The 64292-nt window shown below is 35.7% G+C and overlaps 6 protein-coding genes across 10 annotated transcripts; 3 read left to right on the top strand and 3 right to left on the bottom strand.

Annotated features, from left to right (window-relative positions):
- Positions 1–30126: 30126 nt before the first annotated feature.
- LOC140887667 (uncharacterized) lies at positions 30127–32845 on the top strand. 5 transcript variants are annotated; one of them, XM_073295072.1, is made up of 4 exons: positions 30127–30235; positions 30327–31244; positions 32503–32639; positions 32766–32845. In XM_073295072.1, exons 2-4 carry the CDS (start codon positions 30989–30991, stop codon positions 32817–32819), a joined length of 447 nt encoding a protein of 148 aa, XP_073151173.1. In that variant the 5' UTR covers positions 30127–30235; positions 30327–30988; the 3' UTR covers positions 32820–32845. The 5 variants fall into 5 exon arrangements, with proteins under 5 accessions (XP_073151173.1, XP_073151174.1, XP_073151177.1 ...); XM_073295073.1 differs by having other exon boundaries at positions 30185–30224; XM_073295076.1 differs by having other exon boundaries at positions 30232–30582; positions 30779–31244.
- Positions 32846–34672: 1827 nt separating this feature from the next.
- On the bottom strand, positions 34673–37631 carry LOC140891102 (glutathione hydrolase 1-like). The gene is made up of 8 exons (XM_073299387.1): positions 37570–37631; positions 37366–37444; positions 36941–37272; positions 36162–36680; positions 35836–36071; positions 35496–35760; positions 35232–35369; positions 34673–35142 (listed from the first exon to the last, which is right to left on the bottom strand). Exons 2-8 carry the CDS (start codon positions 37370–37372, stop codon positions 34915–34917), a joined length of 1725 nt encoding a protein of 574 aa, XP_073155488.1. The 5' UTR covers positions 37373–37444; positions 37570–37631; the 3' UTR covers positions 34673–34914.
- A 1601-nt stretch (positions 37632–39232) lies between these two features.
- LOC140886183 (calcium-dependent protein kinase 8-like) lies at positions 39233–44440 on the top strand. The gene is made up of 9 exons (XM_073292684.1): positions 39233–39380; positions 39696–40231; positions 41317–41440; positions 41541–41684; positions 41986–42138; positions 42224–42339; positions 42427–42594; positions 42785–43015; positions 43085–44440. Exons 2-9 carry the CDS (start codon positions 39743–39745, stop codon positions 43238–43240), a joined length of 1581 nt encoding a protein of 526 aa, XP_073148785.1. The 5' UTR covers positions 39233–39380; positions 39696–39742; the 3' UTR covers positions 43241–44440.
- Positions 44441–47682: 3242 nt separating this feature from the next.
- On the top strand, positions 47683–51271 carry LOC140886572 (sulfite reductase 1 [ferredoxin], chloroplastic-like). Its single transcript, XM_073293214.1, has 8 exons — positions 47683–47983; positions 48247–49029; positions 49114–49410; positions 49748–49945; positions 50147–50281; positions 50366–50482; positions 50574–50732; positions 50852–51271. The coding sequence occupies exons 1-8, from the start codon at positions 47819–47821 to the stop codon at positions 50912–50914; spliced, it is 1917 nt and encodes a 638-aa protein (XP_073149315.1). The 5' UTR covers positions 47683–47818; the 3' UTR covers positions 50915–51271.
- Positions 50668–51790, bottom strand: LOC140886573 (photosystem II 5 kDa protein, chloroplastic-like). Its single transcript, XM_073293215.1, has 2 exons — positions 51447–51790; positions 50668–50806 (listed from the first exon to the last, which is right to left on the bottom strand). The coding sequence occupies exon 1, from the start codon at positions 51743–51745 to the stop codon at positions 51452–51454; it is 294 nt and encodes a 97-aa protein (XP_073149316.1). The 5' UTR covers positions 51746–51790; the 3' UTR covers positions 50668–50806; positions 51447–51451.
- A 2629-nt stretch (positions 51791–54419) lies between these two features.
- On the bottom strand, positions 54420–57192 carry LOC140887768 (phenylacetaldehyde reductase-like). Its single transcript, XM_073295228.1, has 6 exons — positions 56959–57192; positions 56700–56869; positions 56194–56385; positions 55273–55435; positions 54906–55092; positions 54420–54757 (listed from the first exon to the last, which is right to left on the bottom strand). Exons 1-6 carry the CDS (start codon positions 57074–57076, stop codon positions 54610–54612), a joined length of 978 nt encoding a protein of 325 aa, XP_073151329.1. The 5' UTR covers positions 57077–57192; the 3' UTR covers positions 54420–54609.
- Between the last annotated feature and the right edge of the window lie 7100 nt (positions 57193–64292).

Raw genomic sequence — 64292 nt, 5'->3', positions numbered from 1 at the left:
TCTTTCGGCCATTAACGAACTCCTTTCCTGCAGCAAATTAATGTTTCTCTCTTTTCTTTTCTTCATGATTTGTACCAGAAGGCATGCAGCCACCCATTATATACATATATATTAATATGTTTCTTCCTTTAAAATTATATATGGTGTTCTAGCTAGTTTAATTTGTTGTACGTTGATCAAAAGTAGCTAGCTAGCTAGCTAGCTGGTATACATATATACAGTCGATCCCTAGCTAGCTCCACTACTTTCACCGCTTTTTAGTCAAAAAAGATTATGTATAGTGTTTTCATGAAGTAATTAAGCCTCTGTTTGATATATATTACTTTTCACACCCGGCCACGTACGTACGTACGTACTTTCAAAATTTGCTTCCAATAATAATAATAATAATAATATTGGTTAAAGATTTTGCAGTTAATAATATATATATATATAATTCCTTCGAAATCGAATATATATTAATGGGTCCGTCTTGTAGAAGAAGGAGAAGAAAATCAACAGCAAGAAAAAGATCAAGAAGAAGCCACAGCAAGAAGAAGAAGCATATTGAAGAAAAATGGGCAGCAAATTAATAATATTGTAGCTAGTAGTAGTAACAGTACTACTACTAGCGCCTCATTAATTAATATGCTTGACTCCGAAAGCTGAGAGAAATAAAATTCCGGAGATAAAAAGTTGCCCTCCACCACCACCAAACAAGAAGAGATCAATAATTATGAGAACAAGTCCAATAACGTATTTCAATCCTCCAGACATAGACCTCTTCTTTTATCTCGCCCACCTTGCTTCTGTTTCTGCTTGATTATATAGTTATATATAGTAGTACTAGTTATTGTGGAATATATATTATTGATCAATTAAGTTTCTGCGTGCAGGCTTGTTAATTTGATGATTTAATTTTTGGTATTATTATTATTATTATTATTATTATATATAGTGTCTAGGCCGGTTTCATGCATGCATGATCTTCATCATTAGAATCATGAATTTGGTACTCTATCGATCTACGTAGTACGTACTAGTTCTTGATGATGATTTTAGATTGTTTTGGATCTATATGATAAGAAAATTATTGAAGACAAATCAACTCAAGCAATATTGGATCCCAATAGATATTACAGGAACAGATCTGTTAGAATCAAACCATATCAAAGAATTTGGCTAGATTAATTCACTTTCCATTGTATTTTTAGTTTTCTTTCTTTTGCACATAATCGTGCACTTATATATTGTGTATTTGTGAAAGAATAAAATATAGCTTCACATAAATTCTTTCATGGTATCAGAGCTTTATACCTGCAAATCGTAAAATAAAAATAAAAATGGAGGAACCTAACCTCAGTATTCAATCGTTTCATCAAGGTGCTAGTCTTATCTCTGTTAAGCTAAGCACCACAAATTATCTAATGTGGAGATCTCAGATTCTTTCACTTGCTCGTAGTATGGGTGTACTTCATCATCTAGAGAAAGATGGATGGACACCTGCTGCAGAAATAGAGAAAGACGGAAAACAAATTTCCAATACGTACAGCCTATGTACGTTGGATCACCAATGATGGCTTGATCACCTCTTGGCTTCTTAGCACTATGAAGGAAGATATGCAGGGTTCCATTGAAGAGATTGACTCCGCCTGCTCTCTTTGGACTTCCCTTGAAGAACAACTGCTTCCTACAACAATTGAAAAGAAAGGACTATTGAAAAACATGTTGATGACAATCAAAAAGGGATCACGATCTGTCGATGAATATCTGAAGGATTTTAAGTCAATTTGTGAGAATCTCGCAGCAATTAAAAAGCCGGTTCCGGATCTTGACAAAGTTTTTCAATTTGCGCGTGGGTTAGGATCCAAATATGAAAATTTTCGACTTGCTATGGTGACAAAACCACCATATCCCACCTTCAATCAATTCGTGCTTTCTTTACAAGGGCATGAGCAAATTCTCCAGGTTTAAAGAGATGAGGATCGAGTCTACGTCGAGCATGCACAAGCCTTCTTTGGTCAAAGAGGTCGTGGTCGAAATGGTCGAGGAGGAAGAGGACCATTCAATTCTAAAGGACGAGGCTTTACTCCAGCTGGTCACTATAACACTAAAAATGGAGCAGTCAATAGTTCTCCAATGACGATTGATCGACAACAACATCATCCAAAAAGAAGTTATGGTGCCGAGGGGCAGCAACATCCATCGAACAACGGTGCTGGTAAGCCCACTTGTCAAATCTGTGGAAAAGAAAATCATAGTGCTATTGATTGTTGGCATAAGTTTGATTACTCATATCAGTCTGAGGATCTGCCTCAAGCGCTAGCAGCTCTCACACTTTGTGATGGTGATCCATCCTTCTATGCTAACTCCGAAGCATCCTCACACATGACAAATGATGCAGGTAACTTAAACTATGCTAAACCTTACAGAGGTAGGGATGTTATTTTCATTGGTAATGGTTAATGTTTGCCTATTTCACATACTGGGGAAACTGTTGTCTCTACAAAGGAAGGAAAACTAAACCTAAAAGATATCCTAGTGGTCCCTGGGTTGAAAAAGAACTTATTATCGGTTGGAAAACTTACTTCTGATAATGAATGTATCTTTGAATTCTCTTCAAGGACAAAGTTCAGAGAATAATAGCCAAGGGGCATAAACAAGGACAACTTTATGCTTTAGAAGACAACTCTCAAGAGACCTTTGCAGCAATAAGGACAAGCGACACCTCTTCAACATTGTGGCATCAACGACTTGGTCATCCTAACTCTAAGGTATTATCATTGTTGCACAAGAAAAATATTATTGATGTCACGAAGTGGGAAACAAAGCCCTCTGTGTATGTGTTAGTTGTCAAATGGGGAAGAGTTGTAAGCTACCATTCAATAATTCAAATAAAATTTCAGCATTGCCTCTTGAGAAAATTCACTGTGATCTTTGGGGACCAGCTTCAGTTCTTTCGAATCAAAATTTTTGATTTTATGTGATATTTATTGATATCCTACTTGATTTAAATGTATTTGATCATTATGTATAAATTCCAAAGCTAGCTAGCGCTGCAAATTAATTAAAGTTTGAAGCTAACTAGAATCAATGATTGTGCATGGGAAATCTCATTCAACTTAATTTATCTTATCCCAACAACCTACGTAACATCATTATATTTGATTATTGAATAAAACAGGCCTTATAAAATTCTAATTTGTTTGATGTTTTGATATAATACGTACGTATATTTATTTATAAATTTCATTTAAAATGTGGTTCAATTCGGCCACATCCAACATATATAAATATTACTTGATCGTGAAGGTAGTTCATTTTAATTTTGATTGATCACATCTTCTATTTTAAAAACTCGTTTTCTTTTTCTTTTTCTTTTTTTTTTTTAAAAAAATCAAATTAAACAAATACTAGCTAGCTAGCTAGCCCTTTTTGACAACTTGCCAAACCACTAGTTTGGTTTTCAGATTTGGTATTCTGATAAAATGTAAATATAGCTAGCTACTCAAGGCATGATGCAATGTCTTCTTCAACATGTTTCAAAAGGGAAAAGTCGATGCCACCTACCTCAAGGTGACATGTATGTTTCCAAAAAAAAGGCTTCCATATATAAAAGTCCTTTCAGTATATTCTCTGCCTACTTTATATACGTCCATCAAGGACTGGACAGCAGCCTCGAAATTGAATTAAATTAAATCAAATCAAATAGCTAGGCATAAGCTGGCTGCTTGAATGAATTCAAATAAATTCATTTTTTTTAGTGTTTCATAAATATTACCAAGTCCCCTCAAGTTTTCTAATTTTGCCATCAATGATAGATTATAAAGTCATTAATTTGCAATATTCTTTTCAAAGATTTATTTGTATGTATTCATAACTTGAGTTTAATTTACAACACTGTTTCTCGTTAATAATTAATTCATCAGGTTTGTTTCATTATTTTTTAAAAAGAAAAAACCCCTCAAAAAAAGGCTGATTGATGATTTTTTAATTAATATTGAAAGTTGAAATAATGATGTCAGAATTATAAATTGGTTGTCAGGTGGTGGGTATCTGCATGTCTGATTTCACCCAACATCACCGAGGGAATCCAATGAAAATGCTTGTGCGGATTTTCATTATTAATTGCTTTCCATTAATTTCGCGAATATCGATAACAAAATGAATAATGGTAAAGTACAATAATATATATCGTGTATAATAATATTTACAATAAATATATCGTGAGATTTTACTATTATATCGTGATATTTTATATTCAATTTATCATGAGATTTTGATAAATGAAATTTTTGTATTAAATTTTTTATGTAGTACAAATTGATGTACAAATTTGGTTGTACATGTAGCATTGCTCTAACAAAATATCAAAATAAAATGAACTACTACTACAATTACAACATTGATTGTTTCTTGTTATCCATCAATTATTAAATCTTTCTATTCCATCGATTAAAAATAATCATTTAATTCTATACATAATCGAGCATAAGAACGCTGGCTTATTTGTTTGGGTTTTGGAAATGACTTAGATACATACCGTCTCTTAAAATTTTAAAAAAATTTAGTACTATATATATAATATCTTTTTAAAATATAAATTTTAATGAGTGATGCTACAGGTACAACGAAATTTGTACATCAAATCTTACAACATAAAAAATTCAATACAAGAATTTAATTTATCAAAATGTCACGATACATTAAATACAAAATCTCGCGATAGCAAAATCTCACGATATTATTGTTGTAAATATTGTTGTACACGATATTTATTGTACCTTTAGCATTTTTCAATTTTAATTGTGCAACCTCCTTTTCAATAACAGAAGAGTCACATCCATCTTGACTATCCTGAAAAAAGATCATCTTAAATAATATCGTTTTGAAAGATATTATGAAGTGACAGATTTTCAGAAATTTAAACATATATCTCTTTAACTGGATGAACACAAATTTTTTTGTCATGTATAGTATGTTTTGATCCATCAAATTCATTTTTTTTACTTATGATAAGAAAAATTATTTCAATTGCTCAGTTTTATCATCTGATTTCTCTTTAATAGAGTTGGCGTGTAGGTCATGGTATCACCTACTAACTGGTAACTAATAGCATTCATTAAACTTAATAAAGCAATAACGCTTAACAGAGTAAAACGTGCGGAAATATAATCCATAATTACATATCAGCTTAGTAAAACATATTCAGGCTTAAATCTGTAATGATACAACCATATCGAATAATTAAAAAGTAAACATTATACAGCTATATCGAATCCTGCTGTATAATTAACTCCTCAAGGCTCCTGCTCCCTAGTCCTGCTTTGAACTATCAGCTCCGTCCATCCTGCGACCTGCCCCGTGGAATAGGGTGTCCAAGATAACAACTAGGACGTGAGCGCTAACGCCCAGTACATAGATATGAGTAAACATATGTATATAATGCATGCAACATGATGACTGGTAAAGGATCATCCGAAAAGTCATGCTCAGTACCGGCGCCACATTAGTGCTGCCACCGCACGGATCAACCTCTGGGTGCAACCACACTCGTCTAGTACACCAGAATAGACAGACATAAATGCCCCCACCGTCGCGGTACTCTCAGTGACAGACTATCGAGTATAGAGTTGAGCGGCTCTATAATCAGGTATATCAAGGTATAGGCTCAACGTGTAAATGCACATGACATATGAATATGGAAAACGGTAAATCATATATCATGCCATAAAATAATGCCAAATAAATGCAACATATAAACATATATACTCGCTGGCAATCTCAGACAATGTGTACGTACCTCTAGGCTAGTTCAAGTATAGTAGGATCCTAGGTTCCAAGCCTATATTCAAAAGTTCATCGTATCACTACGCAAGTTCTATAAGCCTTAACTAAGCTAATAAGTACTCCCAAAACTTAAATAGATTCCCGGACCATACCTTCGTCCGTAGATAGCCCTTTGGAGTCGCTAGTCCCGGATGACTATAATCACAACTTGGTAATTCCAGAACCTCTATTATAACCGATAGGGCCCTCAAGTGTATTACTCTCACTATATAACTGAAGAAAGAAACTCGAGAATTCGTAATTCAAATGAAATCAGACAAGCCCTATTTATAGGCAAAATTCCCGGCCAGGATCGAAACTTTCGATTTCAGGATCGGAGCTTCCGATCCGCTCACTGCGTGCATGCTTGACACGCCAAGATCGAAACTTCCGATCCGAAGATCGGAGCTTCCGATCTGCCCTCCATTCGACACTTGTCAAAACTCGCGGCTGAGTCATCGAGCATTGCTGGCAGCTGGAGATCGGAACTTTCGTTCCTGGATCGAAGCTTCCGATCTCTGTGCTTCCGATCGGCTTCCGAAGTGGCTGGGATCGGAGCTTTCGATCCGGCCCAAAGTCAAAAGCCCAAATTTCCTTCTGAAGTCCAATTACACTCCGAAATTGGTTAATTACTAACTCTTAATCATGTTTAACATATTATTATCTTAAAATAGAATCTGGATTACTACATTCTTCCCACCTTTAGATATTTCGTCCGCAAAATAAAATCTAAAGACAAATTAAGATAACAATATGAAACATCAAACCATATTTTATTACAACAACTGTGATTACATCTTTACATGGTAATCAAAAGTACAAAGCAAACAACTCAGGATATTCTGCTTGCATATGGCTCTCGGTTTCCCAGGTTGCTTCTTCAACGTCTCGCCGTTGCCATTGCACCATCACAAGTGGTATAACCTTGTTCCGAAAAACTTTCTCCTTCCTGTCTAGGATACGGAGTGGTCGTTCAACAAAAGACAGATCTGGCTCTAGTTGAATATCAGTAGACTGAATCACATGAGATTCATCAGCTATATACTGTCGAAGTAACGACACATGAAAAACATTATGTATACTGGAAAGATTTGGCGGTACCGCCAGACGATATGCAACATCTCCGATCTTTTTCAGTATCTGGAAAGGTCCAATGAAACGAGGAGACAACTTGCTTTTTACACCGAATCTCATCACCTTCCTGAAAGGTGATACTCGTAAGAATACATATTCACCAGTGTGAGGACCTCGGGTTGCTAATCTCGTATTATGGCAACTAATGATCCAAGAAACAAATCAATTAGAATATTAAAACCAAGAGCTAAATTTTTTTTTTTTAAAATCCCAAAGCCTCGCTCGATCGGGCAAAGTCAGCCGATCGAGCGAGCAATTAAATTATGCTCTCGGGTCTGCACATTTTTGGTCTCGCTCGATCGGTCAAATCTTACCGATCGAGCGAGCAAGAAAAATCAGGTTTTCTGCCCAAGAAATCCAGGCCTCGCTCGATCGGTAACAATCACCCGATCGAGCGGGCACCATTTCCAGAAAAACATCAGAACATTCTTTTGCTGTCAAAACTTGGATCATCAATCCAAATGCATCAATATCAACTCAATTCATGATTTATCAATTCTAGAACATGCTTATCAACATGTATAAAGTCTCAAGTATCAAACCATGTGTGTAATACAACAATTCGAATAACATAAAAGCATGAAACGATAAACTAATCAAATCGTAAACTGAACCAATGTTTATACAATCCTTCATGCATTAATTCTACATCTGCTATTCCATCGTTGAGCTATACAACATCAAATATGTCCAAGTCTAACATACTCTAAACAAGTACAAGTATTAAAACATTGATCTAAACATCTCAATACTTGCTAACTCAGAGTATATACAAGACTATGGCATTCTAAACATGTTCAGTAAAAATCTATACCACAAGTTATCTTGCTAATCTTAAACCCGAGTCCACACTTGCTAAATCTCGCTCCCAAGCTATCAACGTCATCTCAGACTAGCTCCTGCCCCACCTGTTGCCATGCACACATACAAAACAAAGCAACAGCTGGATAAACTCCGGTGAGAAACATATTTCCCAGTAAGAAACTAACATGCAAATCAAGTTATATATATCAAACTCATGATATAAATAAAAGACAATGCATGATTAAAAATAGGCTTCTCTTAAAAAATCTCTCGTTTCATCGGTTGGGATCCCGAGAAGAAGATATCATAACTAACCACCGACTCTCCCGATCGAGGTGGGGTTACTTATCTTACTTCTCTAGACTTTGAAGCCACTATATATGTAAATCAGACGCTAGGCTAAGTCAACCACCCAGGCCAAACATATATAATCCCTCAAATCGTCTAATCGAACGTTTCCGTTCATTTCAAAATCAAAGAATAAGTCTTGCAAGATGAATGCAACTAGAGCTGTCAAATGGGCCAACCTATTGCGAGGCGGGCCGGCCCACCAAAAACCCACCTTTTGGCAGGTCGATGGCGGGCCAACCCACCATCATGGTGGGCTGTAAATCCTCAACCCAACCCAACCCAAGACTCATTTCATAAGTCATAGAAGAGCATATAAAAGCAAGTAATCAAATAAGTATGTGATTTAGGGAACTCGATACAAACCATCTCGAGTTATAATCTCAATCGAATAATAGTTCACTTTTACCTTCGTATTTCTTATGTTCTGAATTCTTCAAATCTGAACTGCAACCTCAAAACATTCACATCAAGCTTCGTTCAATTCATTCATTTCAGAATCGAGTCAAAATCATCAACACAGCTTCAATCAAATTCATTTCAAACCACAAGCGAACTTCCTCGGTTCACAATCCGACCTCTTGAGTTGATTGAGCTCGTAGCACGTCTGAAATGTAAAGATTACCATGTAACAAAATCAGTATACAATCCCAAGATCATTGGCTCAATCTTAGACTATCAATATGGTTTCAAAACAGAACCGAGCATCGTAGCGATTGACAATCGGGAATCATTACGATATTAAATTCATTTCTAATTTCAACTCCATTCATACGGCTTTTCATATCCGTTCATTATCATTCAACACTTCATACCAACAGCTATACTCATCAACATATCAAAGAACATTTCATCTTGATAATCAGCTATCAAACTAGTCTCAAAACATGAATCGACGGCGTAGCGATTCAAAATCGGTAACCGACTTAATATCGACTTCGAAGCTAACTTCTTTAACTTCATAAGAAAATCATACGTGCATCTAAATCATTAATACATCAGTCTAATCCTCTAACAGCAGCTAAGTATATCAAATACAAGATGGACATCATAACAAGTTCATTCCTTAATCCATATTCGATCCGGTTTCGAAACTAAACGATACAACATATCAAGAACATGATCATATACCAAAGTACTGATCTCTACCAAATTTCATTCTTCAAAACATGCCGAGATGATTAAATACTTACATCAAATCGAAGGCCTCGTCACAAGGATTCCAGAACATCTTTCGGAATCAAAATCGGACGATCGGATCAAAAGTTACGGGGTTTTGAAAAAATCGAAATCCAAAGAAAATAAGGAGGGCTCGGCCTCTGTTCTGAACATTCTGAAGTCTTACCCACATACCACGTTTCATTCTGATTAATATCTTAGAAATCGGATATGTATTGTCATATTTGCAATTTAGTCCCTCAAGTCTTCATTAATTGCAATTCAGTCCTCGGCATTCGTTTTAATTCAATTTCAATCCTAAATAATTTAAGAATATTAGAATTTAAATCAAAACTCTAAATATTCCCAAATTAAATATTCTCGGATTACAATTAAATAAATTTGGATTAATCAAATAATCCCGGCCTTTTGCATTTTAGCCCTTCAACTTCGATATTTGCAAATCAGTTCCTGATCGGTTGTATCTTCAAAACTAATCTTCTTTAATTCACGAAACATGGAATTTAATCTTAAATTCCATAAATAATCAAATCGAATATTTATTCTTTTAATTTAAAAATTCTCGGAATTTAATTCTCAAAATCCGTAAATTCTCAAATTAAATATTTTCGGCTCGTAAATTAAATCTATCATGTCCATAACTTCTCAAATCAATATTAGCCCATAATATGGAATTTAATTCTCAAATCCCATAATTAATAATTTAATATTTTCGGGTTTTACAATTCCTCCCCTCTAAGAAATGATTTCGTCCTCGAAATCGTAGTCAAATCAAATATCAAGTCTGATAGACTGAATGATTATCTGAAGTTATTCTTACCTCAATCATATAACTCTGAACTTCGTATCTCATCACTTAATTTCTTATTAGATCCTTTCTTCGGATATGCTTCTATTCTCTTTGGTATATATTCAGTTGTACTTTCAGTAATTGAAAAGAATTCATTCTGAACTGCTTCTTCTTCAATCAAAGATTTGTCGACTAATCGACTTAACTCGGAATCTTTTCGATATCTATTTCATCCAATTAAAGTACATAGGAAGAATATACTGATACTTCCTTCAATTTGTTACGTGGAACAAATCAGATCCATCATATTAAACTGAAAAGAAGAAATCTTTCATTCACATCATCACGTTTTTCTGACATTTCAGTCAGTGAAAGTCAATTTCAGTGACGATTTATTTTTTTCTCTAGATCATTCTATGTTCTGCATAGAACCTATTCAAGTCTATGTTGTCATTCAATTCAGTGCTTCAAGATCCGTATTCAACTTCATATTCTGAATCTGCAAATTAAACTCTGCTTTTTCTCTATTCTGAATTGAATGATGTTTCAAGAATAACTTTGTTGCTTAACGAATCAGTTTCAGCTTCAAAGTTATATCTATCATTCAATTACTAATTCTGTTTCTTCTTCTCTGTTTTTATTTCGTACAGATTCATCTTCAAAATCTTTGTGTGTCTCAAATTAAATCTGATCTAATATCAACAATTCATGTCTGATATGATATTATATACTTCTATAGTAACATTTCAACACAAAGAAATCGGATTTCTTTCATCATATCCTCATAGCATTATCTCAAAATCGGTTTAATAACTGTTACAGGAATTATAATCATAAAGTGGCAACACATCAAGTCAAGTAATACCGAATCAGGTATTAAAGTTCTGAGAATAGTCTCAATATCTGGAAAATCAACTCAGAAAATCCATCAATCGACGAATGGTATAATGCAATCACATATAACCAACTCTCAGAACATCAGTCAATCCATCGATGCCACATTCTGTCGAATAAATCTAAAGTCTTAATCCTGATTTAATTCCAGAACCTCTATTATAATCGATAGGGCCCTCAAGTGTATTACTCACACTATATAACTGAAGAAAGAAACTCGAGAATTCGTAATTCAAATGAAATCAGACAAGCCCTATTTATAGGCAAAATTCCCGGCCAGGATCGGAACTTCCGATTTCAGGATCGGAGCTTCCGATCCGATCACTGTGCATGCTTGACACGCCAAGATCGAAACTTTCGATCCGACGATCGGAGCTTCCGATATGCCCTCCGTTCGACACTTGTCAAAACTCGCGGCTGAGTCATCGAGCATTGCTGGCAGCTGGAGATCGGAACTTTCGTTCCTGGATCGGAGCTTCCGATCTCTGTGCTTCCGATCGGCTTCCGAAGTGGCTGGGATCGGAGCTTCCGATCCGGCCCAAAGTCAAAAGCCCAAATTTCCTTCTGAAGTCCAATTACACTCCGAAATTGGTTAATTACTAACCCTTAATCATGTTTAACATATTATTATCTTAAAATGGAATCTGGGTTACTACATGACGCATCTTGAGCACCAACATCATAACTTTATTTGATATATGAAGTATCAATCAATTTTCTGATTTCGCAGAAATTAGCGAGATTGTTAAAAGGATTGTTTAATAGAAAAAAACATCAATTATTTCATTTGATATATTTACTTTGAAAATTGGCATTGTTATATATCCGTTGTAACTGCAATTGTAGAGAGCGTCTTTTGAGTATTGAAATTATTAAAATATCACTTCGTAATCGGCTGAAAGATGATCAAATAATTGTTTGATATCTTATGTGTTTGATACAGTTGATAAAAAAATATTATTTATTATTTTCAAAGCATGAAATTTAGGAGAGTTTTATTGTAAAAAAAACATATAAAGTTAATATATGATATTTATTGTACAATTTTTTAAATCTATTAAATTCGCTCCCTCATATCGAAAATTTTGGATATGCCACTGATACATACATGTGTTATACTTTATGTTAAAGTTCGATTTCTTTCTTGTTAATTTTTTAGTTTATTACATCTCTATTATCATAATTTGAAGTCACTTAAATATTATACGTCGGCAAAATTACTTTCAACTCACATTATTTATATAAAACAAAACACTGATTGTGTTAGTAGTGCTCTGAAGTGGGTGAATATGAGGAACATAATGATGTTTTTAGTACCACTAATTAATTTGCATGTTTAATGAGCATATATATATATATATATATAGACCCAGCCGTCAATGACATTTTATTAGATTAAACATTTGATAAAACGTTATCAAGTGAGAGTTGTAGAGAGACCTCAATGCATGCTTAAAATAAAAGGAAATTAATTTTTTTTGTCCATAACTTGTCTAATTTTGGGTTTTTGTCTATTGAATTTGCAAATTTTATTTTGGTACATCAAATTTTAAATTTTTGCTATTTTGATATAACTGTTAACATGACGTCATAAAATTCAACACTTTTCGATTCCATATATTAATATTTTTTTAGCATTTTCCGATCCTGAAAAAATAGGATTGATTACTTAAAGTAAAAAAAAACTTCAAAACAATGTATCGAAATCAAACTTTGAAAATTTCGAAGATCAAAATCCAAAATAATCAATGTTCTAAAAAACGATAAGCGGTAAGTGAATGGTCACGGCCTACCGCCTAGCACCTAGACGCTTAGGCGATCGCCCAGATGGTTTTTTTTCTTTTTAGTCAAATATATAATTATTTTTGTTCATCTTAATATTTTTTCAATAATTCACTTTATTGAATTCAAACTCATAATACATATCATATTTTTCGTCTTCATCCGATACAAATTGATGGACAAATATGTCAAATAATATTTTTTTTTTAAAACGTAAAATTTTTAAAAAATATAAAAAAATTAGATATTAATCTAGACAAATTTCGAGCAGTCTAGGCGGTGATTAGACGACCTAGATGACCAATTAATATAATTATAACACTCCGAAATTTTGATTGTCTAAAAATCGAGGCGGTAAACAACCGCCTAGCGCCTAAACGACACCTTTTAAAAAATTAATAAGATAAGTTATTTTTCCGAAAATATATACTGTGAAAATTAAATTACATTCAATTTTCAAGCTGCCGAAGACAGAACTAAGCAATTGAATTCTAAGATTTGAGTAATGAAATGTTTATAGGTATAACCCTGCAGACAAGTTAACTCTGTTATGTCATCATATCCAATTGCTTTGTCTTGATAAATGTGTTTTTATGGATTGTCCCGATCATAGTGGTGGCAATGTATGCATAATGTGTGTGTATATATATATATACATAAAGCAATTAAGCTTGAAGTGGATAAAGTGTTGAGCTTTAATTTATTTTTAGAATGATTGGGGGCAGCGTTATAATTTAGAAGAGCTTTTAATTTGGTTAATGCTACATATATACAGAGTGTTACATGTTGGGTTACATATTATACTTGAAATTACATGATTATCCTTGCAATTTATTTGGAAAAAATCTTTCAAAAATGCATTTAGGATAATCATGTAAATTCAAGTGCAATGTATAACCAAAAGTGTAACACTCTATGTACATGTAGCATTACCCAATTTATTTTTAGAATGATGGAGGCGGCGTTAGAATTTAGGAGCCCTGCCCGTCCCGGCCCGTCCCCTTCAATTCAATTCAATTGTCTCTCCCATCCATATCCTTTGTTCATATTGTATATCTATATGGTGGACCAACAATTTCATTTGTTCCTACCCAACAAACTATAATGAAAATATTAAAGACATCACTCTCAAAAAAAAAAAAAAAAAATATTAAAGACATGTAATTTGTACCACGCATGGCTTCATATATAGGAATAGCTGTCTCTAGTCAAATCCTTATACATATATTTTCAAATTATTCGTTGAAATGTTGTCAGATATAAATTTTCAAATAGATCTAGCAATATATTGTCGATTATTAATTCAATGAGTTGATTACACATCCATATTGTTGTATTATATATATATATATATATATATATATATATATATATATATATATATGATAAGTAGCTAGTCATGACATGTGATGCAAACAATTAATATCAGACATAGTTTGGTACATATGATAGAATAAGTAAATGATATACAGTAGGCTGCGTTTATTTAGCTTGATTAGAGTTAAATTAATTAATTATCACACTCTATCAAGTGTTTACTTGAAATTTTATCAATCATAATAAATACATGAGCCCGTTATAAATATTATTATGGAATGATTTTTAATCTCTTTTAATTGGTGTGATTGTTTATCCATCCATCTAATTTAACTCAAGCTACCATAATTACCCTTTTCACCTATCATTTATAAAAGTCTATTTATAATTTACATTAACATTTAGCCACATTAAAATATTTACATTTATAATTCTTGAAGTATGAAAAGAAATATTTTTATGAATTTTTTTTATAAAAATTAGAAGAAAATAAAACAATAACACAATTAAATATAAAAGTTTTAAATAATTATTACTAACTAAAAATGTATGATCTTATATTTGCAATAATGTATATTATAAAATAAAAAACATTAAGAACTTTAAAAAGATTATATATGTATTTATTTTGAATTAATCATTATTTTTAAAAAAATTAAGGAACATTATCAAATATTTTAATCATAAATTATTTTAAAAAATTTAATATATATAATATAAAAATATAAAAATAATATTTTCCAATTATAATTATCAAAGGGATAAATTTGGAATCATAATTTAATTTTAATATCATTCCTAATCCTAATCAATCAAAGTAAACATATGATTATTTATCAATCATTATTTTAAATTCTATTTAATTACTTTAATATTCACGGTATAGTTTATCTATACAATCCAATTATTTAAAGTAAACGGAGCTTGTAAGGATAAATTAAGGATAAGTAAAATGATAGGATACTATATTAAATATTTGATATGGTTTTAATAAGAGTGATTAAATTTCTATATTGGATTGTAATGACGAAAGTAACCTTACCATAATAAATTTTATTTTTTTATTGTTATTCAAGATCTTGCACATGCATAAATGTAATAATTAAATTTGGATTTTTGCTGTATTTTTTTGCTTGTATTAAATTTATCACACCAAATTAAAAGATACATAGTCCACTTATAAAAGCATTTATCACGGGCTCATTGACTTATCATGAGCTTTTTAAAAATATACTCCCTTCGTCTCAATTATATAGTTCACGTTTCCTTTTTTGTTTGTCCCAAATATATAGTAATATACCATATTTAGTAATATTTTTTTACCCTCCTTTACTAATATACTTCTATTAATTACACCTTGAAAATTTTGAAATCATTTTTTAATACATTAAATAAGGATAAAATATGAAGTTTGTATAAAATTTACTTTTCCAATAATTTTTTCTTAATCTGTGTGAAAAAAAAGTAGGACTATGTATTTGAGACGAAGGGAGTACCAAAAATGAGATGAGAGAAGATAATTTATTAATCACTCACTTATCAAATATACCAAACTATGCCTAAATATATATATGTCATTCTTCCATCTAGCCTCAGTTGGAAATGTGCAAACTAATCTTCATATATAATGTTGATATCATTAATTAATTTGTTATAGAAAAACCGAGGCATGTATGTATAACTAATTTTATGTGGCTAGCATTCCTATGAACTTGATGGATAGTTAGCTAGTCCGGTCATGTGCACGTGTGAGCCAGATGTTATGGATTATACCAAAGCGAACATGACGATAATAGAAATTTCAGAATAAAATAATCAACAAGAATACCAAAGATTTACGTGATTCACCCAATATAGGCTACATCCACGGAGCTGCTGCAAATCTTTATTACCGGAGAAATATTACAAGTGCATACAAAACACTATATCTCTCCACACCCAAGCCTCAAGTATTACCGAGAAAATATTTCTCTAACTCACACAAGAGATCACCGAAAAAAAATAACTTTTTTTTCTCTCTTTATTTTCTTCTCTAATGTCAATACAAAAGAGAAGAATAGAATACAATAATTGAAATAAGGAAGCTCTATTTATAGGAGGTCTTCTCATTCAGTTTTGATAATCTTCCGATGTGGGATTTTAATATGGGCATCACACTTAACAATTCTCTCACTTGAAGACTTGATTTCAAACATGATTTCACACAGTCAATGCAGCAGCTAATGCCTCCTCGCTTATACTTGCAATCCAACTGAAGTCAAACATAACTTTAGTTTGTCAGTGATCACCGCCTTTGTGAACATATCAGCTAGATTTTTACTTCCAGAAATCTTTTCAAGCATCAAAATTCCATCTTCCAAAACTGATCTGATGAAATGGTATCGAACCTGTATATGCTTCGTCCTAGCATGATAAACAGGATTCTTTGCCAAAAGAATAGCACTATGACTGTCATAGTGTAATGTGCTATCCTCAAGCTTCTGACCCAATTCCTCAAGGAATGATCTCAACCAAATCATCTCTTTGCTCGCTTCCGTGAATGTAACATATTCAGCTTCAGTAGTCGAAAGTGCAACAATCTTTTGCAATTTGGATACCCAACTTACTGCTGTACCACCTAATGTGAACACATATCTAGTAGTACTCTTTCTGCCATCTAGGTCACCACCCATGTCGGCATCGACATATCCTTGTAAATCCTGATTAGTCCTCCTGAAGCATAGCGATAAACCAGCAGTACCTTTCAAGTATCTGAGAATCCACTTCACTGCTTCTCAGTGTTGTTTTCCCGGATTGCTCATAAACCTGCTCACAACTCCCACTGCATGTGCTATGTCTGGTCTGGTGCACACCATTGCATACATGAGGGTTCCGACAGCAGAGGCAAAAGGAATCTTATTCATATAAGCATGCTCCTGCTCCGTCGAAGATGATTGAGCTTTGGTTAGTTTAAAGTGACTAGCCAGAGGAGTACTCACTGGTTTAGCTTCATCCATGTTGAATATGCTAAGCACCATTTTCACGTACTCTGCCTGAGATAACTTCAAGACTCCGTTCATCCTATCTCTTGAGATCCTCATTCCAAGGATTTGCTTTGCAGCTCCCAAATTCTTCATTGCAAATTCTTTTGATAAATCTCTCTTGAGTTTATCAATTTCCTCCAGACACGATCCTGCTATCAACATTTCATCCACATATAGCAGTAGAATGATATAAGAACCATCAATCTTCTTCATATAACAACAGTGATCCGCCTGACACCTCAGAAAACCGTTGTTATTCATGAATCCATCAAACTTCTTGTACCACTGTCTTGGAGCTTGTTTGAGACCATACAAGCTCTTCTGAAGTTTGCATACCATTTTCTCCTTCCCTCGTACTTCAAATCCCTGTGCCTGCTTCATATAAATTTCTTCATCCAAGTCACCATGAAGAAACGCCGTCTTTACATCCAATTGCTCTAGATGTAAGTCTTTGATAAGTGCATTTTGTATGCATTATTTCATGTTATTTTTATGTCTATTTTGTGTGCATTCATATTATTTTTATGTGTTTTAGTGCATGTGTGTGTATTTCACTCCTTGGGTTAATTTTGTAGAAAAATATATTTTTGAAGAATGAATTCCGGACCAGCTTTGTTCAAAAAATCAAATTTAATTTTAGAGAGCTTCAAATCCGATCTTTACCGTTCAGATTATATTTCAAGATGTTTGGAAGCTACTGTCTAAATTTCAGCTCAATCCGACGGCTAGATCTTAAGATATAAATTTTTGAAAATCGTCGCTCGGTGCAGAATTTTTGTACTGCGCGCGCGAGAATCAAGCTCGCGCGCTCGCGAGTTTCGTGTCCAGGCCTCTGTTTTTATGTGTTGCGCACGCGCGAGGCCTATTCCGCGAGCGCGCGTGTTCGGGGGTCATATTGTGTTCCGAAAAATCCTTGTTTTGAGAGGAAATTAACTGGTAGGCGTTCCGGACCATATATATACAAGATATAACATATTTTTGAGGGTTTGGAAGCTCCAGAGCGCAGACAACGCAAGAGGAGGCGGCTATAAGGCTTGGGAGAGAAGATTTATCTTTTCTTTTCTTCTTCTTATTTTTATTTTTGAATTATTATTTGTAATTATTGAATAGTTTATTTTCAACCAAGACGGCGTGATTGGGCCGCACAAATTCATGTAGAAAACTTGGATGTTTGTTTGGGATTTTTTAGAGTTGATTTTATTTTATTGATTGTCAGATTTATAGTTGTCTTGTGAATAGTCTGATCAACTGTTTGCTTGCATGTTAATCGATTCCAAGTCGACAGAGGAGGTATTGATTTTGATCACTCTGATAATTAACATATTGTAAAACCGACTAGAAATAGAATTCGGTTTCAGTGTGCGGTTTAGGTGTAAACTGAATTTTCACAAATATTTAATGCATTCAAATTTGATTAGAATTGCGAAATATTAGTTCATCAATATTTGAATAGGTTTGATTGTTATAGAAATAGACCTTTGAACAAATTAGGAGAATTTCCGTGAATTAAGATTAAATCTGAGTCTTGAATTGACTACATGTTACGTGATTTGTTCGGTACCTACGTATGTCTTGGTTGTCTTTGTCTTAATTATTTTTATCTTCAGTTATTTTTATTCTTATTTCTTAATCAGTTTTTATTTTATATTCTTATTTTATTTAATTCAAAATCCTTCTATTATTTTGTCTAGATTAAGTAAAATAATTAATTCTTGAGAATTGACTGCAGTCCCTCTGGGATCGATACTTGGACTCTCTGTCCACTTTACTATTACTTGACCTGGTACGTTTGCCAGTAGATTTATATCACACCGATTTAGCCGGTCAAGTTTTTGGCGCCGTTGCCGGGGACTGTTTAGTTAATATTAGGATAGATTATTTGCTTGAGACTATATTTTTTTTTCTTGCATTTGTTTAATTATTTATTTTAATTTTAATTTTATTCTCTTTTGCTTGTGAGGTACTTGGAGATGGACCATCGACAGGTGTTCACAAGATTTTGCCAACAATACTTGGAGCCTTTCTATGCTGCTTGGGGGAGATTCAATGATTTGGCGAACAGATTTCAATGCCATCAGATTTTGACTTATACCCTCACTAAAATTTTTTATGGTGGTTTGGATGAGATTACAAGAAGTTGGGTAGATTCTGGAGCTCTGGCCACTGGCAGTCAATTGTTTAGAAGAGATGAAGACAGTGCGATGCACTTGTTGAACGATATGACAGATTTTGACTATCATTGGCATTGTGATCTTTCACTGCAGGGTTGGAGTCACCAATATCCTCCAGATATCAACTCTAAAAATTTTGCGAACCAACCACCAGAGCTTCAAGAAGAGTGTATAGGGCGTTCCAAAGATTATGTGGCTCAGTTGGAGAATTTTTTGCGGCAACAGACAGAGACAAATCAATTTTTAGAAAGCCGCATAAGTCTTTTGGATGAACAGATTGCGCTTATTAGAGAACCAATTTTGGATATCTGCCAATTGAGTGAAGTAATTGAGCCAGAGCATGAAGAAATTATTTTTGAGGAATCTTCTTGTGAGGATGAGCCAAACATGATAGTGGAGGAGGAAGAACCATTCAAGGAGAGAGATTTTACCTCGTCAGTGGTCGTTCCATGTACACCGTTAGAAGATACTTTCTTGCCATTGATGCCAATCCCACAGTATTCCATCCTCTATGACCTTCAGCCTAGATTCGGAGTCTCCTTCCAAAAGAAAAATTTCAGAACAAGTGTTGTTGGACCGACGAGCTTACAAAGTATATATCACGCCAAGCTTGAGAGCGAAGGAAATCAAGACCCATACGTAGAGTTGTATGATTCTTACTATGGGCGGCAGCCGCTCTTTGATGGTTGCTTCTGCATAGTCGGGCATTAGACTATAAATTTAGCGCTGACTGGGAGGCAACCCAGTGTTCTTTCTTTTTGATTTTTATTTTATTTTTGGTTTTTTTTTTGTTTTTGTTTGATTTTTGTTTCTTTCCCATGCCAGTTGGTCGTGCCTGCCGATATATACAATCTGCTGCTGCTGTCCCAGCTGATACTATCAAGAAGGAAGAGGATGCATCGAAAACCAGGGGAGTGTTATTTTTGTTCTCATTGTGTTTTTGTTTGTCATTGCATTTGTGGGTTTGTTATGCATTCTGTTCATTATTCTGAAGCATTGAGGACAATGCTTTGGATAAGTATGGGGGGGGGGGGTAGACTAGTATTGCATTGTCTATGTGTTTGTGTTGCATCTGTCGTGTTTCGTATTTCTTTGCATACAGTTTATTTTTGTTGTTGTTTGCATTGTTATGAGTAGGATGAATCATAATAGCCGATGATGATTAAATTTATTTGAAAAAAATGGATTTTTGAAAATTTTTTGCTCTTGACTGGACATGAGAAACTGTAGGTTGAACCGTGAATATTTTTAAGCATTAATGTTAGACCAGTGAATTGTAGCGAAATATTTGATGAAGTTTCTATCTGTTTAACCATTGCACGACAATAGGTGGTTTGTGGATCTTGATTGTGTTCTATGAATTTTGATGAGGCTCTAGTTTACACTTATGATCTTGGGCGCACCTAAAAAAAATTTATATACAATTCCATCCGGGCCTTGAAAGGATTAAAATCCTAAAAAAAAAAAAAATTAAATTTAAGTCTAAGTATGCGGATTCAATGGGATTGATGCTCCATCCGGGCTATAGACGAGGGGATTAGAAAGAAAAAATAGAATGATTTTTTGTATCCTAGCCAGTTATAGCTAAGTCAGCGGGTAATTATTGGGGCTAATGCAATACCAAGTGCAAAATCCGGAGGTGTATAATTCATTATCTCAAGGGAGGTGGGTTTAGTCTAGAGGTCGTTGGAAGGAATGGACACTTGAAGAGTGAAACTTGCACTGATTTGTCATAGGTCGCCAAGCAGTTTTGAAACGAATTCGGTCTAAGTTGTATGAAACTGGAATGACATTTCACACACACACGTTCACGTTAAACCGAAGGTGTATTATGAAAAGTTGAGAGCATGTCTGTGTTTTTTGTTTTGTGATTAAACTTCTCAGAGGCTTTGCACATTTATGAATCGTCCTTACTTATGTTTTTGTTTGCATTTTGTTTTTGCATGTCTTGCTCGAGGGCGAGCAAGAGTTAAGTATGGGGGTGTTGATAAGTGCATTGTGTATGCATTATTTCATGTTATTTTTATGTCTATTTTGTGTGCATTCATATTATTTTTATGTGTTTTTATGTGTTTTAGTGCATGTGTGTGTATTTCATTCATTGGGTTAATTTTGTAGAAAAATATATTTTTGAAGAATGAATTCCGGATCATCTTTGTTCAAAAAATCAAATTTAATTTTAGAGAGCTCCAAATCCGATCTCCACCTTTCAGATTATATTTAAAGATGTTTGGAAGCTGCTGTCCAAATTTCAGCTCAATCCGACGGCTAGATCTTAAGATATGAATTTTTTAAAATCGTCGCTCGGTGCAGAATTTTTGTACTGCGCGCGCGCGAGAATCAAGCTCGCGCGTTCGCGAGTTTCGTGTCCAGGCCTCTGTTTTTATGTGTTGCGCGCGCGCGAGGCCTATTCCGCGCGCGCGCGCGTGTTCGGGGGTCATATGTGTTCTGAAAAATCCTTGTTTTGAGAGGAAATTAACTGGTAGGCGTTCCGGACCATATATATACAAGAGATAACATATTTTTGAGGGTTTGGAAGCTCCAAAGCGCAGACAACGCAAGAGGAGGCGGCTACAAGGCTTGGGAGAGAAGATTTATCTTTTCTTTTCTTCTTCTTATTTTTATTTTTGAATTATTATTTGTAATTATTGAATAGTTTATTTTCAACCAAGACGGCGTGATTGGGCCGCACAAATTCATGTAGAAAACTTGGATGTTTGTTTGGGATTTTTTAGAGTTGATTTTATTTTATTGATTGTCAGATTTATATTTGTCTTGTGAATAGTCTGATCAACTGTTTGCTTGCATGTTAATCGATTCCAAGTCGACAGAGGAGGTATTGATTTTGATCACTCTGATAATTAACATATTGTAAAACCGACTAGAAATAGAATTCGGTTTCAGTGTGCGGTTTAGGTGTAAACTATTTTCACAAATATTTAATGCATTCAAATTTGATTAGAATTACGAAAGATTAGTTCATCAATATTTGAATAGGTTTGATTGTTCTAGAAATAGACCTTTGAACAAATTAGGAGAATTCCCGTGAATTAAGATTAAATCTGAGTCTTGAATCGACTACATGTTACGTGATTTGTTCGGTACCTATGTGTGTCTTGGTTGTCTTTGTCTTAATTATTTTTATCTTCAGTTATTTTTATTCTTATTTCTTAATCAGTTTTTATTTTATATTCTTATTTTATTTAATTCAAAATCCTTCTATTATTTTGTCTAGATTAAGTAAAATAATTAATTCTTGAGAATTGACTGCAGTCCCTGTGGGATCGATACTTGGACTCTCTGTCCACTTTACTATTACTTGACCTTGTACGCTTGCCAGTAGATTTATATCACACCGATTTAGCCGGTCAGTCTTTCTTAGCCACTAGTCCAAGTACAGTTCTGATAGTTGTTAACTTCACCACTGGAGAGAAAATCTCGGTATAATCAACGCCTTCCCGCTGTTGAAAACCTTTCACAACAAGTCTCGCCTTGTACCACTTGCTACCGTCAACTTCTTCTTTGATCCGGTACACCCACTTGTTGTGTAATGCTTTTTTGTCTTCCGAAAGTTCTGTTAACTCCCAAGTCTGATTGGATGACAGTGAATCCACCTCGTCTTTCATGGCTAACTCCCACTTGATTGAATCATCATTTTGAATCGCTTCATCAAAGGTCTCTGGTTCACCTTTATCTGTCAGCAATATATAATGAAGTGCAGGGGAGTACTTATCGGGTGGTCTTATTGTTCTCGAAGATCTCCTCAGTTCAATCATCGGAGTTTGTGGATTAGCTTCTTGTGCAGTTTCTTCTTCCTCGTTACTATCCTCCGATTCATTCATAAGAATATCTATCAATGACACTTTATTTGTTTTCTTGACTTCAGGACATTTATCTCCAGCTGGAATGTCTGATTTGTCTTTGTACAAAACTTGCTCATTGAAAATGACATCTCTGCTCCGAATGATCTTTAGATTTTGGTCATCCCAGAACCGATAACCAAAATCATTATCTCCATAACCAATAAAGAAACATTTCTTTGATTTCGGATCAAGTTTTGTTCTACTGGTTGAATCGATGTGAACATATGAGAGACAACCAAACACTTTCAAAAACGAAAGGTTTACTCCTTTGCCGCTCCAGACCTCCTCTGGTATTCTGCAATCAAGTGGTACCGAAGGTCCTCTGTTGATCAAATACGCTGCAGTGTTAACTGCATCAGCCCAGAATGATTTCGGCAGTCCAGCGTGCAATCTCATGCTCCTGGCACGTTCATTCAGGGTCCTGTTCATCGTCTCAGCTATACCATTCTGTTGAGGTGTACCAGGAATGGTTTTCTCCATCTTGATCCTGTTTTGTGCACAATACTTCTTGAACTCAAAATCTTCATATTCTCCACCGTTATCAGACCGTAAACATTTCACCTTCAAGTTGGTCTCATTCTCCATCATGGCTTTCCACTTCTTAAATGTTTCGTAAACATCAGATTTATTTTTCAAAAAATAAACCCAAACTTTCCTGCTCGAATCATCGATAAATGTGACATAATATCGTGAGCCGCCAAGGGATGTCACAGGAGATGGCCCCCACACGTCAGTATGAACCAACTCCAATTTTGATGCTTTTGGTTCCCTACCGCCTTTCGAAAAGCTCACTCTTTTCTGTTTTCTAAGAACACAACTTTCACACAGTTTTTGTTCGACAGTTTTTAACTCCGGTAGCTTCCCTTTTGATATCAGCATCTTCATTTCCTTCTCACTCATATGTCCAAGTCTATAGTACCATAGACTTGAGTTAGCTCCAGCATCAACAGCTACTAACATTTCTCTGCAACTGAAAGTCATATAAAGAGTTCCAGTTTTTGTTCCTCGAGCAATAATCATGGATCCTTTGCTCACTTTCCAAGAGCCATCACCAAAGGTCACTTTATGGCCTTCGTCATCAAGCTGTCCCATTGAGATCAGATTCCGGGTCAACTTTGGTACATGTCTCACTTTGTTGAGCTTCCAAATAGATCCGTTTGACATTTTCAAACTGACATCACCCATACCAGCTATTTCCAAAGGTTTTCCATCAGCCAGAAAAACTTTTCCGTAATTACCAACAGTGTAATTATTGAATAGCTCACGATCACCAGTGGTATGAAACGAAGCTCCCGAATCCATAACCCAAGAATCAACCGGGCTTTCCATGGATAGTACTAAGACATCATGTACATTCTCAGTAACAACATTTGCATTATTCTTGGGTGATTTGCAGTCCTTTTTCATGTGACCAGTTTCACCACAGCTCCAGCACTTCAATTTTTTTTCAAATGTATTTTTGTCTTTTCCAGTTCTTGATTTGGATCTGCCACGCCATCGGTTAGAACCTTTTTCGCTACTCCTGCCCCTACTTCTGTTTTCGAGATTTAGGGCAGATCTCGATGATGTTGCTTCTCCCGAATCCATCATGCGTACTTCTTCACCAATGATTCGATCTCTGATATCATTAAATTGTAACTTTTCTTTTCCAGCAGAATTGCTAACCACTGCCCGCATCGGCTCCCAAACATTTGGTAAAGACGCCAAAAGAATAAGTGATCGAATCTCCTTATCAAATTTGATTTCAACCGATGTTAGCTGGGAAACAATCGTGTTGAATTCATTTATGTGTGCCGCCACCGAAGTACCTTCCTCCATCTTCAAGTTGAATAACTTTTTCATGAGCAATACTTTATTATTTGCTGATGGCTTCTCGTACATGTCCGACAAAATGGACACCATCTCCTCCGTAGTTTTTGCCTCTGCCACGTTGTGTGTCACGTTCTTTGTTAGGGTCAATCGTATTACCCCTAACACCTGTCGATCAAGGAGCTCCCACTCATCATCCTCCATCTTTTCTGGCTTCACCCTGGATAGAGGTTGATATAGCTTTTTGCTATACAAATAATCTTTAATTTGTAATCGCCAGAACGTGAAATCTGTACCGTCGAACTTATTGATTCCAGGTCCCGATCCGTCATTTCCGGCCATCGCTTCTCCTGGCTTAATAAAATTTCAAAAAATCTTTTCTGATGTGGAAAATCAGACAAATCTGCAACCACAGAGCATACTCAGAATTTTAAGAAATTTTTCACCAAGGCTCCCGAATACCGTAACAGCTTTGATACCAGTTGTTATGGATTATACCAAAGCGAACATGATGATAATAAAAATTTCAGAATAAAATAATCAACAAGAACACCAAAGATTTACGTGGTTCACTCAATATAGGCTACGTCCACGGAGCTACTGCAAATCTTTATTACCGAAGAAATATTACAAGTGTATACAAAATACTATATCTCTCCACACCCAAGCCTCGAGTATTACCGAGAAAATATTTTTCTAACTCACACAAGAGATCACCGAAAAAAAAAACTCTTTTTTTTCTCTCTTTATTTTCTTTTCTAATGTCAATACAAAAAAGAAGAATGATATACAATAAATGAAATAAGGGAGTTCTATTTATAGGAGGTCTTCTCATTCAGTTTTGATAATCTTCTGATGTGGGATTTTAATATGGGCCTAACACCATAGGGTACACGTGCGAGAGGTATGAGTGGATTCTTGGAATGAGGAATTGATTGATTCAATCACTTTATTTGTTGGGTAAAAAATTAAATTAAATTAATACATCACTTTTGAAGAGTGTATCAATCATATGTACTAGACCTGGCCACGGTCCGGGTCCGGTCCGGGTTCGGATCGGACCCGCCGGGTCCGGGTTGCCATTTAGCCAACCCTTAACCGGCCCGCCAATGGCCGGTTTCGGTCCGGGTCGGTGAACCGGTGGTTCCGGTCCGGGTCCGGGTCCGGTTAACGGCCGGTTCAGGGTCTGGGCTAAACCGTCCCATTTAAAAAAAAAAAAAAAATTTAGCGCCCCAACGCTTCATTTTCATCGCTGGGGCGCTACACCTTCGAATTTAATTCAAAGGGGCAGCGCCCCAGCGCTTCATTTTAAGCGCTGGGGCGCTATACCTTCGAATTCAATTCGAAGGGGCGCTGCCAATGCAGTGCTGGGGCGCTGAACCTTATAAATTTTATTTTTTTAAAATTTTTAAACAAATTTTTAATAAAACATATTTTTTAAATAACCTCAATCAAATATTTCATATCTCCATAATAAAAATCTATTACATTTATTAAATAAACAATATATTAGAATTTCAACATCTTAATATCTTATGACTTAATATTACAAATCTATTACATTTTATTCTATTTCACTCGTATTTCCTCCCGTCGTAGTTCCGGATGTTCCTTCGGTATCATCTTGGTCTTCTTCATCACTTTGAATATGTTGTGTTCGAGTAGCGGCTTTTGACCAATCATTGAGCAAACATTGAGCTTCCAAGTTTTCCGGCCTTAAGCTAGAACGTCTTTCGTCCAATATATTTCCTCCAATACTAAATGTTTGCTCCACTGCAACTGTTGAAACTGGACAAGCTAGAATTTCTTTTGCCATTAAAGCCAAAATTGGATATATTTGTGTTTTTTGCGACCACCATCTCAAAATGTCGAAGTTTTCCTCGTCTGTATCACTAAAATCAAAAGTAGTGGTAAAATAATTCTCAAGTTCCTGACTGGAACTTGAGGATCCTCGTGGACGTTTCGTCCGTTCCCTTAATAAAAGTTGCGCTTTAGTAAGTTTAGAAGAAACATTACTAGTTGCAGTGGATTGTGTTTCATGTGAAACAATTTGTCCACCATATTTGATGTTATATTCATTATAAATATCAAGTAAATGAGTTTTAATATTAAACAAAATCAATGAGATAGAAGGAATCGTTTCCGCAATAGGCTCCAAAGATTCATAATATAATGTTAACATGTCGTTTAAGCCATCTAATTTAAGTCTAGGATCTAAAACAAAAGCACATAAAAAAATTTCAGGAATGAGCAAAAAATATTTTTCCCATTTTGCTTTAATGACAAAAATACATTGAGCTAAAGCACTATCATTAGAATTAACATGTTCATGAAAAATACAAGCAATGTTGCAACAATGTGTTAAAACTAAATGTGAAGTAGGGTAATAAACACCGGATAATTGGTCACTAGCATCATTAAAAACTTTTAAAATTTCACAAATACTAGTGCATATGTTCCATTGATTTGAAAACAAATAAATATCACGAGCTTGAACAAATTGATGAAAAAATGTACATAATAAATCTTTATATTCAAAAGAGGATAATAACAATTTATATGTTGAATTCCAACGAGTTGGAACATCTCGTGCAAACCGCTTAGGCTTCATACCATTTACTCTACAAAATTTTCCCCATTGCTTCATAACTTGAGGATGCGTCCATAAATAATGAATAGCGTTCCTAATTGGTTGAATATATATGCCTAAAATTTTTAGTCCATCTTGAACACACAAATTTAAAATATGACATGTGCATCTAATATGAAAAAATTTACCACCTAGTGATGGTTTACATATTTCAATAAGCTCACTAATACTAGAAGTATTTGCACTAGCATTATCAAAAGACATTGAAAAAACATTGGTAGTTAGACCATATTCTTCTAAAATAAAAAATATAAGTTGCGAAATATTTTGTGCCGTGTGTGATTCGTTGAAACATCTATATGCAAGCAACCTTTTTTGAATGTTCCAATTATTATCAATCCAATGACATGTAATACCCATATATGAACAACTTTGCCAATGATCACTCCAAATATCGGAACACAAAGAAACTTTATTATTCAAACTATAAAATTCCTTAATTAATTCTTTCTTTTGATCAACGACTAACTTTTTCATTGTGCGTTTGAGACTATTTCTTGGAATACGTCTAATAGAAGGATTTGCACTTGTAGAAAGCCAATTTTCAAAAGATAATTTATCGCTAAAACTAAAAGAAAGTTGTTCAACCGCACAAAATTTAGCCGTTTCTTATCTAAATCTAGCTTCGTTATATTTAAATAGTTGAGATTCATTACCCGATTGAGAAGAGAATGCCGGAATTTGAGTTTGAGCACGATCAATCCCAATTTCCACCGGATGATTTTTCTCGATATGTCGCGTCAAAGTTCCATATCCACCTCCTTGTTTAAATTTGTAACATTTTGAACAATATTTGCATTTGCCTTGCAAATCACCGGAGGGAAGCGTAATCTTCTCGAAGTGTTTGGTGAAGATATCGGATGTCGGGCGAGGCACCGCTCGAGTTTGTCTTTGAGAGGCCGTCGGATCGTTCATACTTTCTTGACTTGCATGATGACGTGGTGGTGATTGTTGTTGTTCAACTTGTTGTCTTTGTTGCGCCTCTTGTCGAATTTCTTGAATTTCATCATCGGAATATTCAAGATCAAATCCATCGACATTGAATTGAGGATACTCGACCTCGGGTGGTATGATGCTCTTTTCCTTTCCTTTTCCTTTGTCACCCCTACGACTTGATCCCGTTCCGGACATTTGTAATTGTATAAATATGAAAATAAATTAACAATTGACAATATACCAATAATCGAAACTTGATATTTTTGATAATTCAAGAAATTGAAATGAATTGAGAATAGAGAGAATGAAGAGTAAATTGTGTAAACAAAATGAAAGGGGGTTGGGGGGTATTTATAGATAAAGAATAAAAAATAGATTTTTTTTTTTAAAAAAAAAAAACCGGTCGACCCCCCGGGTCGACCGGGTCTACAACAGCCACGAAATCCTGGCCGTTGAATGATCCAACGGCCACTTGGTAGTGGCCGTTGGATCATGTGGCGCCCGGATGGGCGCCACGTGTCCAACCCGCCGGGTTGGACGGTTCCAACCCGGCGGGTCGGACCCGTTCAACCCGGCGGGTTGGACCGCCGGGTTCCCGGTTTTCCTAAGAGAAAACCGGAACCGGACCGCCTATGGGCCGGTCCGGTTCCGGTTCCGGGTCGGGCCCGTTGACCCGGATAACCGGCCCGTTGACCACGGGCCGGTTCCGGTCCGGGTTCGGGCCCAACCCGGCCCTTGGCCAGGTCTAATATGTACCATAATATTCCAATTCCATCAAACCATATTTTCTCTAGAATTCGAGGTTGCCCATTCTCAACTACTCTTTTATTTCTTTAGCTTTCGGGTCAAAACCAACTTTAATTTTCTTCCAAGATTACTAATTCCTCTTGGAAGAATCTTTTTTTTTTTGGGTCTTGAAAAAGTGTTTTAATTAACACACACACATATAGTTATAAATGTTTATTCAGAGTTGGACGACAACTATTGAATATATGTAGCTTCATAACAATTAATTAAAACCATAAAGATAAAAAGTTGAATGACGTCCATCTCATGTCATTTCATCCGCGTTTATAATAATTAGTATTTCACTGCACGCGTTGCTTGCTCGTATAATTCGTTTTTTTTTTTTACGTATAATTCGTTTTTTTAAAAGAAGATAATAAATAATAAATTGTAAAATTAAAAAATAATAAAAATATAACATTTTTATAAAAAAATATTCACACAAAATAGATATATCCTATAAAGTGAGTGTCATTTTTTATAATTAAAAAACATCAAATGATACAAAGTGAGTGTCATTTTGGTAAATAATAAAACATTTAATTGTTAGAAAAGAGAAAACCATGTAAAATGACTATTTTATCTAATAGTTTTGGTTTAATTGAAAATTAAGTTAGGAGATAATGATAATTTCAAATCAAGTTTCACCAATTAATTAGAAGTTTGTTAATTAGAGATTTTTTACTTTAATGATACAGTAAGATAATTATTATTTTTATTAGAGAGAAAAGAATTTATTATAATAATTAATTTTATTTGAGAGAAGAATTTATTGTGTTTTCGGACTGGGATTGTGAGGGAGCCCATTAACTTCTTTCTTCGATCCAAACTTTGAAAGCCCAATAAAAATAATAACGCTTCTGCGCCCTTTTGGCATCTTTTTTCCTTGACCTTGAAGCTTTCAGATATCCATCTATTTTCCCCCACTCTGTATTTGTGATGTTTGATCTCTTCACTTGTCTTTTCTTTTCTTTTCGGTATTTTTGATTTGATTAATTTCTCTTCCGGGTTTCTGTTCTTGTTGCGTTTTAGGATTCTCATGAAACAACATCGATTTCTTTCTGTTGAGAAAGGCCCAGTCTTTTCTGGAGGCTCCAATAATTTATATGGCGAATTTGGATTAGAAGACGAAGAAAGGAAATACTAGAGTGTCAGCTTATATACTAAGTCCAAAGACATGCTCCTCGTTTATTTCTTCGCACTCAGCTGTTCAAATAATTCCTTTTATTGAATGCAGACAGAGGCGTGTCGAGACTTGCGATCAAAACTAATTAATTGGACTTAGATGGTGCCTTCTTGGACTTTAATGTCCTTTTCTTATTATATTTGAATTGTGTTTTATGACACACTTAAATTAACTATTCTTGGAATATAATTTCAAGGTGATCTCATTTGAAACCAAGTCAGTAGTTCTGCTCTAGTAATAATATTAATTTAGTACCAAGTTTATATCTTAGTTTTATTTGCTTCTAACTATTTTGCAGAAAATCTTTTGGTCCACTACTTCTTGTATTGGTATTATGATGCAAAAGCGGACCACACAGATTTTGGGTTTCTGTGTAGTTAGTGCTCTCTTGGGAATTCCAAGTTGTTCAAGCCATCCTGAATTGACCCACACTTGGTTTACTAGGCCTTTTCTTGCCTACGGATTCTTTCCCGACATTGTGATTGTTCTTTGAAGAAACAAAGGGAGAATGTTGCCAATGTCTAAAAGTGACCAAGAAGGAGAACCGAACCCTTTGTATATAGCGAATTCTGCTGCGTGTGCCGAACCATGGTGGAGAAGCAAGGGATGTAATTCCTTTTCCTCTGTAATAATGCAAGGAAGTGTTTCGGATTCTTCATCCCTGGAACAATCTTTGGATGGACAATTGCAGTCTGAGGGTGGAATAAGCGAGAAAGATGACCACACTTCCAAACGATCATTAATTGTTATACCTTCACCGCCGGGTACCTCTTCGGTATCCTGATATTTATTCAAAAGTTGTCCACTTTAATTCTTGCATTATATTATTTCCAGTCATGTTCCAACAAACAATTCTTGATACCAAGTGGATGTGATATAGCAGCATGATAGGTGTCCTGATCCCTTACGCTATATATATTTTTCATCTTTGGACATCCATCTTCAAAAAATTAATTTACCAGTGAAGGATGAGATGTATGGTATGCTGTCTTCTATGAGGAGCCACATGATATCACCAGTGATTGGGTTGCCAGCTATTCAAGAATGAGTAGTTGTTCTGAGATTGTTGTCCATAGTCCTAAAAAAATGTGATTGTTGATTTTGCCTCTTTTGAGGTGATAGTTTCTTGCAATACTATTTCTGAAAAATTATAAGCATGAAAAATCCTTAGAGTTCTTGCATGTTATTCAACTTTGGTGTACACAAATTTATTAAATTTTGATCAGGCTTTTGGTTCGTCCAACTTATATCGTTCTGACATAAGCTTCCCTACATTGAGGAGACATTATAGATGACTAACATGATAGACACACATGATGCATGTGTGATATTTGTATGACTTTGAAGATATTTTGATTAGGAAGCTCCTTGCTAATTGATGGAATTGATTTTAGATAATTTTACAATGTAATGATGTGTGTATCTTTCAGTCGTGTTTACTTTTAGGGATAGGATTGCGTGGAGATAACTTACAAGGTGATTTTTAAAATAATTGAATATGATGTAGAGTGCTTATGGATAATAGTAATATGTTTACTTTCATTGATTAAGATTGTGATTAAGCAAAAAAAAACCCAATTTTGCCCTTCAACAATGATAGAAGAGAAGGGAAGAAGGGTATATTAGGAGTTCTTTCATTTCCTTTCTATTTATACGGACCACAGATTATTTATCCTTTACTCAAACTAAGGACTAAAAAACATACCCAAATCTAATTATTCTTTTTACACTTTGATTTTAACAAGATGTTGATTTTACTAAATATGAAGGCCGTTTCTATCGAGAGATTGACATGGATGGTACAAAGGAATCTCTATTTGTTTACGAGATGGAAGATATTGTGGTTTATTGACTTAAAAACATTGCAGACAGACCAAAATTAATTCTATAAGTTTGCATTTGCATGACAGGATTTGATTTTGGTAGAGTGATTCCATTTGGTTTGGACTAATATAATTTATTCGTTCTGTCTGAAAATAATGTGTTTTTAGTTTTGAATTGTTTTAATATTTTGAATGCTAGAACTAATGATATCAATGTCAAAGTCAGACCGAAATCATCGGCAGGAGGACATGAATCTCCAACAAGTTGTGCCTACAATCCATCCCAATGGGAATCTCATGCAGCCTTCACAACTCCAGCAAGTTGGCCATTCACTTGTAAGTTTTTCCATTCTGAAACATTAGAGATACCGACTGTTTGCTCAATCTTGAGGCATGGTAGTGATATTAAGCTCGTCATTTTTAACATGGAAATGCATCTCATTTTATGGTTGTCTTTTTCAGGGATTTGGTGCATACCCTTATGATCTGTATTATGGAGGAGTGATGGCTGCTTAAGTGCTTATGGCCAGCCTTCGGTATGTGCATCACTGCGCAATGATGTGGATTCATGGGATTTTTTTTTTTCTCCTTGTTTATTTGCTTTGGAAAAAGTGTGTGTTTATCATCTGTAAACAACCAATATGTTAGTGTTTATTCATGTAAGCATGCTGCATTTTGAAGTTCCAACTTCAGAAAAATGTGTTGTTTGAGGGAAATGATATGTTGTTAAAGTGATACGTGTCTTCTGTTTATATCATTAGTTCAAATTAACTTATTTTGCTAAATTAATCCAGCTCAATGTTGATCAAAGTACCAGTGGGAGGATATGAGCCTTTTTTTTTTAAAATCCATTTTTAGTTGAACGTTTTCCTTTTTATTGGTGTTTGGCAATTTTCTAAGAATTTTAATTACGACCTAGGTTCCTCGTTAATATTTTCAGGCAAGGATGCCACTGGAGATGGCACAAGAGATCATTTATGTAAATCCGAAGCAGTACCTTGGTATTATGCGGAGACGCCAGTCACGTGCTAAAGCAGAGGTCAAGAAGAAGCTGATAACAGAACGAAAGGTTTTCTTTCCCATCTTTTCTACGTGATGAAATATGTCAAATCTCCTTAATTATACTTTTTGACTTGCGCATCATGTATGCTTTGTTTTTCTCCCAATCTACTTGTGTAAGATTTGCTCTCTTTGTTAATTTACAGTCATATTTCCATGAGTCACGCCACCTACATGCCATGAGAAGGGAAAGGAGTTCTGGGGGACGTTTTGCAAAGAAATCTAACGCAGATTCTTCTAAACGGCTAGAGTCCACTGATTCCTCAGGCTCCAAACCATTGCTCACTGGCACAAGTGAAGCAAAATTCGAGGAAGGATCTTATTCTATGCATTGGGGAGATCTTCAATCTCATCATAAACTTACTATGCAGTGAGCCACTAGTGCTTACTGTCGGATAGAAGGTGGTTTCGAAATCTTAGCTTTTTGAAGCTTGGAGGCAAGTCATTCTTGGCTGTTTTTTTAAGTAGGTGGATCTTTTTAGCTTTTTCAAGTTCGATTTTATCTTTATCCTTCCCTTTTTGTACAAAAGTTCTCCTAGGATTAGAACCAAAGTTCGGGTAGCAAAAACCTCTTTTGATGGATAGAACCCTTGCGATCAATGGTTGCATTTAGGTACAAACTTGAATTCATTATTTATTCTTGGTTTCAGTTTTCCAAATGTTAATGGGGAATTGCATATTGGTGATGTGAAGGGAAATAATGTTTGACTAGGGTGTTCAAGTTTCTGTTAACCGATGGAATACAAAATTTTCCGGTTTTTTCGATTGTTTTTTGCCCTCCGATTTAAATTTTTTAAAAAATGTCGAAATATCCAAATAACTAAAGTTTGTAAAATTGATTTTCCCAATTGAAGTTTTTCGTTTTAATCTTCCTAATTGGAAATTTTGATTCTTTTAAAGGGCTCAAAATATTTTTCCAATATTTAGAGGCAATTTGTTATTCATTAGACTAGATTTCTAATTCAATTGAAAACCTAAAAATTGTTTAGTTGTCGGATTGCTTATAATGGAAATCGAATAAAAATATTATAAACTGGAGCATCCGATGTTTTTCTAAGATAAAAAGAAATAAGGTATAATGCTTGCTAGTCTAGTGGTTGCGCTTGGATGGAAGAATTTGATTTGAAAGGAATGATTTGAGGACAACCTTAGTGAAATTGGCTCGCCATTTGAGTCCTGATTTCCTTCTCAACATCAATTCACAACCAAACACTTGGAAAATCTAATATGCACAATATATCACATACCTAGAAATTTATAATTAATTGGTTTGTTTCCTATCAATCACATGAAACTCTTGGAAAATCTAATACGCAGCACATGAAATAGCTGTGTTTCTGCCTTTATTGTTGAATGATGAGACAGATGATATTGAACCTATTAATTCATCTCTTATTTATCAGGATTTGGATGTGTACTTGGTTACTGATTATTAGTAAACAAATTCACAACTTTTCATACGAAACGACTGAACTCCGAAATTTCCTATATAAATGATTCGGACTTCTCTCTAGAAATGAGTGGATGAATTAGTCATAGTGCAGACACATTGTTAAAAACCAGCAGGATATCCACCCTTTCTCGGGTCACTTACAGCAATTAGCTGCCCAAGATTTGACTTTCTCAATTCTTGAACAATGAATTGGCATATTGATCCACCTGCAAGACTTTGTAGAACGTGGCCCTTCTTCTCTAGAGCAGCCCTGATTTGTTCTGAAACTTCAATGTGATCACCTATGGGCGTTGTCCAGTTCTCAAACTTCACTACATTAGGGATGAGCTACAGGTACATTAAGAAAGGAGTTTTATATCTATTTGGGAAAATATAATTAATTATTAAAATATTAAGGAATGATGATCAGCAGTTACCTCATGATAGCATCTTGGAGCCATAACAGACGAGAGTGGATCCATTCCCCTCACAAAATGATTCAAGAAAACTTCTGTTGTTGCTGCAATTATCATTGCTCCTCCACTTGCCCCAGTTACTGCTTTTAGTTGTCCACGCTGTGTGTGACACACAAAAACATCAAAATTTGCAGTATTGAGAAACACGAAATGTGACAAATGTTATAGGATGCACATATAGGATGTACATTTTTATTCCAAGACTGCTGATGATGATATATATACCTCAAGGATTATAGTCGGTGCCATTGATGATAAAGGTCTTTTACCAGGGACTATGAAGTTGGCAGGAGCTGGTGGTGGAACAATATTGGAACTATTTGCAGGCATTGAGAAATCATCCATTTCATTGTTTAGAATAATCCCTGTGCTTGTTGACATCAATTTAGAGCCAAAGTATGCATTAATAGTGGTAGTCAAGGAGATGGCATTGCGTTTCCTGTCCACTACAGAGAGGTGGCTGGTGCCATGGTCGTGGATCTGGTTCCACCTATTAAAGAGAACAGTAGAATTTGAAATGAAATTTAGTTCCAGAAGAAAAGATAATATTCTCCACCTTTCTTACCTTCCACCGTAGTGGCTGGAATTGAATGTCATGTTGTCCAAGATGGTTTTTTTCAACTCTGCTGCAAAATCTTTTGATTCCATATCTTTCAGGACATCTTTCACATTGACGAAGTCAGGATCTCCAAGATTCATCCTCACGGCAAATGCATGCTTCAGAGCTTCAATTACTCTATGGGCCATAAGGGAATCAGAAATATTCCACAGCCCTCGATATCGATCCAGGATATTTAGAATCTGAAGTAACAATAATTAGAACTATCTTGATAAATTTCAAACGGCTGTGTGAAAAAATGCCATGGTTAAAAACTACACTGCTTCACTTACGAGTGACATTGCAGCACCCCCAGAAGAAGGTGGCGGCATTCCAAGTATGTTGACCCCAAAAACTTCAATAGAAACTGGTTCTCTTAGTTTAACTTGGTAATTCTTCAAGTCTTCCATTGTCAATATTCCGCCAGCTTTCTTCACGTCTTCGATTAGTTTTAGCCCAATGGAACCGTTATAGAAAGCTTTGATCCCATTTCTTGCTATTTCGGTTAATGTTCTGGCTAGTTTCTTGTTGTAGCATGTATCACCTGGCTTCAGGAGAGAACCGTTTTTCGTGAATATTTCGCGAAGCCCTTTATCTGCCATGATTCCTGTCTCTGTTTTTGTCATCTGCATGTATAGAAATGGTGATATTTTGAACCCACTCTGTGCTATATGAGCAGCAGGTGTTACAAGTCTGTTCCAAGGAATTTTCCCGTATATTTTCCAGACTTTATGAAGTCCCGCAAGTTCTCCTGGAACTGCTACAGAGAGGGCGCCGGTGCCTTTAAGAGCAGCATTTCCTGCATACATATCCTAAAAGAGAAATATATGGTTCTTCATAAATAATTTTGGATCTGGCTACGAGTCGAGTCTTGTGTTGGCTTAGCTAGCACTTTGCAATCGAGTATCAAGTATTGGTATGGAAGGTCAACGGAGAGAAAAATGGCATATTTTCATTTTTAATGAAATTTGTTTAATCAAAATATTTATCTTAGTTAAATTACAAAAACTGATTATATAGGAGTAAAACAAAATGAAATTTTGAGAGGGGCAGAAGAGACAAGATTGCTGACTTGGGAAGCTAACTTGGGTGCGCTCTCCCTCATGTCGAATGCTCGCGTGGTGCCATCAGATGTTCGAACGAGCATAAACGCACCGCCACCAATGCCGCTAGATGCAGGGCTGACAACTCCTAGGCAGAGGGCAGCAGCCACCGCTGCATCAACAGCGTGGCCACCTATTCGGAGGATGTCGACCCCAATGGTGGAGCATTGGCCATGATCAGCGGCCACAACGCCATTATGTGCGATGATTCGTTGGCGTCTCGGGCTGGCTGCACCTGAACTCAGTCTGGGAGAGAATAAAAGAAATAGGCATAATGAGACCAGCCACGGCAAGAACAGAGCTGCAAAGAAAGGAACTATTATATTCCTGCACTCAAAAATGATATATTTCCAAGAGAAAAAGAAGACAGATACATGCAATTATAAAACCTCACATGCCATGAGAATTGAGATTATCAGTTTTGCAGCTTTATCCAAGGCTTGCTCTTTGGACCAAAAGATAGTTGACTTGTGCTAAATACAATGAGTTTGGTTAAATATAAGTGTAATGATTTTGAATTTTGCAAGGAAACTTACAAACCAGAAATGCAAATATGCTGACGGAAAGAAAAGCCAAAATTAAACAAAACAAAACATACTTTGACATACAGTAGTGTTAATTGCACAACCGTAGATTTGTTGATTCACTGAATTCAAAAAGGTCGAAAATTGATGCAAATGCTTGCACATGATTGATTGAGAAATATTCATGATATGTCCAATTCTCACACCCACTTGCCGTTCATGATCATCCACCCCCGTTCCTTTTCTTGATGAAACCAGACAAACTTTTTATCGTTTCTTTAATTTCTAAATCTATCTGGTCCTCAACTTACAAAATTATAAGTCAAACATTAGGAGTTTCTCTTTTTTTTTTTTTTTGACATGGAAACCCGCCTTCGGTGTGCACTGGATAAACTCCGAACTAACGTAATAGCCTGCAAATTACGTGTGCCAAGTAAAACAAACTAAGCAAGCCCTCTAATTTATATAATTCTTGTTTTTTGAATCTCTAATTTATATAATTGAAATACTTAAACATCTTCAAATTAATATCAAATTTATAAGTAATAATCTCAAAATAATAACGTACAAAATAATTCAAGATTTCACACAATTAATTAGTAATGTTTTTAAATTAAACCAGTCAGTATATAACATTACTTTATTTTTAGTGAATATATTTAATAATGGTGCCTGCTAGTGATGTGAAATACAATATATTTTTTAGCTACTTGTTGAAGAGAAAATTACAGGGCAAAATATTAATATGGAAATAACTGGGAAAATGGAAAGGCATATATATTAAGGAAGTAACTCAAAAGACTTTGGTTGTATTCCTACAAATATTTTGAAAATGTTTTTTGTGTTTTATGAAATATATTTGGACAATATTTTTTAGAACGTGTTTGAATTTTATTTTTATTTTATTTTTTGAAAAAGGTGTTGTTCAAGTGTATTTTTTAAAGAATAGTGAGAGGTATTTTTTTAATGTTTTTTGAATAAAAATTGCGGGTCAAACAATAATTAAAATTTTGTATAGAATAGTTGTCGAATATTTTCTTAATTATTTGTAATTATGAAATTAATTTTTTTTGTAGTCAATGTAGAAATGGATAAAACGTTCTTGTAATTAAACAATAATTGTAATGTAGAAATAGGACAGAAAAAATGAGAAGGGGAAAAAAAAACAAGTGGGCAGTCATTAATCATGATTCATGTGAAATTGATAATAAAAAGAAAAAGAAAGAGAGATGGGTTCGTAAATCGTATGTGATAAAAATAAATAAAAAGAACTGGTGTGACAAGCAAATTTCAGTTGGACCTAGTTATCAAACGTTGTTTGCTTTGTAATATATACGAACCAATTCCAATGCGACAAATATTAGGTGACATTAATGATTAAGAAACATAAACTAGGGCTTTTGATTTATTTAATTTAATTAATTTAACTAGGTCGGCTTTGTATGTATAGCATAAACGGAGATTTGGTACTCTTTACATATATAATAATGAGAAGTTTCACTGACACGAGTCTCAAACTCAAGACCATGTCTCAGATTGAGACAACGATTACCAATGAAGTAATTGAAAATTGATATTATTATGTAATGTAAAATGATTGTGGAATTTGTGGTTTATAATTGGTTATTTCAAGGTTTTAACGTAACGGGAAACAAAATTGAGTTGAGTTCCATTCCAAAAAAATACACTAAAATTTATTAATTGCAAAAATACAAAAAAGCAAAGGATAAAGAAAAAGTGGAGAGAGAAGAGGATTTGGAACATCAGCAGCTGCAATTTTGACTATGTTTGTTTCTCTTCCCATGCCGCATTCACCCGTTCATATTTCTTTCATATCTCATTTTCCTTGTTTTCTTTCCTCATTACCAAGAATTCGGAATTTCAGGTGGGTTTTTCTTCTTTTTCGATGCTGGGTTCTGTTTATGATTCGAATTCTCAATTTTTTTGGGGGGTTTTTGTGTATGTTCTGATAAAAATGAAACCTTTTTCTTCGTTCAAAGAATGTACCCAATTTTTTTCATACTTCTTTCACCAGGAAATTATATATATATTTTCTTCGCTTGTTGGATCTTGTTCAAATCTGAAAGCAATGTGTAAAGATGCTTAGCTGTGATGTTGTTTCTGGGGTATACGTGTAGCAAGATCAAGATTTGAATCAGCTGTTTCCTAATATATATGGTGTTTGTTGAAAATATTTCAGGGGTTGTGTTTATTAGCAAATTGTGAAGATTAGGTTATTCGGACATAATGGGAAATTGCTGCGTGACTCCTGGTTTTCCGGAGAAGAAAAAGAAGAACAAACCGAACCCGTATTCGATTGATTATGTGGGAAATTATGGATCCAAGGATACAACCGTGTTGAAAGATCCTACTGGGCATAACGTAACTGACAGATACGATCTCGGCCGCGAGCTCGGTAGAGGTGAATTTGGAATCACGTATCTGTGCACTGATTTGGAGACGGGAGAGAAATTTGCCTGCAAGTCTATATCCAAGAAGAAGCTTAGAACTGCCGTGGATATTGAGGATGTTAGAAGGGAGGTTGAAATCATGAAGCATATGCCTAAACACCCAAATATTGTGACGTTGAAGGACACTTATGAGGATGATATTGCCGTGAATATAGTAATGGAGTTGTGTGAAGGAGGTGAACTGTTTGATCGAATTGTGGCGAGGGGGCATTACACCGAGCGAGCAGCTGCAGCTGTCATGAAAACCATTATAGAAGTTGTTCAGGTTAATTGCAATGATATACCTACTATTTCTTGTGGCCGATACTTGAAATCTTTTTATATCCTTTTCTTTAATTACTTTCTTCTGCTTTGGCTTCTTGAGAAGGATATGGAAATGTATGTCATGTTGACTGGAGTTGGCTATGTGTATTTTTTGCCATTGCCCTTGAGTTTGTGACTAATCTGTCCAATTTTTAATTGTCTCTTTAATAAATTATTTATTATTTATATTGTTCAAGTTCATAGCTCGAAAACCACATAACTCATAAATAATCTTACTCCTAACTCCTATCTTAACTCAGTACGGTTTCTGAACAAGAATTGGGTGGCATTAATTTCAGTATAGCCATATGATTCAAGTTCTGCTGTTTGCTCCAAATTTTTATGTTTTCTTCTGGTGAATCTGGGTCACGCCTATTCTTCAAACCGCACAAATGACGATCCACGCATTGTGCGGCTTGTTGTACATTGACTCCAGAAGTAATTGAATGGCTCATAAATTTGAAAGCTCTCCCATCTACAAGACTAGTGTCCTGTGTTCGAGCTTCACTGTCAAGGTTATGGCCTAATATTAAAACTTATCCATATAAGTTTTATGGTCAATTGTGGAGTAATTAACAAGTTGGAGAGATTTTCTCATCTTGAAGACTAGAGTTTTAGGTTTAGGCTCTCCTTTTGTGCTTATAATAATAATAATTTGTACCATTAGGGGTGGGTTTGGGGATGAGATAACATTCCCATACCAGCACCCGATTTGCTGCGGAGATTTAAAAAATCCCCAAACCCAAACATAGACTCGAAAACCTATTCCCGAACCCATCTTAGTTCGGGTTTTCCCGTTGGAAAAATTGTCATCCGTACAACTGCTTTTCAGATGACACTATATTTGATAAAACTTTATAATTCTACCATGGGTGTCGTCTAGTTTCTCATAGACATCTAGAAACTGTTCTGTAAATGTCAGAATCGGTCTCGCTTTTGAATTCTTTCATTTTCTATGATCTCCATTACTTTCTTCCATTGTATCTGCCAGAATGATGCCATGTCAAGCTGAGACCATGGTTTTGTTTGCTTCTTACCTATGTTCAGATGTGCCACCGACATGGAGTGATGCATCGTGATCTCAAACCAGAAAATTTCCTTTTTGCAAACAAGAAAGAAACATCTCCCTTAAAAGCAATTGACTTTGGATTGTCAGTTTTTTTCAAACATGGTATGAAAAATGGTCATTAAAATTTCTTTTTCATGTTAATCTATCCTGTTTTTCTTCATAGACAAGAGACTTATATAATTTTCTGTTCGCCATTCTTTAGGTGAGCGATTTAATGAGATTGTTGGAAGTCCATACTACATGGCTCCAGAGGTTCTGAAACGGAACTACGGCCCAGAGGTTGATGTTTGGAGCGCTGGAGTTATCCTCTATATTCTTCTTTGTGGTGTTCCTCCTTTCTGGGCAGGTTAGTTGTCATAATTTTCACCCGTACTGCTTTTACAATCTTGATCTACTTGTAAAATGGCCATTAAGGCGTGGTTTACATTTTAATGCCATTTTAAATTAAATAAATCGTGTCCTTGAATTTTATATATATATATATATATATATATAGGTGTTGGTGTGAATGGACCTTTATTATGTTAATTAGAATAAGTGAAATACTGTCAAGTAGATCTGTCATCTGAGCCTCAGGCATCTTGGCATTGTATTTCTCTGTCTATTGGTTGGTTTTACTGAACAAGAGTATGCTCACGACCATGCAGAAACCGAGCAAGGGGTGGCACAAGCAATTATTAAATCTGTAATTGACTTTAAAAGAGATCCTTGGCCTAAAGTATCCGACAATGCAAAGGATCTTGTAAAGAAAATGCTTGATCCAGATCCTAACCGGCGCCTAACCGCTCATCAAGTACTCGGTAATACTTTCTTACATCAATTTATAAGTTGTAAGATAAAGAAACAATATGTTATATTAATTGTGGTCGCATTGCTCGAATGCAGAGCATCCTTGGATACAAAATGCAAAAAAGGCACCAAACGTTTCACTTGGAGAGACCGTGAAAGCAAGGCTCAAGCAATTTTCTGTGATGAATAAGCTCAAAAAACGAGCTCTAAGGGTATTTCAAACTTTACTACACGTCTCGTCAGCAATAAAAATCCCCTCCATCCGACATGTTTCTTGACTTGAACTGCCGCTTTTGCAGGTTGTGGCTGAGCACTTGTCTGTGGAGGAAGTGGCTGGAATCAAGGAAGCTTTTGATATGATGGACTCTCGAAAGAAGGGTAAAGTTGACCTCAAAGAACTTAAAGTTGGTCTGCAAAAGCTTGGTTATCAGATACCTGATGAGGATCTTCACATCCTAGTGGAAGCTGTAAGGGTCGTTTGTTTACTTCTTTTATTGAACCCTGTGTAGATCACTATGATTACATCTATTTTTTGCAGCTCATCTATGAATTGCGATTCGTTATTTTCATTTCAGTAAATTTTCAGTAGCTCAGTCTTCATGTTATAGAGACTCGGTGTTTCTTTTGCGCGTGTTGAGAATACATTCTGTTTTATAGGCGGATGTTGATGGAGACGGAACTTTAAACTATGGAGAGTTTGTTGCTGTATCCGTATACCTCAAGAAAATGGCGAATGACGAACATTTACGCAAAGCGTTTTCGTATTTTGATCAGAACGAGACTGGATACATAGAGATGGAAGAGCTGCGGGATGCTTTGAGTGATGAAGATGATGGGAACAATGAAGAAGTTATAATTGCCATCATGCATGATGTGGACACAGATAAGGTCAGTTATATACGCTCTTACGTATATATTGAGGAGCAGAAGTTGTAAAATATTTTGTTTGACTTGTAGGATGGGCGTATAAATTACCAAGAATTTGCTGCGATGATGAAAGCTGGTACGGACTGGCGAAAAGCATCCAGACAGTATTCTCGTGAGAGATTCAATAGCCTTAGCTTGAAGTTAATGAGGGATGGTTCTCTAAATTTGACTGACCAGGGTCCATAATGCAAAGCTTTTCAGATGCAAGGAATTCATGTTGTTTCATTCATTCTTTACCCTGCTGTTTTAATTTAATCTTTTTTTTAAACATAATATACAGCATAAATACTGATAATAAATTAGTAAATAGTAATTAATTAATAGTTTAATTATAGTTGCCAAATAATATTTTTATAAGATGTGATATTAAACTTCTTTTAAACAAACTAAAATGTAAGTGATTAGATTTTTTTTGCATTTTTATACTACTAGTCAAATATATTTATATTTACAATGATGGCCATTAATTTACTTATAATTGTGAGGCTATACTCAATAATAAACAACAAGTAGAGGGATGAAGTGCTATTTCTCCACCTTTCTTTCTGACTACATTAACCACATCATGGACTTTTGCTTCACAAAATAACTCCGGAAAAAGGTTCAACGATGGCGATGTCCATTCTTCCGCTTCTCCTTCTCCTCCTCGCCGCCGGCGCCGCCCACGCTCGCCCCTGTAAAACTATTTTCTATTTCTCTGCCACCGCTGCCACTAGCTATGACCCCCTTCGAAACCCTATTCCCCATTCACGCTATGTCACTCTCATCTTCACCACCACCCCCGCTTCTCAGTTAACCCATCACCTATCCTCCACGAGTTTCGATTCCGTCAATCCCTTGGATTTCGAGTCAGATTCTGATTCCCAGTCGTCATTGACGATGACGTCATCTATTTTACCTATTAAGTTTTACTCCTTTGTCTCCAGTTCCATTCGCGAACGCACCAGGGATATCATGAGCGTCGTTGGGGCTCTGTTCTTCGGAGTCGCGTGTGGGGCTCTCACCGCCGCCACTATGTACTTTGTTTGGGCCCTATTCTCCCCCGATCGTTTCGTGTTTGATGATATTTCTTCGTCAGATGATGATGATGATGATGATGATGCTGATGATGACGATGACATCGCCGCTGCCAAGAAATTTGGCTATGTGGCAATCCCAACGAAGCCTAAGGTGGCTGATGATTATATTAGGAAGCACGTGCCACTGGCCAAGGAGGTCGTTTGATAATTGGTTTTGATTATTTTATGTGTGTCTTTGTTAGTGTTATGAACCGGAAAGAAATGTTTATTATTTTACCGTAAAGATTTGTGCAAGTGTTGATATGTTTTTATCATTGCCGCCACTGCAAATTGTTAATTGATGTTCTTGAAACATTGTTAGGATTTATTCTGTACTTTTGGGTTTATGTGTCGGTTCATTGGTCTTTTAGTTGTTTGTCTGTTTAAATGCTGGGTATGGGGCTAACTATGTTGTTTTTGGCATGCTTTGTGGTATTATTATGGTATCTCCTGCTGTATCTATAGAGAACGAAAGTCTAGTCAAGTTTTTAAGTGCCCGTCAAGGAACAAAACATCATAATGCTATGTAGGAGTTGCCTAATTGTTTAAAGTTGCGATTTTTGAACTGTGTCTTGGCTTTTTTTTGGGATTTTCCAATAATTGTTTAAAGTTGCGATCTTTAAACTATGTGCGATTTTTAAGCTATGTCTTAGCTTTTTTTTCTTGGGACCTTCCTAGACCACCCCATATATATCATAACTGATTAACGGAGTCACGCATCAAAGTATCAGTTGTTACTATGTGAGCCCGTCGCATCTACGAATATAGCCCTTCATTTTTATGATCTTTTCGGCTGCTTTTGAAGCTTCACTGCCTCAACAGTATGTTGCTAAGAATCGTGTGTGGAAATTTTAGAGGAGATTTTACTCAGACGTTGGGGTCATTGAAAGATTTAGTTATCTGTTCCTAAGTGGAGGTTTTGTTGTTCTTGAACCAATGACCATTTGGGCTACTATCTTGGAGTAGTACTGATTTGACCTAAAACTGGATTAAGTATGCCAATTGTTCTTCGAAATCTAGTTTCTGTCTTTCTTGTATAAGATGAGTGGTCCTTATGAATTACTGAGTTCCCTATGCAAGAGACCGAGGTGCTAAAATTTGAATGGAAGGTTTGGTATATGCTGTCTGTTGCTCTTTATTTCGTTCAAAATTTTTGGTTTGTTCTTATAAGTTTTGAAAGATTGTTGATTTTACCATTCGGCTTGATTTTCAAACTTCTAAAAGATATTGTGACGCCTTGAATAATCTTTTTTATATGGGCATCTCTTACCAACCTTGTATCAAGCGCGAGTATCACAATGTCTGCGGTCTGTTGACCAATTAGCTATCCCTATTCATAACTCCTATTTCAGTTTTCATGTATTGATCTCGTTCTTAGAACAACCCGATCCTTTATGTCGCTAAAATTATGTACTTTATGCTCAGTTTTTTAGTTTCTTTCAATGCCTCTGGAAGGAATGTCGACAGATTCCAAGAATAAATATGAGATTTTGATGCTACAAGTAATAATGAACAATTAGAAGACTTATGTTTTGTAAACAGTGTGTTTGGTTTGATGGATTCTGTCAACATAAAGGACTCGTAAATTTTTTTATAAATACTATTGAGCCATAGACAATGACACAATGTGAAGAATATATAACTATATGTGTCCATTTGTTGTTTAAACATATGCTCTCCTGCTGACATTGTAAGTTTGGTGTATTTCAGTCATTTTCTTGGTGTATAGATTGTTCAACAATCTTCAAAACATCTTGGATCATCCTGCGAGTCAAAAGAAAAAAAAAAAAGAAATCTAATTTGGTGTCGAGATCGCTTACGCTTACCTCCCTCTCGCACTTATAAATATCAATCCATAAAAAAATATTCTCTTAAATTTTAGATTATATTTTTATAAGTTTGTTAGAAAAGTTTCCCATAAATAAAATAGCACATTTTTAGTTTTGCAGGGGTGTATTCAATCCAGAGATTTAATGACTTTCATTGACTTTTTTTTTATTATAGACTTTCGTGGAGTTGATATATTTTTATTGACTTTTAGGAAATCTCACAGAGTTTGTGAAAAGAATTATATGGAGTCCTATAGACTTTTTTGCAAGACATTTGCAGACATTTGCAGTGATTTATTGACTTTTTTTAATAACAGACTTTCGTGGAGTTAATAATATTTTTATATGTTTATTCGATAAAATTATCCTTATATATATGTGTGCATATATATGTTTGTGTGTACGTGTCAGTGTGTGTTGGTTTATGTATATATTTTTATAAATTTTTAAATATAGTGAAATTATAATTTTAAATTAATGCACAACATATATATATATATATATATATAATTAATGTTCAATAAGTACTAAATAAATAAATTAAATTATTAAAATAATTTATTATTACTTTCAACTCTGACAATAAAATCTTATTAAAATTTTATGATTTTTATATGTATAACATGATAATTTTATTAAGGAATTTCATAATTATAATTTGACGTAATAAAATTTCCATATTAGAAGTTATAAAATAAATATAATTATATTTAATATATTTTTTAAAAAAATTCTTTCAATTATAAAAAATATTAATTTTTATTTTATAAAAAATATCTATAGCAATATTTGTTTTTATTATTATTTTCATCATTTTGTGGCGTAAAAGTTTTACTATTTAAAAATTAAATGACTTTGTATAGTTTATTGCAATTAATTGTATAAATTATGTATTAAAAATAACAAAATCATCTCCAAAATTTCAACGACCAAAATTTTTTTAAAAATGGATTTTCAAATATTTTACTTTTTGATTTCATATTGTAAAAAGTTTTATGAAAAAATTTAAGGAGGAAGAAGGAAAAGAAGAGGGAAATGAAATTAGAAATCCATTCAAATCTTTGGGTTCAAGCAAAGATAATTCTAGACATTTTATTATTGTACCTTGAACTTTAAAGTTTGTACTTTAATGACTTTCATGGAGTCATTAAAAGTCTTTTGGAAATTTGAATACCTATGGACTTTTATAGAGTTTTTAAAGTCATAGTTGAATACCACATGACTTTTTAAAACTCCATAGACTTTTATTTTGGATACCACTAGATTTTCATAGAGTTTGTAAAAGTCTAGATTGAATACCTATTGACTTTTAAATTCCACAAGACTCTTTAAATGTCATGATTTCTCCCACTTTGAATACACCCCACTTGGTCTTGTTATGACTCAAATTTGTGGTTTTAATTTACTGACGCAAAATTAAATTAAAATCATAAGTAAAAATATTGGTAATTTACTGACGCAAAATTAAATTAAAATCATAAGTAAAAATATTGGTTGAACGTAATAATTTTTTTTAGCATAATTGTGTCTATCTACAAAAGGGATAAGTGAGATCCTATCTATACAGGCACTGTCTTCACATGCATTTATACAAGCATTGTCTTCACATGCATCTATACAGGCACTGCCTTCATATGTATCTAACGGTTGATATTTATCAATAAACGTGTGGTTCATAATTTTTTTAGTGAATGCATTGATAATTTATGATCTTAGATCTATCATGCTAATGCTATATAGATTGGTTGAAACTATCTAAAAAAAGGTGTCCAGGTTCAACGACCCCAACTTCTGACAGCCGTATCCAATTTCAATTTTGCACAATAATCAAACCAAACCAAACCAAAGAGCTGAGCTGAGGTTCGCCGGAAGGAAGCATGAAGATTTCCACCAGCGCCGCCGCAGTCGAGCACTCCAAGCTCCCTATTCCCAGAAGCTTTAATGGCTTTGGAAACGCTTCCATTTCTCATTTGCTCCGCCGACGCCTTCAAGTTTTCCGACCCTCCTTTCCTCCTGCGTCTTCCATTAGAGCCGTCTCCTCAGTATATCTTCCTTCTGCTTTCGTTTTTACATTATTCTTTTTTTTTTTTTCTCTTTCTGTTTCTCGAAATTGCATTTTCTTGCACCCTTCAATCTTGTAAATCAGTAGGTAAAAAAAAAATTGGAATTGTGGTGTGCGTAGCCCGAATTTCTTGTGCACTATGGCGAAACAAATTTTTTTCTTTTTCGTATGCAATTATTATTGATGCTGTTTGTGCTTATCAGTGCGTTCGTTTGGTGATCTATGTATGTAACCAATTTGCAGCCGGTGAAGCCTGATGCTTCTGTTGAACCGAAACGCAGTAAAGTTGAAATCTTTAAAGAGCAAAGTAACTTCATAAGGTATCCTCTCAACGAGGAAATACTAACAGATGCCTCTAATATTAATGAAGCCGCCACACAATTAATCAAGTTTCATGGTAGCTATCAACAATATAATCGAGATGAACGTGGTGTGAAGTCTTACTCGTTCATGCTTCGTACGAAAAACCCCAGTGGCAAGGTTTCGAACAAACTGTATCTCGTCATGGATGATTTAGCGGATGAATTTGGGATTGGAACACTTCGGTTGACAACCAGGCAAACATTTCAACTCCATGGTGTTTTGAAGAAAGACCTTAAGACAGTGATGAGTTCAATAATCAGAAGCATGGGCTCTACTCTTGGTGCGTGTGGTGATCTGAACAGAAACGTTCTTGCTCCTGCAGCACCACTTTACCAGAAAGATTACTTGTTCGCCCAAGAAACTGCGGAAAATATTGCAGCACTTTTAACTCCTCAGTCGGGCTTTTACTATGATATTTGGGTTGATGGCGAGAAGCTTATGACTGCAGAATCTCCTGAAGTAACTAAAGCCCGTGATGATAATTCCAATGGCACAAATTTTCCTGATTCACCCGAGCCGATTTATGGAACTCAGTTTTTACCGAGGAAGTTCAAAGTTGCAGTGACTGTGCCTACAGACAACTCAGTTGATATTTTTACGAATGACATTGGTGTAGTTGTCGTGTCAGATGCTGATGGAGAACCTCAAGGCTTTAACATATATGTAAACTTTTACACAATTTATTTTTGTCACAAGTTGTTTGAGACCCCTGACTGGTTTTAGTCTCTCATGTGATAACCGTTGCAGGTTGGTGGCGGAATGGGAAGAACACATAGACTGGAGAGTACTTTCCCTCAGCTGGCGGAACCACTGGGTTATGTACCAAAAGAGGATATATTATATGCCGTGAAGGCTATTGTCGTCACGCAAAGAGAAAACGGGAGAAGAGATGATCGCAAGTACAGTAGAATGAAGTACTTGCTTAGTTCGTGGGGAATTGAGAAGTTCAGAACCGTTGTTGAAGAATACTATGGAAAGAAGTTTGAACCTTGCTGTGAATTACCTGAGTGGGAATTTAAGAGTTACTTGGGGTGGCACGAACAGGTTGGCTCTACTGTTTATGTTAAGCCGTTTCTTTTTCTCTCGTAGGATATAATTGGTGTGGCTTCAGAAAAATGAGCTCCAGAGGTAAATTAGGTTGAGGGGCAATCTACTATCTCCCGGGTGAAGTAATTTATATATTTTTTTAAAATGACATATAAAATTTTAAATTTTTAACGTGACGAAGGCCAATTATCTGTCACCCCACCCCTGCAGCTGAATTTGTCATGGGTTATCATACGGACCCATCAGCCCGTCACGTTTCAAGTAACATTAAGCCATATGAAGTCCTGGCTTTTCTATTGTTAAGTGTGTTAATAACTTAATATATTCTTTACAGGGAGACAATGGATTGTTTTGTGGGATTCACGTGGACAATGGCCGAGTGAAGGGGGAAATGAAAAGGACTTTAAGAGAAGTAATTGAAAAGTATAATTTGAATGTCCGAATTACACCAAACCAGAATATCATCTTGTGTGATATTCAACCTGCATGGAAGAGCTCCATCACCACAGCTCTTGCTCAGGGTGGCCTTCTGGTGAGTTGTTACCACTCAAGAACCTATGGCGTTCTTGCCGTTGTCAATTATAGTTTTGTCATATATTAACCCCAAAATTGTGAATCCCTGGATTGCCACATATCCGTGAAATGCTGTATTTTTTTGAAGCTAAATACATAGTCTCTGTCATCTTATTTGACTTGTAAGGAATTTTCTGACGCTTTTATATAATTTGAACAGCAACCAGGGAATATAGATCCGCTTAACTTGACAGCAATGGCCTGTCCGGCTTTTCCACTTTGCCCGCTAGCAGTTACAGAAGCCGAGCGTGGAATACCTAACATCCTTAAACAAGTTCGAGCTATATTTGAGAAGGTACTGTCTAGCATTTTATGCTTTCAAAAAAGTGTTACGTGTAAAATGATATATGCTCTCATTTAAAGGAGTTATATGCTTCAGGTTGGTCTCAAGTATGACGAATCTGTGGTGATACGGGTAACTGGTTGCCCGAATGGTTGTGCTAGACCGTACATGGCTGAACTTGGCTTGGTTGGTGATGGGCCAAACAGTTATCAGGTAATACACTACTGATTGCTTTGAAATCCAATTGTCCTTACTTTAAACCTTAAAATTTGTACATGCGACCTGACATACAATTGGATTACAGATTTGGCTAGGCGGAACTCGTAACCAAACGGCACTAGCAAAAACATTCAAGGACAAAGTTAAGGTACAAGATCTTGAGAAAGTTTTGGAGCCTTTATTTTATCACTGGAAACACAGAAGGCTCTCTGAAGAATCATTTGGCGACTTCACAGTCCGGATGGTAGGTTTATGTTTGGAGAAGCAACAAAATTCCATCTTTCTAGATTTGTATATAGAGAAATGCATTCAGAAGTCCTGAAAAAGTAAAAAGTTAGTAAACCAATGGTGATTCTTGACCAGGGTAAAGAAAAGCTTGTGGAACTGGTGGAAGAATGGGCAGGAATACAAACCGCACAACCTTAAACTCCTACATTCACAAGTTGGCTATAGAAATCATCTGTAATTTTGTGGCTTCCTTCAGTGAACATCTGTTGAATTTTCTCTCTTTCTCTAGCTGAAATATCTGTCGGTGTGGTTCTGTTACTCGTCGGTGACAGAATATAGGAGAAGGGTGGCCGGGCATCTTTTTGCTTCTAGCTGGAGAATGTTGAACTTGTATGTACTACACTCAAGAAGTATGTTACCTATTTCATCTTGATGGATTTATTGTTTCCCACTACATTTTCCATTTCATGAATGGGATTTAGACCAGTTAGTTTTTCTGCTGATGATAGTTGTGATATGGTTAACAATTGTGCCCGAGAGAATATTTCGTGAATACATTCTTTTAAAGTTATGGCCTTGACATTTTTTGAGGGCTACTATTATGCTTTAATTACATTTGTGACTAAAACGACGATGGAAACATATGGAGAAGAGAAATGAGCGCAAGAAACAGAGTTTCAATGATCAAGAAAAAAAATGAAGAGAAAATTAGCTTCTCCACAATACTCGCCTCGATTACTTGCGACAAATGCGTGCGGTGGGCATTGTAACGCAAATTGGTACATATTTCTTCTTAGCAGCTGAAGTCCCAGGCTTTGGCTCATCGGCCATGGCCACCTTGGCAGCTGAGCATGCAGCGACTGCCACCACCGCAAGCATCATGTCTCTCCTACTGCTGCTTCTCTCTTCTTTCATCGCCATCTTTTCAGACTCCAGCGAAGCCCTCACCGCCACCACCCCATGACGAGGAGTGGTGGTTAGGAGCTGCTTGCCACCCAAGAATGAGGTGATGGTAAAGGTGGAAGCCATGGGAACTAAATGGTGCTACAAGTTTTTTTAGTTGCTAATGATATAATATCATGTGATATATTTTGCAAAATGGTTCCTTCATACATATTTGATCCATTTTCTTATCTTAAAGTTGATGTGTTCTCCAATTGTTTGATGCCACGTGTGGGAACTTTATCTATGAGGTAAATAACATTGAAGTAATTATTTATTTGTTTTGTTTTTTTTAAAAATAATTTGTTTTGTATTTTTGAAACAACATAGAAATGGAAGTAATTTCAAGGGGAGAAATTGTGTTTTCTTTCTTAGTGTACGCGTGGGTGCGCATATATGTGGATTAACAATTTTTAACTTTAAATGGTGCAATATATTTACGAACAATAAAAGTTTAAATTGAAGTGTTTCAAAACTCTCAGTCATAACAATTTTTTTTTTAAGAAAAAGGGCCCCCGCTTTCGTTCATAATTGTAAATTGTAATATGACTCAAATTATTTCGTTCTTGTGTTTAAATGCTGCTTACTTAAAAGATACCATATGTATTGGCAGTCGAGAGAATTATATTTTTAATCTTGTAATTGGTACATTTTTCATTTTTGATTCTGTTAAGTGTTAACAGTTAATTTGTATTTTTAATCTTGTAACTTGCATTATTTTTTCATTTTTGGTCCTATTACATTTAATTCACATTTTTAGTCATGTAATTTCATGATTTTTTTTTAATTTTTGGTCCTGTTAAAGATGAATTTTTATTTTTAGTCCTGTAATTTGCATGTCTTTTCACTTTTGATCATATTAACAATATGTGAATTGAGTATTAACAGGACTTAAAATTAAAAAAAATACAAGTTATATGACTAAAAATATGAATTGCGTGTTAGCATGACTTAAAATGAAAAAAAAAATGCAAATTACATGACTAAAAATGTGAATTGAATGTTAACAGGACAAAAAAAGAAAAAATAATGTTAGTTACATGACTAAACATACAAATTTACTTTAACGGGACCAAAAAATGAAAAATGTGAAAATTACATGACCAAAAATGTAATTTTTGCGACAGGACCTTATCAATCACGAAGGTAAAAAATTATTAATCCTGAATTTTAGTCACATTCATTCTATATACTAGCTAGTGTTTTCATAATCGAACCGGTGATTGAACCGGTCTATCTAAAAAAAATGGTCCAACTGGTCGAACCGTTTTAACCGGACGGTCGAACCAGAAAATCGTTTATATAATATAATCTAATAAATAATATATTTTGAATTTTAAAAACTCAAATATATATATAAATAGACAAAATATATATATATTTGTCATAGTTTGAAAGCTAAATAAATATGTAAATATATTCAAAATGTCAATTATAGTTTTAAATTATTTAAATAATTAATTATTTAATTTTTAAAAAATCAATAATTATTAAAATAATTTTTAATGAAGTACATATTCCAAATAATCATGTATATATATAAAAAAATATTAAATTTAAAGTTTTTAAAATAAAAAATTCAAATTTTCAAAAATAAAAATAAAAATTCGAAAAACCGGTTCAACCATTGACAAGTCCAACCGGTTCAACCGGTTGAACCGTTTTTCCGGTTATTGACCAGTCCAACCGGTTCTTAACCAGTTTTGACTGGTTCTGACCGGTTGGATCGGTTTTTCGGTTCCTAATGAAGTTTCGGATCGGACCGACGACCGGTTCCCGGTCGAACCGGCCGGTCCGGTCCGGTTTTAATAACACTGATACTAGCTATATATATGTATATATATATATATATATATATATATATATAGAGAGTAATGATACCCTGCACACCCTTACCCTGCACACCTGTGGGCACCTGCCTACGTGGCGCGCCCACAACCACACAATTGTTTTTTACAAAAACTGGCTGACCAATCATGGACCGCCACGTATGCGGTACTCATGTTACCCTGCACACCTAGGGTGCAGGGTATCATTTCTAATATATATATATATATGATTTTCAGTTTATGATATAATGCAGCATCTATTAGTTGAAAATTAACTATGGCCTATGGGTAAGAGAAGATAAAAGTAATATGCTAATATAATTAATTTGATATTTGAGATATGTACTTGAAACTAAATAATAAGATAAATATTAGGGTTTTTTTTTATTTTTTTTGTCTGCATCAATTACCGAAGGACAATATCAATTCATGAATATATTTGTTCAAAATCGTTCTAAGATCGCATGTTACATCTTGCTACTCTCCAACGGTATATGTAGTCTCCTAATAATAAGAATTGAAAAATATATAATCAGCTACCATATTTTAATACATGAATTATAAAGATATCATTTCAATCACCAATGATATGCATTGCATATAAAATATTTTCAGCAATACAAAGAAGTGCAATCCAGCCATGTGACACACATCTAACACTCGAGTGGGTTAGAATTATATTATTTGAATATAATAATTCGAATATAAAGATTTATGATATTAAAGGACGTTATATCAGCTAAATTACACTTTATAAAATCAAATTGATTTCGAACATTTCCACATATGAAATCGATGCCATGATGTTATGCTTTCAAGCACCACTGCGAAGCATACATGCATGCACGATGTAGCCAAAGAATGGAAATAAAATACACGGATTTAATGGAATATGCACAAACCAACTATCGTGCACTCAAGCAAGTATCGAATTTTACCATTATAAAAATTCAATGGTAATTGAAGAAGACAAATTTGAAAATCAAGTTGAGAAAGATCAAAGAGATACGGATTGATCGTTTACATGTTGGAAAAAGGACCGTAAGTTGTTATTTATTTATTGACTACTGCATATAGACAGATATTCTATGCAAACTGTGATAGAAACAAAGTCATGACAAATCAAATAGCTCTAAAGAAGTTCTTCTCCTTCAAGCTTTCAACAGTTTCCTTGATGCTTTGTTTCAGAGGAATAAACTCGACACCTATGCTTTTCGCCTTTTCTTTTGAGACCTGGTACTTGGGCACAAATGGCTTGTCATCGGCACATCTGCAGAGAAGATACAACTTTCATAAAAAGGGATCAAGAAAATGTATAATGAATCTTGCATAGTATCGAAAGGCATAGCAAGAAAATGATGTCTTGCTGTTTTTATGACGTACGTAAACATCAAGAGTTGATCACTAAAATGACTTACTTTTCAGGCACTTGAAAATTAGGGTACAGTTCTCGCAACAGATTAACAATCTCTGAGTAGTGTGCAACACTCTCTACCAGACAATATCTCCCATTCGCCAAAGGATTCTCAAATGCCAGAATGTGTGCATTTGCAACATCTTTGACATTCACCCATCCAAATGTCGTATTTGGGTATGTTTCTGCACCTGCATATATATCCAAAAACAAATGCATAGAAAAACTAAACTTAACCACTCCTGTTATTGCAAGTCATCACAAAATGATGATTAAAGAACAATACAGTCAAGTGAATCGTGCAAAGAATAAGTGCCTGTGGCGGAAAACAGAGAGTAGAAAATCTAAGGTACAAAATGAATAAAGCTTACCATTGATCATGTTCAAGATCACAGCGGAACTTGTGTTGAGTGTTGGCTGCAATAGAGGACCAATTACCATTGCCGGGTTTATGGCAACCATGTCAATCCCTCTCTCTTTGACAAACTTCCAGGCAGCATCCTCAGCCAGCGTCTTCGAAAGCACGTACCATAGCTGGTAGAAGCAGAATGACATGAAGTACCAAAGAAAGAGGCATTAAGTCCGTTCTATTACTTTAAATAACCGAAAATGAGCGGTAATGACCTATGGACATCAGCAGTCAACAGACATGCTTACTGGCTGAATAATGATCAATGATTTTTGTACCTATTATTCTAATGACTTCACGTTAATTCTTGATAGATCCCTCCTAAACTAATGTTTCTCCATATTTCAGGAGTCAGTGAGAGCCAGAGAGAAGAAATTTATTTCATACAAAGAATGTCAAATATCTTCATGAATTCCTAGGCGAAAGTTCATGAATGAATCATTGTATCCTCCACTAACCAATGAGAACATGTCAAGAGGAATGAAAAACAAAATCGTGTGAAGCATGCAACTCCTGTTTGGACCACCTCTTCTAAAGTCAAGCAGCAAAAAAACTACTGCACTATTCCTGTTATATTTGATTAGGCTGCTCTTGGAGGGTTATATTTGGGCCGGCCTTACCAAATAGGCCGATACCCAACCACATTCGTCTGTATCTATCATTCTAGATGTGTATTTCCAGCTCTCCGACTTACACACGAAGAGCATGTTAAATATGAAACTATTGTTCAGGTCACGCCCTTATAAGAGCTAGAACTTCTGAGAGAAGTAATTCAACACTGAACATCATAAAATTTAAAACAGAAGACACCTGAAAAACTATATATGTTGTATCTATTAAGATTGTTTCTCAAGAATGAAAGAGTCTTGACAAGAATGCCGACCTGCATCTGTTTGCAAACTTCTGGGTCAGACCACCAAGTTTCATCAACTACAACCTCAGGTGTTCGAGGTTGACCATTGTAAGCTACAGCAGCTATAGACGATGTCAATACAACCCTCCTCACTGACGGTGTTTTTGCACATGATCCAAGAACGTTCAAAGTCCCCCTTAGTGCAGGATCAATCAACTCTGACTGAAGGAATTGAAAGCTGGATTTAATCAACAAATGCTGACTATAAAAGGTTAACCAAACTTAGCATACAAATGCACGATATTCCAAAATGCTGACAAGAAAGGGAACCAGTCCGTCTGATACTTAAATTTTATTTTCTGCTCAAAGAAATCAATCCTGGTAATGGTAGGCCACAGAGAGTTCCGTAATGAATTCACTAAGACATGAACATTAAATGTTACAAATTAAAAAAAAAAAACATGGAAAGCTAGCTATGAGTGTTAGGTTTGAGTGGATAAAATGAGGGAAGAGGGCAGGGGTATGGTAGTAAGTACTTGTGGATGAGTGACAGCATGGAAAAAAGGAGATGCGGTGTGAAAAACACCATCACAGCCATCAACTAGTGCATCAAAGGATCCTTGTTCAAGTAGATCTGCTTTCATCAAGTGAAGTCTCTCTTTGGCTCCATCAAGTGACAGCAAGTGCTGTGTCTTCTTTGGATCATCTGCAGATTAGTTGAGGTCATGGATTTTCATTTCAAAAACAAATCTTTAAAATTGCCAATAAAAGAAGCAAATCGATTGCAGACTGAACTGGGATCCCGAACAGATGCCTTGACAATATAACCGCGCAGGAGCAGGAATTTGACAAGCCACGAGGCTATATATCCAGATGCTCCAGTTACACAAACTGTATTTGCACTCACACTCATTCTTCTTCTTAATTTGGTCCAAGATCTCTCGCTCTTCCCTTTCGCCCGGCCCGCAGGAGGTGAGGTGAGGTGCAATGCAATGAACGGGATAATTCCTTTTTTCTTTTTTTGAGAATTTCTTTTTAACATTCGCATGATTTGTTATATATTTACCATACATCATGATAAATGCAATTACTACCGAAATTGATTACGCAACATTTTAAAATATTATTTTTTAGTCTTTTTTTTCCAAATTTTTGTTTGTTATTTTCGGTCTCTGAATCTGAATTCAATTTTGGTGGATTATTTGGTCCAATTTTTATTAATTTGACTTTTGAGTGTTCTCTCTCTTATTTTTTAAATTATTTATTATAGTTGTAATAGTTGGATCAAATCAAAGACAAATAATGAACAAGATCAATGAAAAAAACCATATATTGTATTTTGTTACGAACACAACAAATTACTTAATTGAGACTAAAAAAATAAATAAAAAAGCATAGGAAACAAATAAAATAGTTCACCCAACAATAAAAAGCGCACACAATATAAATGCATTATTAAAAATATATAATTGTCTCGATCTATGATAAATACAGTAGTTCGGAATGTTAAATTTTATAATTGTCTCGATTTATTTTTTATGTTTGCAGACTTAATATTGTGTGCGACTTGCAATTTGATGATAAAATATGTGAGACCCCGTTTCTAATCTTCTAATATCGAATAATTAACTACAATTGAACACAAAGAGCCGAAGAAACGAATCAAATTTTTTTTTTTTTATAAAAGCCTCGCGCGCACGCAGGCAACGCGGCCAGAGGCCTCGCAGGAGGCTCGCGCCCGCGCGGGCAAAACAACCCGAGCCCCTCAAGGCTCCTCGCGCGCGCGAGGTCAAGCCTCGCTCGCGCGCAGGCCAATCGGGCAGATAGTGCAGGAACCTGGAAAAAAATCATACAAAGCCATCTTCAATCAATTCAAAACCCATGCACATACATATCAATATTTAGAACATACAATATTCTAAGTTCTACTCAAAATACAACATAACAAGTTCGACGATAGGGTTCGTTCGACTAATCAAAATAATACAAGTCCAAAAGGCATAACCCTACGACACATGGTGTCTCACTTCTATCATTCTCATGCCGAGCTAACCCAGACGACTCGGTCCGGCTCCTGATCCTCCTGTTGTCAAGTACACATACAAACAAAAACAACAGCCGGATAACCCGGTTAGAAATATAATTTCTAAGTAAAAGAGACAGGCATACTGAAACATCTAATACTCTTTAAACTTAAATGCGGAAAACTTTTTTTTTTTTAAATACTAAAAATAATACTATACATATATGTCCATACACATATGTATAAACATGCAAGAAAAATATTTCTTATTAAATAAAATATCTCAAATAATAATAAACAACTAACAACTTAAAAAGGTTTCATGCATGAAATAATATAATAAGTATACTAGTGAAAAACTCTCATAAGCGAAAATAACAAATAAAGTATAACTGGTTTGAAACTCAGCATAATAAAATAACTGTATCTTAAAACATTAACTATAGAGCTGCAACGGTCACGGGGCCACTGTTCCGTGAACTCATACGTCCTCACCATCGGTAGGAGCTACATAATTAACATCTGTCTCACCTGCACCATATAAGCATAGTGAGCCTAGGGGCTCAACATGTCTAAAATTGAATATCAAGGTTTAAAATAATGTATCACATAATCATACTAATACATATACATGATACATGAACATGCATGGAAACATTTTCATAACATAAATGCTGAATCATAATCTTAAACATAATCATAATCTTTTCTTCGTCATACATAACATAGTTGAGCATGGGATTTCTTTGAAACAGTCTATGGTCCTATCCCTAAGTGTGACCTTAACTGTGCCGACTGATCAGCCTCCTGAACCAACGTACGTGGCGGTGATAAATCACCTCCTATGAGAGTAAACTACCTCATAAATCATATGGTGGATAACCACCCTTATGTAACACTACATCAATTTCCATCAAGAAAATATTTTATTGCTCAACACATACATAATCATAAGCATATAAAATTTCATGAATGCATGCACTGAAAATTTTGTCCGTAATATATATTTAATTGATTTGTCATAATATATACTTATACTTAAAATATTTTCATGCACTAAAATAATTAAATATATATTTCGGACTTAGGGATTTTTTTCATGGTTTCGGTCCAGACTGTTGGTCTCTCTACTAAGCCTCTTAACTGACTTAAAGCACATTATCTAACTTACCCCATAATTAATAAATAATTTTAAAAATTATAATTTTATTTTTTACTAAAATAAAATGCTTAAATATTATTGGGCTTAAATAAAAATATTTAGGCCCATTAACTAATTAATTCATAAAAATTCATGGTCTGGCCCAATAAAATCACTGACTGGCCCAAAAATTTTTATGGGCCCACAAGCCCATAAAAATTATTGGGCTAACTTAAAAATAATTTTGAAAGCCCAAATAAAATTATTTGGAAGCCCAAATAATTTTATTTCTAATTAATTGATCCAAAAATCAATTAAAATATAATATACTTAAAAATTAAAAGACTCAAGCCCGGCCCACCTAACCCGAATCCGGACCGACCTAACCCGACCCTAGACACCCCAGACCCGACCCAGCCCAAACCCAGCCCAAACCCGATCCCCCCTCCCTCTTTCTCTCTCGGCTGCGTGCAGCAGCCCTTCAAGGGATGCTGCCGCACTAGTCCGGCCACGAACGGCCGGACCGCCACCGGCAGGACCTTCCCAAGGTCCTGCTGGTCCTAACCTGGCCACGGGTCGGCTGGTTCTTGGCCCTGCAAGCACCAACCGGCCCCTCTTCTCCAAAACCCTAACCTGCGCCCACCTTTGACCAAAGTTGCATCAGCTTGCCTCCTGCCCTTAATCGACCTAAACCACCTAGCCTAGCACGACCCCAAGGCCCCCTAGGACACCCCTGACCGAGCTCTCAGCCCTGGACCGTACCGTGCTTGGCAAAAACGTGATTCATGACAAACAAGCAAGAACATGCATCAATACAAGGCATACATGCATAAACTCAAAATTTTCATGAAAAATCTGAAATAAAACACGTCATGCATGAGTAATAGCTTATATGGTGGCCAAATAAAAGTTTTAGACATGCCTTAAAAATTCTAGGACGATGATTGATGCCTCTACGGGGCTTCGGGACGATGAACAGACCAAAATCTTCAAGGACGACTGAGGGATCGGCTATGGAGGCTAGGTTTTCTGGAAAATGGCGTGAAGGAGGGTTGAAGATGAGGAGGGAGGCGGCTGGTCCGATTTGGAATCGGTTAGGGAGTGATTTTTGGGATTAAATTTTGGGTAGAAAATAGGATAATAACTAATATAATTTAATTAGGTAGATAATATAACATAAATATAAGATTTTAAAGTTTTAAAAATACCTACTAATCTGATAAAAAACATAAATCCTGAAATATTAAAATAGGCAAATTTTAAAATTTAATAAAAGTCAATAAAGGGACTAATTTTGGCTAAAAATCAATCCTTAAATAAATATATAATAAATACTAAAATTTTCTTACAAAATACCTTAAAATATTATTTTAAGGCTCATAAAACTCTTAAAATATTTTTGGCTAAAAATTTTGGTGTTTCGTTCGTCCACGGTCCCGTCTACGCGATAAAATTCTCAAAAATCTAAAAATCCTAATATTGCGGGTTAAATGCTAAAATAAATTAAATCATGCATATAAATCACATAATATCACATAAATACATTTAACCCTCATTTTAAAAGTTAATTTCTCCTAATTATGCATGCGGATTTACGTATAAATTTTTTGAGTGTTACAATTCTTCCCCCCTTAAATTGAATTTTGTCCTCGAAATTAAAGTACTTACCCGAATAACTCCGGGTAGCGAGTCCTCATTTCTGCCTCGGTCTCCCAAGTGGCTTCCTCCTCTGAGTGATTCAGCCACTGGACTTTGACCATCGGTATGACCCGCGTCCTCAACCTCCGCTCCTCTCTGGCTAAGATCCGAACAGGCCTCTCCTCAAATACTAGATCTGGTGCTAACCGCAAAGGCTCGTAATCCAATACATGCGACGGGTTCGTGATGTATCTCCGTAGCATGGATACATGGAAGACGTTGTGCACTGCCGCAAGCCCTGGTGGCAAAGCCAAACGGTAGGCCAACGTGTCAACTCTCTCCAAGATCTCAAAAGGCCCAATATACCTTGGATTCATCTTACCTCTCCGACCAAATCTCATCACCCCTTTCATAGGTGATACCTTCAGAAACACATGATCACCAACAGCGAATTCAAGATCTCGTCGTCGAGTATCCGCATAACTCTTCTGACGACTCTGAGCAGTCCTCATACGATCCCGAATCTGAATCACAATGTCTGCAGTCTGTTGTACAATTTTGGGACCAAGTAGAATCCTCTCACCAACCTCATCCCAATGCACGGGAGATCTGCATCTCCTCCCGTAGAGAGCTGCATAAGGAGCCATACCTATAGATGCCTGAAAATTGTTGTTATAGGTAAACTCCACCAACGACAATCTAGTCTCCCAAGAGCCCTGAAAGTCGATGACACAAGCTCTCAGTAGATCCTCGAGAACCTGGATCACTCTCTCAGACTGACCATCTGTCTGGGGATGGAACGTTGTACTGAACAATAATCTAGTCCCCAATGCTGTGTGCAAACTCTTCCAGAAAGCAGATGTAAATCTCGGATCCCTGTCTGATACTATCGACATTGGTATGCCATGCAGTCTAACAATCTCCTTGATATAAAGCTCTGCATACTGTGTCAACGAGTAAGTAGTCCTCATCGGCAAGAAATGAGCTGACTTGGTGAGTCTATCCACGATCACCCAAATAGCTGTACATCCTCTAGCACTCCTCGGAAGGCCAACTACAAAGTCCATCGTGATGTTCTCCCACTTCCATACCGGAATGGGTAGAGGCTTAAGCAACCCTGCTGGACGCTGGTGCTCTGCCTTGACCTGCTGACAACTCAAGCACTCAGATACGAATCGTGCGATATCACTCTTCATGTCGGGCCACCAATATAACGACTGCAAATCTCTATACATCTTCGTACTTCCAGGATGAATGGAATACGGAGATGTGTGAGCCTCTGTCAGGATCTCAGTTCTCAGCTGATCAATATTTGGTACGCACATACGACCACGGTACTGAACAATGCCATCACTGACAGTAAAAAGGAGACTACCCTTAACATCATCCTTATGCATCATCCGCTGCAACTCCTCATCTACAGGTTGTCCATCCCTGATACGATCTCGAAGATTCGGCTGTACTACCAACACTGCCAAACTTGGTGTATGACCACTCGAGTAGAATTCCAGCTCAAATCTCTGAATCTCCTCCTGAAGTAGTAACTGTACTGTCGAACATGATACCACCAAAGTCTTTCGACTCAACGCATCAGCCACCACATTAGCTTTACCCGGATGGTAGCTAATGTCACAGTCGTAGTCCTTCACTAATTCCAACCATCGGCACTGCCTCATGTTCAACTCCTTCTGAGTGAAGAAGTACTTGAGGCTCTTGTGGTCTGTGAAAATCTTGCACTTCTCACCGTACAGATAGTGCCTCCAGATCTTCAAATAAAAGACCACTACAGCAAGCTCCAAATCGTGCGTTGGATAGTTCTGCTCATGAATTTTCAATTATCTCGACGCATAAGCAATGACTCTGTCACTCTGCATAAGCACGATGCCTAAACCCAGTTTAGACGCATCCGTGAACACCACTAACTCCTCATGGGGCACTGGCATCGCCAACACTAGCGCAGAAGTAAGTGCTTCCTTAAGCTGATCGAAGCTCCTCTGGCAGTCTGAACTCCATATAAACTTCGCATTTTTCTTGGTCAAGGAAGTCAAGGGTACTGCAATAGAAGAAAAATCTTTGATGAACTTCCGGTAGTAACCTGCTAAACCCAAGAAACTGCGAATCTCTGAAGCATTCTTTGGAATTCCCCAATCCTGCACTGCCTGCACCTTCGTCCGATCCACTGCTATCCCATCTCTCGAAACCACGTGGCCTAAGAATGCCACCTGCTCAAGCCAAAACTCGCACTTACTAAACTTCGCATACAGTCGATGCTCCCTCAAAGTCTGCAACGCTGTCTGCAAGTGCTGTCTATGCTCCTCCATGCTCCTCGAGTAGATCAAGATATCATCAATGAAGACTATGATAAAATGATCAAGGTACGGCTGAAAAACATGGTTCATGAGATCCATGAAAATCGCAGGAGCATTGGTCAACCCAAATGGCATCACCAAAAACTCATAATGCCCATATCGTGTCCGGAATGTTGTCTTGGACACATCTGCATCTATGATCCGCAACTGATGATAGCCAAAACGCAGATCAATCTTAGATAAAACTAAAGCTCCCTGCAACTGATTGAACAAGTCTTCTATCCTTGGCAGTGGATACTTGTTCTTCACTATGACCCTGTTGAGCTCTCGGTAATCGATACAAAGTCTCATTCTACCATCATTCTTTTTCACAAACAACACTGGAGCTCCCCAAGGAGAAAAGCTAGGGCGAATAAAGCCCTTCTCCAACAATTCCTGAATCTGCTCCTTCAACTCTTTCATCTCTGTAAGAGCGAGTCGATACGGTGCCTTAGAAATAGGCACAGTGTCAGGCATCAACTCAATGCTGAACTCCACTTCCCTCGCTGGTGGAATTCCTGCAACATCATCGGAAAAAAACGTCTGAAAAGTCACGTACCACCTCTATATCTGCTAGGGAACTGGTAGGTGGCTCTGTTGATGTGACTACACTGGCAAGAAACCCCTGGCAACCACGTCTCAATAACTTCCTCGCATGTGCATAAGAAATTACAGGCGAGATCTCACTGCTCGAAGATGCATAGAAAATAAACTGGTTGCCCTCCTCTGGTTTCACTACCACAGACCTCTGGCGAAAATCAATCACTGCCCCGTTGACCGCAACCAGTCCATACCCAAAATCAAATCAAACCCGGTCAACGGTAAGACCACTAAATCTGCTCTGATAGTGTGCCCCTGTAAATCCATCTCCAAGCCTCTGCAGATACTAGTGGTAGTAAGAATCTGGCCAGACGACATAGTGACATCGTAACCTGTAACAGCAACCTCAGGTTTGATGCCTACCCGCCTGATAAACTCT

This window comes from Henckelia pumila, chromosome 3, assembly GCF_033568475.1.
Source record: "Henckelia pumila isolate YLH828 chromosome 3, ASM3356847v2, whole genome shotgun sequence".
Classification (NCBI taxonomy): Eukaryota; Viridiplantae; Streptophyta; class Magnoliopsida; order Lamiales; family Gesneriaceae; genus Henckelia; species Henckelia pumila.
Note: the sequence above shows the minus strand (reverse complement) of the source record. Positions and strands in the feature narration are given on the sequence as shown.

What these genes read in the sequence shown, in the direction of transcription:
- LOC140887667 (XM_073295072.1), top strand. Translation starts at nt 30,989, where the DNA reads ATGTTGCCAATGTCTAAAAGTGACCAAGAAGGAGAACCGAACCCTTTG. An exon ending in TGTTATACCTTCACCGCCGG is followed by an intron (nt 31,245 to 32,502) that starts GTACCTCTTCGG and finishes TTTGAATGCTAG; the next exon opens with AACTAATGATATCAATGTCA. An exon ending in AGCAAGTTGGCCATTCACTT is followed by an intron (nt 32,640 to 32,765) that starts GTAAGTTTTTCC and finishes TGTCTTTTTCAG; the next exon opens with GGATTTGGTGCATACCCTTA.
- LOC140891102 (XM_073299387.1), bottom strand. An exon ending in CACCCAAGTTAGCTTCCCAA is followed by an intron (nt 36,681 to 36,940) that starts GTCAGCAATCTT and finishes TTTCTCTTTTAG; the next exon opens with GATATGTATGCAGGAAATGC. An exon ending in CACCGACTATAATCCTTGAG is followed by an intron (nt 35,370 to 35,495) that starts GTATATATATCA and finishes TGTCACACACAG; the next exon opens with CGTGGACAACTAAAAGCAGT.
- LOC140886183 (XM_073292684.1), top strand. Translation starts at nt 39,743, where the DNA reads ATGGGAAATTGCTGCGTGACTCCTGGTTTTCCGGAGAAGAAAAAGAAG. An exon ending in AACCGCTCATCAAGTACTCG is followed by an intron (nt 42,139 to 42,223) that starts GTAATACTTTCT and finishes GCTCGAATGCAG; the next exon opens with AGCATCCTTGGATACAAAAT. An exon ending in TCAAAAAACGAGCTCTAAGG is followed by an intron (nt 42,340 to 42,426) that starts GTATTTCAAACT and finishes CCGCTTTTGCAG; the next exon opens with GTTGTGGCTGAGCACTTGTC.
- LOC140886572 (XM_073293214.1), top strand. Translation starts at nt 47,819, where the DNA reads ATGAAGATTTCCACCAGCGCCGCCGCAGTCGAGCACTCCAAGCTCCCT. An exon ending in CTCAAGGCTTTAACATATAT is followed by an intron (nt 49,030 to 49,113) that starts GTAAACTTTTAC and finishes TAACCGTTGCAG; the next exon opens with GTTGGTGGCGGAATGGGAAG. An exon ending in TTCGAGCTATATTTGAGAAG is followed by an intron (nt 50,282 to 50,365) that starts GTACTGTCTAGC and finishes TATATGCTTCAG; the next exon opens with GTTGGTCTCAAGTATGACGA.
- LOC140886573 (XM_073293215.1), bottom strand. Translation starts at nt 51,745, where the DNA reads ATGGCTTCCACCTTTACCATCACCTCATTCTTGGGTGGCAAGCAGCTC.
- LOC140887768 (XM_073295228.1), bottom strand. Translation starts at nt 57,076, where the DNA reads ATGAGTGTGAGTGCAAATACAGTTTGTGTAACTGGAGCATCTGGATAT. An exon ending in GGCATCTGTTCGGGATCCCA is followed by an intron (nt 56,870 to 56,958) that starts GTTCAGTCTGCA and finishes ACTAATCTGCAG; the next exon opens with ATGATCCAAAGAAGACACAG. An exon ending in AATTTTCAAGTGCCTGAAAA is followed by an intron (nt 54,758 to 54,905) that starts GTAAGTCATTTT and finishes TCTTCTCTGCAG; the next exon opens with ATGTGCCGATGACAAGCCAT.